The sequence below is a fragment of the Trichomycterus rosablanca genome, chromosome 3, assembly GCF_030014385.1.
Source record: "Trichomycterus rosablanca isolate fTriRos1 chromosome 3, fTriRos1.hap1, whole genome shotgun sequence".
NCBI classification, from domain to species: domain Eukaryota; kingdom Metazoa; phylum Chordata; class Actinopteri; order Siluriformes; family Trichomycteridae; genus Trichomycterus; species Trichomycterus rosablanca.
This window is the reverse complement of record NC_085990.1, coordinates 44,074,030-44,129,741: the sequence shown is the minus strand read 5'-3', so window position 1 is coordinate 44,129,741 and position 55,712 is coordinate 44,074,030. Positions and strand designations below refer to the sequence as shown.

General features: G+C 37.8%; 3 protein-coding genes across 4 annotated transcripts; all 3 read right to left on the bottom strand.

The window, feature by feature from the left end:
• Window positions 1-3,458: 3,458 nt before the first annotated feature.
• Window positions 3,459-10,143, bottom strand: tent5ba (terminal nucleotidyltransferase 5ba). The gene is made up of 2 exons (XM_062992149.1): window positions 9,829-10,143; window positions 3,459-5,130 (listed from the first exon to the last, which is right to left on the bottom strand). Exons 1-2 carry the CDS (start codon window positions 9,982-9,984, stop codon window positions 4,105-4,107), a joined length of 1,182 nt encoding a protein of 393 aa, XP_062848219.1. The 5' UTR covers window positions 9,985-10,143; the 3' UTR covers window positions 3,459-4,104.
• A 23,846-nt stretch (window positions 10,144-33,989) lies between these two features.
• Window positions 33,990-47,269, bottom strand: zdhhc18a (zinc finger DHHC-type palmitoyltransferase 18a). 2 transcript variants are annotated; one of them, XM_062991344.1, is made up of 10 exons: window positions 46,879-47,269; window positions 46,087-46,247; window positions 45,294-45,443; window positions 43,568-43,705; window positions 43,007-43,058; window positions 42,455-42,557; window positions 42,155-42,267; window positions 41,886-41,985; window positions 40,488-40,559; window positions 36,611-36,685 (listed from the first exon to the last, which is right to left on the bottom strand). In XM_062991344.1, the coding sequence occupies exons 1-9, from the start codon at window positions 47,118-47,120 to the stop codon at window positions 40,518-40,520; spliced, it is 1,101 nt and encodes a 366-aa protein (XP_062847414.1). In that variant the 5' UTR covers window positions 47,121-47,269; the 3' UTR covers window positions 36,611-36,685; window positions 40,488-40,517. The 2 variants fall into 2 exon arrangements, with proteins under 2 accessions (XP_062847413.1, XP_062847414.1); XM_062991343.1 differs by lacking the exon at window positions 40,488-40,559 and having other exon boundaries at window positions 33,990-36,685.
• A 4,710-nt stretch (window positions 47,270-51,979) lies between these two features.
• Window positions 51,980-55,103, bottom strand: pigv (phosphatidylinositol glycan anchor biosynthesis, class V). The gene is made up of 3 exons (XM_062992147.1): window positions 55,014-55,103; window positions 53,261-54,424; window positions 51,980-52,760 (listed from the first exon to the last, which is right to left on the bottom strand). Exons 1-3 carry the CDS (start codon window positions 55,101-55,103, stop codon window positions 52,470-52,472), a joined length of 1,545 nt encoding a protein of 514 aa, XP_062848217.1. The 3' UTR covers window positions 51,980-52,469.
• Window positions 55,104-55,712: the final 609 nt, after the last annotated feature.

Genomic DNA, 55,712 nt, shown 5'->3' with positions numbered 1-55,712 from the left:
TATGCAGAAATACTTTTGCTTAATTATTGGGAAGGGTGTCTACATACTTTTATAGTATATTTAACAGTGGGTGTAATTACACCCGTCTATACACCTGCTACATAAAATAATATTTTTATAGATAAATAATATTCAAATATCAGTCATGATTACAACCTAAGCGAAGACAGCCAGGAAGTATCATCTGATGTATTATTCTTTTCAAACTGTCAGGTAAATTTAGAAAACATGCATATAGCATTTACCTGCAGGAAATGTGACTCTTATTCTACCACCAGTGTGGGTGGAAGGACAAAAAAGCTTTTGTAACTAGCTTTTGTGTCACTCCAGTAAAAGAAAGCCATTGTGCTTTAGAAAGCATACTTATGTTTCATGTGCTGAAAACGTAATGTATCCATCACATCAGCTAAAGCATGACACACATTCAGCAATCAGCAATAAAACTGTTGGCACTTTTGTTTAAGATAAATAATAAAGATTACAAAAATACACAAAAAACACCTCAAATGTAACCTACTTTAAGTATATTTATTCGAAGAAATAAACCTCTTCATGATAAGATAAAATAACTACATACCCCGAAATGCATGTACAACCCCTGGCAAAAATTATGGAATCACCACTCTTGGAAGATGTTCTGTCAATTGTTTAATTTTGTAGAAAAAAAATAAATCACAGACATGCCACAAAACTATCATTTCTCAAACTGTCAACCCTCTGGCATTAAGAAACAATAAAAAAAGAAACAAATATAATAGTTGTGGTCAGTCACAATTGCTTTTTTTTAGATCAAGTAGAGGAAAAAAATATGGAATCACTCAAATCTGAGGAATAAATTATGGAATCATTAGAAAACACTGCACCATTATTACTTTGTTGCACCACCTCTGGCTTTTATAATGGTTTAAACTCTCTGAGGCATGGAGTTAACTAATGACAAACAGTATTCTTCATCAATCTGCCTTCAACTGTCTCTTGCTGTTGCCAGATCAGCTTTGCAGGTTGGAACCTTGTCATTGAGCATTTTCTTCAATTTCCACCAGAGATTTTCAAATGGATTGAGATCCGGACTATTTGCAGGCCATGCCATTGACATTATATGTTTTCTTGAAGGAAAGTTTTCACGTCCTTTGCCCTATGGCAAGATGCATTATCATCTTGAAAAATGAAGTCATCATCACCAAACATCCTTTCAACTGATGGAATAAGAAAAGCGTCCAAAATTTCAATGTGGACTTTGGCATTTATTGAAGACCATCTCCCCTGTGCCTTTACCCGACATGCAGGCCCATATCATCAACAACTGTGGAAATTAACATGTTTTCTTTAGGCAGTTATCTTCATAAATTTCATTGGACAGACACCAAACAAAAGTTCCAGCATCATCACCTTGCCCAATGCAGATTCGCGATTCATCACTGAAGATCACTTTTATCCAGTCACCCACAGTCCACGATTGCTTTTCTTTAGCCTACTTTAACCTTGTTCTTTTCTTTTTAGGTGTTAATGGTGGCTTTTGTTTGGCTTTTCTGTATGTAAATCCCATTTCTTTTAGGTGATTTCTTACAGTTCAGTCACAGACATTGACTCCACTTTCCGGCCACTTGTTTCTCATTTGTTTTGTTGTGCATTTTCTGTTTTCAAGACATATTGCTTTAAGTTTTCTATCTTGATGCTTTGATGTCTTACTTGGTCTACCAGTATGCTTCCCTTTTACAACCTTCCCATTTTGTTTGTACTTGGTCCAGATTTTAAACATAGCTTACTGGGAACAACCAACATCTTTTGCGACATTCCACAATGATTTATCTTCTTGAAGGAGTTTTATAATCCTCTCATTTGTTTCAACTGACATATCTTGTGTTGGAACCATGTTTCATGACAATCTGCTTTGTGCAACAGCTCTCCGAGGTGTGAGCACTCTTTTTAAACTGAAGAATAATTAGCAAATCTAATCTGCTGCAGATGTTTTGTTTTTAAACTGCAAATTACAGAGTGATTCCATAATTTTTTCCTCAGATTTGAGTGATTCCATATTTTTTTCCTCTACTTGATCTAAAAAAAGCAATTGTGACTGACCACAACTATTATATTTGTTTCTTTTTTTTATTGTTTCTTAATGCCAGAAGGTTGACATTTTGAAAAATGATAGTTTTGTGGCATGTCTGTGATTTATTTTTTTTTAAACAATTGACAGAACATCTTCCAAGAGTGGTGATTCCATAATTTTTGCCAGGGGTTGTAGATCATTGCTGTTATGTAGACAAAGAACATGTGTACTACATGCAAGGGTGAGACTCAAGCCTGGCTCAGGCATTACAAAAAATGACACTTTAAACACATTTAAGATCAATCATTTACCTGCTTTTTAAAACTTGCTGAGGGCAGCACGGTGGCTAAGTGGGTAGCACTGTCGCCCCACATTAAGAAGGTCCTGGGTTTAATCCCCAGGTGGGGCGGTCCGGGTCCTTTCTGTGTGGAGTTTGCATGTTCTCCCCGTGTCCGCTTGGGTTTCCTCCGGGTGCTCCAGTTTCCTTCCACAGTCCAAAGACATGCAAGTGAGGTGAATTGAAGACACAAAATTGTCCAGGACTGTGTTTGATATAACCTTGTGAACTGATTAACCTTGTATAATGACCTGTACTGTCATGAATGTAACCAAAGTGTAAAACATGACGTTAAAATCCTAATAAACAAACAATAAAAATGTGCTGCTGTGATAATAATGGATTAAGACTGAAATATAAATGACTGGGCATCCAGCGAGTTTTTTTTACTTGATGTTTGATAGCTACATGAAAAAATTTTATTTGTTGGCACAGTTTTAACAAACACATTTAATATGGCATCTCTACTGAAGGTTCTTACCAGAATATCAGGATTAAAATTTAAACCTTGCTGAAAACTATTTTACATACCCTGTTAATGGCCAGTCAGAAGCGCAAAAAGCTTCTCATATGAATGCGCCTTAACACTTACCACTCTGTTTACATCGCTTAGAATGTGAAGTAAGTTTTGAGTGAATGTGTAGGTTGGAATCTGGGCTCAATCTGTCTTTATTGTACGTTGGACTTAAAGAGATGTGCCTACCTCTACTTTGTTTCTGCTATAAGTTGAAGCACTTTGCTTTGTGTACGGAATGTCATAAACACATGCTGCACTTTGTTTAATATGGAGCAATTGAGAATTTGATAATATGGACATAAACCCTGTTTACATTTAGTTTTGTGCCATATTATTATGCCATACAGTTTGTTGTTAAAATAAAAGACGCGTGAATGCGATTCAGAATTATATTTTCTGAAGGAAAATTAATCGTTAGATTAATCGATATAAAAATAGTCATTAGTGGCAGCCCTGTACTTATGTGTGTGCTGAATATATAAAAATTGAATACTGCTACTTTCATTACAATTTTAAAAATCAACCATATCAAAGACACCTTACAATGAGTTTAGATTTTTTTAATCACATGAAAATGCATGCCTCCATCCCTGAAGCTTTACATTCAATGCAGGAGACAGAAAATCATGAGAACACAGAGTTATCATCTGCTTGTACACTGATTTAGTTTCAGGCACTTGGAATTGTATCAAGCTTCTTAATCCCTTCTTAGGAAAAATAGAATACCTTTGGTCCTTTAAATGAAGAGGAAACAAAGCATAAATCGGTCAGTTAAAGAAAGCAGGACCATAAATCGGTCAGTTAAAAGAAAAAAATTTGTCGTCACCTCAGTAATTCAGACTTTTAAACAGATTGTACAGGTTTCTTTGTTTTTTTTTTTATAGCCCTGTGGTGGGATGCCATCAGAAAGTTCTGCAGGCTTGATTTTTTGCTACATGTGAAAAGACCAAGAGTTTCATACTTAGTCAGAAAAGTAAGCATCTCAGAGTGCAAGAGGCTCATATTGGACATACAGCAGTAAATAATCAGTTCACTTTAGTCATTTATACTGAAAAGCCAATATAGTATTCCATTGCTTTCATTGTGGAGACCAAAACAAGCATGGTATTAGCTGTGCTCCCATATCACCCTACCAGAAGGTGAAAGGGATGGCTATCCATTTCAGGTTTTTTTTTTGATGATTATCTTTCTTCGTTTAGGTCATTTGCAGGGCAGCCAAGTCTGAAAGGAGTTAGTGCTGGTATGGACCAGTGGTGGTACATGAGCTATGTAATAGTTACTAAAGTTAATATCCCGTACGTAAGGGGCGGGCTGGTAGTAACATGTGACATTGGTGACTGTTGGGATGGCATTCTGCTCAGCCAGCACCCGCAGTGCTAGCATGGAAATAAGGTTCAACGTCTGGCGCCTCTCGTGCCCCATCAGACACACTGTGCTCTCATTAACCACAAGGTAGAGCCTGCTAAGGTAGCTGTAGCGCTTGTGTTCCATGCCCACAAAGTGGTTTTGCAAGTAGGCCTCCAGCTTCCTCTGTTGCTCAGTGATGTCCGAGAAGTCGATAAAAAAACGTGAGCACATGTAGCGCTGAAGTGATTTCATCTCAGTCTCTGATCCCGGCCGGAATCCTCTTACCAGAAGATGGCAGTACTTTAAGAGGCCCCCACCTCGGATCTCCTCCGGGTTGCGTGTGGCGATGATTTTATGATGAAGGTGGCCAAGAGCTTCCTCAAAGTCTCCATACACACTTTCTCCCAGCACGGTAGGATGAAAGCTTTCAGACATGGGTGCTTCAGAGCAGCGGTCAAAGAGCAACAAAGAGTCCAGTCCGATCTGAAAGGAGTCCACGCTGAACTCAAACTGCCGTCTCAGGGAGTCCACGAACTTGAGCTCTACGTTCTTGCCTGTGTTGTTGGAGAGAGATATGAGACTCCATCGGTCCGAGTCGTTGCACACCTTCACCAGCTTCTGCACATACACCTCCTTCAGAGTGAGTGCCGTGATGCGCTGTTTGTTGACGCCCTCGGGAAGGAAGTCAAACAGGCACTCCAGTACCACGTCTTTAACCAGATGGAAGGCCTGGTCGTCAGATAGAGAAACACCAAAGATCAAGTCCAAGTCCTTGTAGCCTAGCCCGGTGTCCTGGTGCAAAACGTGACTGGCAGCGGAGCCGTTCAACCTCACATCTCTTACAGTGATGCCTCGCTTTTCCAGCCTCGTACGCACAACCTAAAACAACAAAGCATTGGAGAATATTATAAACAGAACACAAAATGAAAAGTGTGATTAAACCCCCTGACCACTTAATATAAACCTATATAGGTTTAGAAAATATACTTAAAACATTTATTTAAGAGGGAGTGTTTAAGAGTAAACCTAGTTTGGCAAGTATCTCTTTACTATATGTACACACAGTTAGATAACACACTTTCTTAATATTTATTCAAATTAGCTAGCTAGCAACATTACTGGACAAGCCATTTCATTAAAGCATTTTGATGTTTGGAGAAACGTGTAAAGGATTTGACTTAAACGTGGGAGGATCAAAGATTTCCTAGAAAAGGACAAAACTGAATGGAAATTCTCTAAGCCGGTCTATGTATGCTGAAAGCTTAAAGCTCAGAGCTCAAAGAAATAGCAGCTGAAATGGGCTGTGTCTTTAATCTACTTATTACACAATGACTGGTATAGTTACATGACATGTTGGTCCATTATTATTGAATCTTTCATTTACCACACGCGTTGGTCTACATTTAAAATAGGTAAATGATAGGTAAATATATTCTTAGACAAACAGGTTCACTAACTGAACATGCAAATACACCCACACAGTACAACCATCATTTACCAGTTTAGCTTAAGCAAGTAAGCAAACATTTCCCAGAATGGCCATAGCAAGCTGAGATTATAAACAAGATAGGCTACTGTTTGCTTTTATCAGTATCAAGAAGCCAACGTGGGGGCAAACTGAAGTGGGAATCATTGATTAGGGAAGGTTCAAATGTTGCAGAATTCTGATATTTTAATTCTGTCTTTGGCCTCAGGAATGATTATCAAGGGCAGTTTGCAATTCCTCCCTCCCTGTGAAACCCCTCAAAGGGTAACTAATGATTATTCTTCATTCAACCATCCTTAACTGTAAAACACAGGATGTAATAACTGTCTCTGGCCAATTTAGGACTGTTCAAGTGAATGTGAGACTATGTGGTACCAAGTGACAGCCTGTCCAGGGTGTAATTCCTGCCTCACACTTTGTGTTTCCAGACTGCACCAGACCCAGCGTGACTCTGATCACTAAAACAAAAATCTGCAATCATTGTATTACAGTAACTACAGTACGGTAATTGTTACTCATGTTTTTGCATACAGCCGAAACAATAGTTCAGAGGTTACACGCCATCAATCAACTTTTCATATGTAATTACATATAATTATCATGATTATAATTATTATAATTATAATCTAGGGCAGATGGAACACCTTTATATACATATGTACATGTACAGTACATTGAAATTCTTGTTCCACCTATCCAAGCTTGTTAGGCTGCTGAGGTCAGGCCACAGGGTCAGCCATTGTACCGCACGGTTAAGGCCCTAGCTCAAAAGCCCAATGGTGGCTGCAGGGCAAAGCCAGGATTCTAACCCACAACCTTCCAATTGATAGCCCAAAGCTATACCCACTAGGCTACCACTGTCCCTTCTAATTTAAACTGTAGTAACTAATTTGTAATAATTACATAATTATAACCAGCAGTGATAGGTTTGTGCCTTTGTAACATCAATATATTAGTGGCATGAAAGCTCTTTCTGAACTAAAGTAACCTGTATCAGTGTGTAAGCCTACATCACAGCTCATTTAGATTGGCTTAGTATAAAACAAACACTAACACCACTCTGTCAGATAATAAGACTTCTGTATTTACTTATTAGGTCAATGGCATCTGTGGCAACAAGAAAAACTGAAACCTCTTGTGTGGCATGTCTCAACTTTAATAGATTTAAATATTATATGTTGATTTGTTTACCATTTTTAATAAATAAAATGAAAACAGTGTGAACCAATACTTTGTGCAGAATCAGTGAACAGGGGAAAAGGGGGAAAAAAGGAAACCCAGAACAAGCCGTCAGTGCCAATACATGAACAGCACCTCATTCCACCAGCTAGTGCAGCCTTCCAAATGTAAAACCGGGCAAAAAGTGCTACAATGCTGGCTGAGCTTCCAGGAAATAAGAGTTCTGGTATCTGTGCCAGAAGAAAACCAGACCAGATTAAGCCTGGCATCATGGTTCAAGAGAAAGCAGATTGCCAACAGAGGAACCAGCAATTTTGTGAGGATTAACATGTGATAAACAGATGCAGTTCCACCTGGAATGAATTAATGCTCAACAATGCACAGGTTCTGTAATTTTAAAGGAATCAACATGTTAATCATCTGCACCTCCAGGCACCCTTTGGCAAGGCATAAGGGCATGATTCTGCAACCTTGCCCCAACTTGCCAATCTCCACAGCAGGTACGCCCATCATCTGGCACTTCTTGTTTGATTTTAACATTTAACTAATTTCTTAAAATTGCATGACTAAACCTAATAAGTCAAAAATAATGTAAAAGCAAACTTATAATAAAAAGTTTTTTTTTAAAACTCCAAAAGCATTAGGCATGAAAGGGTGACACAAGAATAAGTATGGCAACATGTTTTCTTTTCTTACGACAATGCTGGTGTGCAATGTTGCAGCATGTTTTACCCTACAAAAATGTATTTATTTCAGAAAGAAGAGGCAATTTACTTATCTGCTATTCATCTATGATTAACTAAACACATATCTGCAATCCCAGCATGTTTGTGGTTGAAATGCCAGACATTCTTACTAATTTAGAATGGAAAATGACAAAACCAACTTTTGACAGGTTAAGATTCTTGTATTTTTTTATTTATATTATTTTGTTGTTGTTATTTTATGTAAAAGTCTCATATATATATTTCATTCCAATATGCACAAGATTTGGTATTATTAATAGCCCAGACACTTACCTACTCACATTATTATGCGACAACTTTTTAGTTCTGTCCTCTAGGTTTTAAATGTACCCTCAGTAATGAGGATTTAACCACAGAAAATATGGCTTCCTTCCTGTGTCACACCCCAAGTATCCTTGGTCACGCAATGGTGATCACTCATGCTTATTTTAAGGATTGAAAAACTAAGCACTGTCCAAGAGATGAAACACCTTTAAGTTTCATTTTTCATTTCCTTGGTGGGGGAGAGCCACAGAGATTACTGATTACTTAGAATGAAACATGAGTTACTTGGTTTGAACTTTGAAAACCTAATAAAACCAAAGCACATGGACACAAGTGTCATCTCCAGGGTTCAATTGTATGGGATTTCCCTAAGAGTGTTTACATGACAAATTAAATAGACTATGATAATAGACTATGATAAATTAGTGTATTTATAATATCCTGGAAAGACAGTAAGTCATTAAGATGAGCTGGTTAAGCGTACTCTCTCCCCAGTATTTATTACAGTTTGGGAGGTCATGCAATGTTTTTGTTTAATTAAGATTTTCATGAATGTCCTATTTTAGTGGAGTTTAGCTGAACAAACCCCTCAACCCCAACCCCCCCTACCACCATAACATAAAGTTAATTTTAGGAGAAACTCTATACAGAGTTTAAACTTCCAATATAATTGACTTTTGAGTAACATAAAATACTCAACTTTTTGAAATTTTGAAAACATAAAGAAATTGTTATTTGTGGTAACAGCCCATACTTCATATAAAAATTAGAAACTAGAAAAAGCTAAAATTTTGAAATTACATTTAGATTCCAGCACCAACACCCATGGCAGAGAGGCTAGAACTGTAGTTGGATGCAAAAAAAAACAGTGCACAGTCTTGGCTTTAGAAAAGCTATGGTAAAAACAGGACTCTTGTTCGACAGAAAGTCTGACTGGCTGTAAGGAATCTTGAGGGAATTATGCCAGCCCGGTCGACTCAGGGTCAAAAACAGTGCCTCACTGGCAAGAATGTCTGAGTCATTAACATAGTACCTCAATTAGCTCAGCATGTCACATTCTCCTTGCATGGACTCAAGGGGCAGTACAGTAGCTAAAAATATTCCACTTATACTGACTTATACTGTTAGAGACAGTCACATTGTCCATCTAGGTTATAGACTTTTGCAGAAGTGATTGAGACATAATATAATCTGCTTTACTGTGGGCTATTACGAGAGAAGGACCCGGACCGCCCCACCTGGGGATCGAACCCAGGACCTTCTTGCTGTGAGGCGCCGGTGCTACCCACTTAGCCACCGTGCCGCCCTGCTAAGCTTAGTACACACTATATTATTTAGGGTAGTTGTAGGTTAAGGTACTGGTCTAGTAATCAAAAGGTTGCTGGTTCAAGCCCACCACTGCCAAGGTGGACACGGTTGGGCCCTTGAGCAAGGCCCTTAACCCTCAACTGCTTAGACAATATACTATATATGTATATGATTTTACTTGGATGCATGTATTTAATTCCTATACATTTCTAGTACATTTCAAATGTACATATCATTTATGATAGTCTATATGGTAACACAAAAGAGTGGAATAAAACAAATAAACTAAATAATTCTTAAAGTATATTGTTTTTCAGAATTGTCTCTTAATTTTTACAAGAACAGTTGAACTGCTGAATGTGCCACATTTATTTGCTCTCAAAAAGCATTTTGAGACTCAGCTATGCCGCCCTGTAATTACCCATTAGTTGATATTCTATAGGGGTGCTAGTGTGAAACTATTTAGGACTCACTTTAAGCAGTTCTTAGCAAATGTAATTAACACATAATTACCTATATAGCAAAATGACATCTCATACTGTATTAAATACAATAAAATCTATTTGAAGCGCTATAATTATTCTGTAATTGTACCTGAACGATTTGCCGGGGCTGAACGGAAAGTGTCGGGAAGTTTCCTCGTCCGTGAATGGGAACCGGCTCCCCCAAAATAGAGTCCAAACGCTGAACCTGCTCCCAGGACAAGACACAGAAGCGCCCGCTCTGATCCGGCCGGTCACACATTGACATGGCGATGAAAGAGAGAAGCTATCAGGAATAAGACACAACTTCACTCCCGAAGAGATGTCGCCGTCCTTATTTCCAACTCTGAACGAAACACAGCTGAAATAAAGAGACTGTTAAGACAAAACACTCTTGTTGTTTGTCTTTTTCTTCTAAATACAGCAGAGGCTTTCAATTCAATTCGTTGCGCAGTTATTTGTTAGCTCTTACTTAACTCACATTAACGCACGGCTTCTTTATGAAGCTTCACGCCGCTGTCTGGCCACTTTTATACCCTGCTGTAGCATCTGCGCGCTGATTGGACAGAGAGTTCATGAATAATTAATGAGCTGCTCTTCGTCATGAAAGATCTCATCTGTGGGGTTGAGCTGAGCGTGTGGATCCGTCCGCAGGGACACGCTCTGCTCGTGTGAGTGGAAAAGTCTGCAGCATACTCGTCTCCTCATATACCAGTAAACCTGAGGACTAAACGTATATCAGTACAAACATCTTGAATAAGCGCATGTCCTGATCAGGGTCGCGATGGGTCAGCTGTCTGAGTGGAAATACTAAGCGCAGGGAGGGTAATACACCCCAGACAGGTCGCCGGTCTGTTATAGGGTGTCACACGCTCACTTATTCTTTCGCTTACTCTTAGAGACAACTTATAGTGGTCAAATATAGTGGTCACCTTCTGCATTTTAGGGAGCCGGACAATGGAGCTGTGCAGTGCCTGATATACATTATTGTGGTATGTTGCGATGATTAGCCTCTAGGTGTCCTTCTTGAACATACCTCAGGGGACGGATGAGTAAAGAGAAGAAGTGTGTGTTAGTAAAGAAAACTTTATTTATTAGGATTTTAACATCATGTTTTACACACTTTGGTTACATTCATGACATAATATTTTCGGCATTTAGCAGACACTTTTATCCAAAGCGACTTACAGTACTGTGACAGTATACTGTCTAAGCAATTGAGGGTTAAGGGCCTTGCTCAAGGGCCCAACAGTTTGCAACCTGGCAGTGGTGGGGCTTGAACCAGCAACCTTTTGATTACTAATCCAGTACCTTAACCACTAGGCTACAGCTGCCTTCCAGAACAGTAGTTACTCATTACTCAAGATTCCTCAGTTCACAAGTTTGTCAAACACAGTCATGGACAATTTTGTATCTCCAATTCACCTCACTTGCATGTCTTTGGACTGTGGGAGGAAAACAGAGCTCCCAGAGGAAACCCACGTAGACACGGGGAGAACATGCAAACTCAACACAGAAAGGACCCGGAGCACCCTACTTGGGGATTGAACCGAGGACCTGCTTGCTGTGAGGCAACAGCGCTGCCACTGAGCCACTAAAAGTAATACAGGTTTGAATAAAAACACAATCAAGACTTACTGTCTTATAAAAAAAAGTAAATAATATAAATGATTATTTACTCATTTATTTATTTAATTCAGTTAACCTGTTCATCATGATCAGGGTCATAAAGCCTTCCAGCAAACTTTAACAGTAATACACCCTATTTGTGTTGCCAGTCCATTCCCGGGCATTACAAACTCACCCATTCATTCACTTACCCACACCTCGGGACAATTTACAGTAGCAAATCTATCTACCAACATGTTTTTGGGTAGTGGGTGGAAACATGAGCACCTGAGGGACATGGGCATGGGAGAACATTCCAAAATAACTACAGACACTGATGGAAGGCCAGGATTAAATGCAGGTCTTCTAAGCCATGGGGGTTTGAAGCATTCACAATACCCGCTGTGCAACTATGCCACCCTGATTTATTTATTAGTGTTTTTTCTATGGAATACAGTATGTTGATAAATGGCAGGAGGTGGACAAAATACTTGGAACCTGGAACAATATACTAACATATCAGTTCTAATTAGTTGTTTAAGAGATGAAGAATGTGGGGACCTGGAGCTGCCTGCCTATCATTATAGACCCTGCACAGCATTAAGAAAAGTAGGGGCATAAAGTTAATACACATTCTTTTCTTTTGTTCATTTACAGTGGGCAGCCAATATTTTACATTAAAGGCATCAATTGGCTTACTGCAGACATTTAAGGTTTAGACTTCTAGGTGTCAACAACAGTAAAATAGTGAAGTTATGTGGTTAAAAAAAGACTGCAGTAACAAAATTATCTTGTAACATTTTGCATATATTTTCATAACATTACCACTGATGCTGAACAGAAAAACAGTCTGATTTGATTATAGGCAGTTAAAAGTCTTAAAAGGTAAGTCAATACACTAATCTTATCTCACTCAAGATTCTTTATCAGCTGTATGTTTCCATTTATTTTGTTCATATATAGGGCACCTAAGTACATTTACAAAACACCAGACAAATCAACATTGCCAAACAGTGCGTATCACTAATCTGATAAGTTTAGAAATTAAAATGGAAAATTAAATAACTAAAATCACTGGCAACAAGTGATAACAAAATGTCAATAAAAATTTCTACACAAATGTATTTTTAATTATTCTAAGTTCATGTTTATGTTTCTTAATAGAGGAATGTTTCCTTTACTCTAATAATTTTCTATCTTTAATGGATTAAATAAATGTAAGATTTGTACATCACAGAAATCATTGCTGGATGTACCTAGATGTAAATGATGTAAATAAATGAGTTAGTGAATAGTGCCCTATGATAGACAGACAACTTGTTCAGGTGTATTCTAGCCTTACTGTCAGCGTTCAGTGGATAGGCTCTGGATTTACTATGTCTGTAATCAGGATAAAGGGGTTACAGAAGTTGAGTAGGAATAAATTCAGCTTCAGCAACCCAGATTTGATCCCAACCTTCGGTTACAGTCTGTGTGGAGTGTGGCATGTATCAAATACCTTAATTTTCTAAATTTAGACTTTTCTAAATTGCCCCTACGTGTGACTATATGTATAATGCCTTTCAATAGACTGGCACCCTTGCATTAAGCCAAGCGTTTTCAGGATAAATGAAGCTAAATGAATAAATGATAAACATCCAAAATAGTAAACAGTAAACACAATAATCAGTAATCATAAAAATGCTGTGGTAGCTAGATGAAAGCTAGTTAGTTTAAACTCTGAGCCATGTCAAAATGCCACTATTCTCTAAACTCTTGAACAGGGCTTTTAACTCTAAACTTGTCAGTTCAGTTCTAAGTTGTTGTGGATATAAGTGTCTAGTGTCTACATAATAAATATAAGTTAAGAAATATCAAGAAAATATGGTCAACAAACTACCTAAGTTGCTTCACAAAACTGAGAGCTCATACACTACTACAGTCCTTAAACAGATTTAAATGACTCTAGTCAATAAAATTTGTCCACCAAAATAGGATCCATTATTTTTAACAGTTAGCAATACATTTGTTTTAAAATAGGGTAGAGATAAAGTGTGTACTGCACATTTGCTCGCTTTTATTATATTTCATTGGTAAAGGCAGGGTTTGAATTTGTGTTTGTGTTAAAGGTAACTTGGAATTGTGAGTCTAGTGGGCAGGTATAAGTTTTTATTATCTGACCACACCTTAAGCATTCAAACTTTACAAATAATGTGGACAGAGTATATACCTTCCTGCATACATTCACACTAATGTAAATGGCTTCATGGTTTCTAAATGGGTGTTAGGTCATGTTTCCTTTTTGTGTATCAAATAACAAATATATCAAAGGCTGGTACAAGCTAGTACTGTCTGAATGTTGTACCTACAAACCGGACTGTATGATACGTGTTCAGCAAGGGATACTAATAAACTGTAAATATAATCAATGTTTGATTATTTAATTAGCTAGTTAAATGGAGTAGAACCACAGGTAGTGTTGTGTCACTCCATTAAACACAGCCATATCATTAATGTGCTGGCCATGTGTGAGGCTGCAATGTTTTAGGAAAGTACTTCTTACTCTGGACTGCAACACATACAATACACATACTTAGTTTTATTATGTGGCCAACAAGGAAAATGATTACACATCCTTTTCTTATAATACAAAATAAAAGAACATGGCTGTTTTTTCAACAGCTGTTTTTTCAACAGTGGTCAGTTGACATTGTAAATTAAAGACAAAATTTGGCCTAGTGCAATAATTTCACTATGAGAATTCATTCATTTTTAGAAAATCGCTGACACCTTGTAAAAGTTGTGTTGAAGAAAAAAAGACTAAAGAAACAAAACAATCTTATGACATTTTGCACATAATTTTATAATTAAGCTTATCCGGCTCAAGATGCTTAATCAGCTGTTTGTTTCCATTTATTTAGTACATTTATCAGGCTCTTTTATGTATAAAACGTTTGTACTCCATGTTTGTACACAGTGTGTATCATTAATCTGATAAGTTTAGAAATGTACATGGAAAATTGAATAAGTAAAATCAGTGGCTAACAAATGATAAAAGTCATACAGACCTTCAGCATTCATTTCTACACAAGTACTTTTTTATTATTCATAGTGCTTAACTATGTTTTTTTTAAAGCACGTGTCACACTCAAGGCCCGCAGGGCAAATCCCACCCCATGTCATTTTATGTGGCCCGCAGGAGCTTAAAAGATGTATGAGTGTCTTAAAATACACTGTAAAATCGTACATAAACTGCGTCTTCCACAATGCATGGCAATTTTGTGACCCGCAAAGCGACCGCATCCCGCCACTAGATGTCAGTATTTTTTATCAGCTTTTAACTGAAGCGGTGATGTTGAGAAATATTTACAAATAATCCCAAAATGTACAAGAAGAGAAAATTGAAGCAGAAGGAAGGGAATTTAATAAAAGATTGGAAAGTGAATACAAGTTTGTGCTTCAATAAGAAAAACCAGTACATCTCTTGTGTTATGAAGCCGTGTCTGTGTTCAAAGAGTACAATATAAGTGTAGATATGCATTATAAATATACAGTATAAATTTGGCATTTTGACACCAAACACAGAATTTAACCTCCAAGAAAAACAACAAATTGTCCAAGATTGCAATCACAGCAGGATACGTTACAATCGGCCCTTTGAGGGCCACCATAATGCAGATGTTGCCCTCGATGAGTTTGAAAATGAGTTTGACCCCCTGTTACAGAGTAATATAGAGCCTGGGTTAACTTTCAGCTGTTTGCACAACTAATATAAAAATGTTATATAAAACTAATATAAAGTGTTTTCTCCAAATGAAACCCAAAATGCCACTTTTAATTACTATTACAGTCTCGGAAATATTAAACCCCCTGAATACAATCCCTCATAAGTGCACTTATCAGGTTTTCATTAATAATGGGCTTCATTATTTGCATCAGGTGTGCTTGAGATAAAACACATCAAATACCTGGACTGAAGTTTGTTTGATTTTTGATTGCGTGTTAGAAATATGGCTGGAGGAGAGTTGTCCAAAAAGTTCCACAAACAATTGCCTTGCACAAACAAGAAAAAAGATGAAAGCAAAGTTTACAGATTCGAAGTTAAAGGCTGACTATTCTACCTGGACATGGTGTAAAGAGGAAGCTATCACTGGCTGTTCCAGATTGCTGAGCAGGCAGGTGGTCAAAACCCCTCTGCAAAAGACTTGCAGCAAAATGTGGTAGCAGCAGACATTGAGGTTTCAGTTTGCACAGAAAGGTGCACACTAAAAACTAAAGGTCTTGATGCCTGAATTCCATGATATACACCTCCACTGACCCAAAAGTACAAAAATGTCAGCGCCAATATGTTACAAAAGTCAGACAAAACAGCAAGGCTTGATTTTAAAAGCATTTTTGGAAGATATATGAATGCACATCACAGTTACCTGTCTTAAACACTATAGAAAATCTTTAATGGGATTTAAAGAAGGCAGTTGCAGAATGCAAACCCAATCATATTAGTAACCTGAAGGCTATTGCCCATGAGAAAAACGCTAATAGGCTGTCAGAAGCTGGTGTCTGGCTATGCATCACATTTACAGCTGGTCATAACAGGAAAAAGGCTGCTGTCATGAAGGGGTTGAACAATGCTGAGACTGCAGTAGTCATTAATATTGGCATTTTATGTTGAATTTGGAGAAGCCACTTGTTATATTGGTTGTGTTGAGCTATTTAAATTGTTCTGTTTTGTTTGGTTTATTGCAAACAGTTAAAAGTTTGTACATTTTGGTGGTTGGTGTACTGCCGTTCCTTGTTTTTCAACTGGTCAAAACATGCAGAAGGTAAACTGGCTATTCTAAATTGCCCTTAAGTATGTTTGGTCAATTAGAGCAAGTGTGAGACTGTCAGCCTGTAACGGATTGGTGTCCTGCCCAGGGTGCGTTACAGTTTGCAACTATGACCAAGGTTTCTGGTGTAACATTAAAATTAATAAAGACATACATTTGTATTGTTTGTAATGTTGTTTTTTTACTGCTTAATCCTGGTCACTGTCACAGTGGGTGTGGTTTCCCCAGAATCACTGGGCCACAATGCAGTAACACACCCCGGACATGATGACAATCCATTATGGGGCATTGGCCATTCATAATCACCTTCCCTTCTTGACATAGCATTTATGTCTGTATGTAGACACCGACTAGCCGATAGCACCCCTGGGGATTCAAACCCTGGATCCCAGCCTCACCCAAGCACCCAGCAGAATGTATTGTCTGATTTTATTTTTAATTGTTATTATAAAATAATTTCCTAAGTAATTACTGTGGAAATCTAAGCCATTTCAGAAGGTTTACAAAGATTAACAATTAATTGTACATTTAACAATTTTTAAGGGACAAAAATCTCCAAAGAACTTTAAAAACAGTAGGGTTAGATTATCTCTATAGCATCACCGTGGCCTGTGTGACATCAGTATGCCAGGATTTTCCTTACTGAAGTGCGTAGTCTACCTGCCCTGGTTGACTTTTGATAAGATGCAGGAACTTCTGTTTGCAGTCTGACTACAGCAGCTCAAATGCTTGAATGTAGTTATGTAAACTGAGCCCTACCTGTGACGCAAAGACGGAACGTCCTCAATGCCTGCTCATTGAGCTCATTGAGAAGTCTTTAGTGTGGAAGGCAAACAATAGAAACTAGACAGTATGACAGTGGTGCATGTCATTTTTTTTCTAATATGGGTTATTGTGGGTATTTGTGGCCAAGAAACCAAATTTATTTCACAGAAAAAATACTTTAATATGAATCATAATGAATGATAGTGGTTCATTATACTACACAAAGGGCACCTAGGTAAAACCAATTTAAAAAATTACAAAACTAATTAATCAACGCTTGTTTGAAAACAGGGTGGAGCGGTGGCTAAGTGTGTAGCACTGTCACCTCAAAGCAAGAAGGTCTTGGGTTCGATTCCCAGGTGGAGCAGTCCAGGTCCTTTCTGTGTGGAGTTTGCAAGTTTTCCCCAGGTCTGCATGGGTTTCCTACCGGGAGCTCTGGTTTTCTCCCACAGTCCAAAAACATGCAGTCAGGTTAATTGGAGACACTGAATTGCCGTGTGTATGTGTGTGTGTGTGTGTGTGTCTGCCCTGCGATGGACTGGCGCCCCTTCCAGTGTGTTACTGTGTGCCTTGCGCCCATTGAAAAGCTGGGATAGCACTACTCCCACGACCCTGATTGGATAAGTGGTTGTATTGGGTAAGTGAGTGAGAGTTAGTGTTTGAAAACATAAGTTTATATGAGGAGAAATGCCATGGCATGGGGTTTATGTTAGGACTAGTTAGGTGAAGTGAATTGCTTTTAAGTGTTAGATTATTTTATAATATCCATTGGTAATATAAATTACTTTTTTATTTGATAAAATGGCCTGCAGTCTGGCCCTAAAGCCTTAAAATGTCTTTGTAAACCTTTTTGGACTAATCGATTTCAATTTTAAGTTGTTCTGGAATTTTCTTTGATTGTGGCATAGTGTTCCTGTAGAAACATGAAATGACATATTCTACAGGACTATCAATACTATAGATATCATTGCTATAGATTGACTCACTACAAAAAATTACTCCTAGAGACCTACAGATGACAAACAAGAAGAAATATGAGCTGTGCCTTTTTCTGAGCATACGAAACTGACCTGAACCATCACAGACAATAGAAATGTCCTACCTTTACCATTCTCTAAACAAAAATACAGCACACGCTATTCTATGTCTTACTTTCTGTTTCCTTTTCTTTTTAAATTAACCAGGTGAAGCAGTGTTTGTCTTTGGTCTCTGTCACAGTCAGCAAGGTGTGTCATGTAGAGCATGTTACGTAAGTTTAATGTTTGAGAACACATAGGTAGGACATACAGATGGACTGCTATAAACGTGTAAATGATTAGGAGTTATTCTCAGGAGGTCACTTTCAGGTTAAGGTGTTGCATTTCCAAAACAGAAAAGAAACCTCAAGCAGGTTAAAGACTAGTATGATGTAAGGGTTCCAATTGTACTATTATATACACTTAAGTGGACATGAAGTTCTTTTTTGAATGGAACTAAAAGAATGAAACGCACTTTTGTCCAAAATACTTTCATACATTTCGTTTTTTTCATAAAATCTACTGCTAAAATCAGCTTACAGTTTCTTCCAGTATTACTTTGGCAGTGTAGAAAGTTCCACTGGCGTTCAGGTGGCTCAGTGGTCTATTACCGCAGAGTGAATAATTCTCAGTGGTGCTATCAGCCAGTCATGAATCTACACAAATATGATTGACTTCTGTACAGTGGGGTCAAAAAGTATTTAGTCAGCCACTGATTGTGCAGGTTCTCCTACTTAGAAAGATGAGAGAGGTCTGTAATTTTCATCATAGGTACACTTCAACTATGAGAGACAAAATGAGAAAAAAAAATCCAGGAAATCACATTGTAGGATTTTTAAAGAATTTATTTGTAAATTATGGTGGAAAATAAGTATTTGGTCAATAACAAAAGTTCAACTAAATACTTTGTAACATAACCTTTGTTGGCAATGACAGAGGTCAAACGTTTCCTGTAAGTCTTCACCAGGTTTGCACACACTGTAGCTGGTATTTTGGCCCATTCCTCCATGCAGATCTCCTCTAGAGCAGTGATGTTTTGGGGCTGTCGCTGGGCAACACGGACTTTCAACTCCCTCCACAAATTTTCTATGGGGTTGAGGTCTGGAGACTGGCTAGGCCACTCCAGGACCTTGAAATGCTTTTTACGGAGCCACTCCTTTGCTGCCTGAGCGGTGTGTTTGGGATCATTGTCATGCTGGAAGACCCAGCCACGTTCCATCTTCAATGCTCTCACTGATGGAAGGAGGTTTTGGCTTAAAATCTCACGATACATGGCCCCGTTCATTCTTCCCTTAACACGGATCAGTCGTCCTGTCCCCTTTGCAGAAAAACAGCCCCAAAGCATGATGTTTCCACCCCCATGCTTCACAGTAGGTATGGTGTTCTTGGGTTCTTCTTCTTCCTCCAAACACGACAAGTTGAGTTTTTACCAAAAAGTTCCATTTTGGTTTCATCTGACCACATGATATTCTCCCAATCCTCTTCTGGATCATCCATATGCTCTCTGGCAAACTTCAGACGGGCCTGGACATGTACTGGCTTAAGCAGGGGGACACGCCTGGCACTGCAGGATTTGAGTCCCTCTCGGCGTAGTGTGTATACTGATGGTAGCCTTTGTTACTTTGGTCCCAGCTCTCTGCAGGTCATTCATCAGGTCCCTCCGTGTAGTTCTGGGATTTTTGCTCACCGTTCTCATGATCATTTTGACCCCACGGGATGAGATCTTGATCCCAAGGGAGATTATCAATGGTCTTGTATGTCTTCCATTTCCTTACAATTGTTCCCACAGTTGATTTATTCACACCAACCTGCTTGTCTATTGTAGATTTACTCTTCCCAGCCTGGTGCAGGTCTACAATTTTCTTCCTGGTGTCCTTCGACAGCTCTTTGGTCTTGGCCATGGTTGAGTTTGGAGTCTGACTGTTTGAGGCTGTGGACAGGTGTCTTTTATACAGATAACGAGGTCAAACAGGTGCCATTAATACAGATAACGAGTGGAGGACAGAAGAGCTTCTTAAAGAAGAAGTTACAGGTCTGTGAGAGCCAGAAATCTTGCTTGTTTGTTATTGACCAAATACTTATTTTCCACCATAATTTACAAATAAATTCTTTAAAAATCCTACGATGTGATTTCCTGGATTTTTTTTTCTCATTTTGTCTCTCATAGTTGAAGTGTACCTATGATGAAAATTACAGACCTCTCTCATCTTTCTAAGTAGGAGAACCTGCACAATCAGTGGCTGACTAAATACTTTTTGACCCCACTGTATGTATGAAGGGGGGTGGCTGAAGTTCTGCCATGGATTGGCACCCTGTCCAGGGTATTGTTGCCATGTGCCCTGTGTTTCCCGGTGGATTCATAGAAGTAGTACAAATACTAAAAGAGTTACAAACTTTTTGTTTCTTGGATTTTGGATTAATGAGAAAATAATGTTTAAAGATCATATGGCAAAACTTGCGAACAAATTAGGGAAAAAGTTGGTTTCTACTATAAGAATGAAACATTATAAAAAAGATGCTTATTGAGGCATTTTTACATGAATGCTTCAGCTGCAACTTTCAGGCCCCTGGACTCCATTTAATACTCATCACTGTGAGGTGTATGCTAAGGGTTGGTGGCCCTTACTCTCTGTAAATGGTGATAGACACTGGATTTTTTTAATTAATAAGGCTCTTAGTGATTTTTAAACCCTTGCATTACTTTATTGCTGAGTTTGAATACTTCAGTGTTACTTGCTTGGCTCTTTCATTTATCTTTTTACTCAGTTATATTGTAAATTAGGCCTCTACCACAAGGTATCTCCGAGATTAAACAAACGTTGATACTGTGATGCACCTGCACTACTCGCTCTGCAACTCTGCCACCCACTTGTAGTTTTGTTGTATTTGTTAATCTGATGTATTCTTTGTGACGTGTGTACAAGGCTAACCTTAAAGCTTTGGCAAAGCTTTATATGAAACGAAACCTAGAGGAGCAGTACTTTCCTGCCACTGTAATAATCCAACAAAAAACATTGTACATCTCAGTAAATCAAAAAGTAAACATGAAGAACAATAAAGACATAACTTCTAATACAACATTAAATAATAATAACATTATATTATAATACATTTTATAATAATCAATATTTTTATGAAAAAAGTAACATTATTATTATGGACAGTTTACCAGTCCATCACATGAGTTCCCCAATTCACTTTCTTATTTATACATAGTTTATATGATATACACTGATCAGCCTGTTTCTACACTCACTGTCCATTTTATCAGCTCCACTTACCATATAGAAGCACTTTGTAGTTCTACAATTACTGACTGTAGTCCATCTGTTTCTCTGCATGCTTTGTTAGCCCCCTTTCATGCTGTTCTTCAGTGGTCAGGACTCTCTCAGGACCACCACAGAGCAGGTATTATTTAGGTGGTGGATGATTCTCAGCACTGCAGTGACACTGACATGGTGGTGGTGTGTTAGTGTGTGTTGTGCTGGTATGAGTGGATCCGAGAGAGATAATTTAAAGCAGTTAGTTCACTTACTGGAATGTTTTTAAATGGTAGAAGGCAACCACAGAAAAAGGAGCAAAAATCAAACCCTTGTCTTCAGGACTGATGTTGCTGTGCAGCAATCCCCCCCAGCAGATTCACCACTGTGTTGCTAGTTTTCATATTCCAATACTGAAGTCTCACTTATTTAACCAATGACCAGTGTAAAGTTAACCTCTTAAGAGTTGTATTGTATATCTTTTTGCTGTGTAGTAATAGTTTATTTATTTTATTTAACGCTTCATACTGCTCAGTGCTCAGTGCAGGAACACATCCTGGACAAGCTGTCAGTCTTAACATACAAACACGAACATACACAATCACCCATTCACTTACATTTAGGCACAATTTTTAATACTTAATCCACCCTCTGTATGTTCTTGGGAGGGAAACTGGGGTACAGGAACGAGGATAAAACCCAGGTTCCCCGAACCAATGGTGCTGTGCAAGAACCAACCACTTAAGCAACTGCACTACTGTGCCACCCTGTGGTAAAGTTACCTGATACTTTGGTAGTGCACTAATTTGACATACTGTTTGGTACAGTTTAATGTGGTTTATAACACAGCAAAAATCAGTCCATTAATTGACCGTTTTATCCCCGCTTTATCCTGGTCAGGGTCACAGTGGGTCTGATTCACTGGGTGAAAAGCAAAAACATGCAGGACAAGTCGCCAGGCTATCACAAGGCAATTTTTGTATCTCCATTTGACCTGATTGCATGTCTTTGGACTTGTCTTTGGATTTGTTGAAACCAGAGCACCTGGAAGTAACCCACCATCACACAAGGAGAACATGCAAACTCCACACAGAAAGAACCCTGGCTGTCTGTGTTATGATATATTTAAAGCACTTCTGTCACTTTGGGTAAGAGTCTTAAACAAGCACACCAATTAGGACATTTGGTTAAGGACAAAATTGCTTAATGAAGAAATAAAGAATGAAAAAAAAAAACCCAGTAAAAGTTTGGAAATGGTAGCAGTTGTGTATGATAATAAAATCCTGCTCAAAGTGGCAGTCATAAAGTCATCACTTCACCATTGTCCTATTTTCACCACACATTGACATTAGATTAATAACTCGGTAGCATGCAAAATAAAAAAATAAAAAAATAAAAAAATAAATAAAAATAAAAATGTTAAAAAGGACCACAAATATGTCAAACATTTAAACGACGCCCTCATGATACAACTCATATTTACAGGACAGTGGAGAAAAGCTTGGATGCCTATGGGAAACTAAAACAAATGTCTTGAAAAGTCATTTGTTGGGTCCACTGGGAGCCACTGCAGTTCTCAACTGCAAGCTATGGAAAGTTTCCATTTGGTGTCAGCACACTTCACTCTGGAGACAGTGAGGCTACTTATAATTCATTTTTATTACTTTGCTTTATACAGAGCGTCAGCAGAGGAAAAGTTACTTTCGACCAGCCACTAGATTAGACTAACTATAATTTAAAGAACATTATGCATTAGTATAATGTACAGTGATTAATTATACACCCTTTGCTTAAGCTAGAAGTAGCTTTGAAGAGTTAGGTCTAAACTTTCACTGCCTGAATACAACAAGCTTGCAAATGAGGTCTTAGGCCAGTGCCATGTACTCTTATCCACAAAAACCAGTTCATTTTATGTCATTTTCATGATTTACCACAAGCTTAGCCTGGTCAGTGTCATGGTTAGAATCAATAACACACCCATTCAGCCTTGGTCATCCCATCTACATATAGTCAATCATGTCTCTATGTAGACACCCCACTGGGGTTTTGAACCCTGTATTCCAGCAGTACTGGGTTAGCACAATTTACATCTGTGCCACCAGATATAAATTTTTATATCAGTTCTAGTTTTGTTTGATTCAAAAGCAAGTTAATTTATGGTACAAATCATCACAATGTACAAACATACCTCTTCAAGAGCTATTTTTATTAGTGAGCAGGGTGTCCAATTAGTTGGCAGCTGTGTTTAACTTTCACAATATCTTAATAACAATGCTAAATAACAATGTAAATAATTTTAACAAATATTATAGGCAGAAATATGAGATATCCTCAGCCATAAATTCCCAATAAATCAATCTCTGAAAATCAGTTCTTGTTAAGATGTTGGTTCAGCACACTTTTCTATAGTGCCACTATGCCAGTGAAGGTGTGGATGACACTTAAAAAACTGTGCGCACAAAAGAGCACTAGGCGTCATTTAGTTTTGCACCTGAGGAATTTAGCCACCACAACAGCATACTTAATTTTATTTGGTTTACTAAGTAAAACAAGTTCACTTCAGCTTTCTTTCTACTCCAGTTCTATCCAAAAGGCTCAAAATTTATTTATTTATTAGGATTTTAACGTCATGTTTTACACACTTTGGTTAAATTCATGACAGAAACGGTAGCTATTCATTACTCAAGATTCATCACTTCACAAGTTTAATGTCAAACAGTCATGGACAATTTAGTATCTCCACTTCACCTCACTTGCATGTTTTTGGACTGTGGGAGGAAACCGGAGCTCCTGGAGGAAATCCACACGGACACTGGGAGAACATGCAAACTCCACACAGAAAGGACCCAGGATGCCCCACCTGGGGATCGAACCCAGGACCTTCTTGCTATGAGGCAGTGCTATCCACTGAGCCACCGTGCCACCCTCCATGTCTTAAAAAGTAAGGTTGTCACTAAATTGAATTTAATAAATACATAAATGTACCTGAATTAACTGAATTCTATTTACAAAAATTTTAATAAAAACTAGCCAATTACACATTTCCAACATTTGTATTCCTCTAAAGCCTCTAGTTTGAAAAAAGGGTTGTTGTTTTTTTTTTTTAGAAAAGGTGCAGGTGAAGGGACTGAAATGTGGTCAGTGTAGTCCAATGCCCTGCCATTAAAGAATTGTCTTTATTAATCTGCATGTCCATTAATGAGTGTGTTTGCCCCGTGATGGACTGGTGACCTGTCCAGGCTGTTTTCTGTCTTTTGCCCAATTAATCTGACCCACCGCAACCCTGACCAGGATAAAGTATTGGTAAAACAAACAATGAATAAATTAATAAATGCCTGTTAATCACATAGAACGCAGGTGCCACTTTTTCAAGGTTCAAAGGTATCAAGAACATTTATGGCCCCAAGCTTATCTGCTCAGTTTATTGTTCCTCAAAAAGTGGCATGATCAAGTGATTGCTTCCTACTGTTTCTCATAAAACCCATGTAGTGGTAACACTGTTGGATGACGACCTTTCAACCACGACAGATCCAAAGATAGAATGTACTTTTAAACATGACCTTTATTAATATTTGACTAAGCTTTCAGGGTTTCTCAAATGTATGCCTCATCCTAGTCCTTCATATATTCTGAATTAAACAAGGCAAAAATATTGAAACACTGCCAGGAAGATCATGTTCAGAGCACAATTACTGACACTAGAGTTTCGTTCTTTCATTTTTTTGCTATTTAAATTTGATATACAGGTTTGCCGAAAAAGTAATGTTGCACAGTCCAAAGACATGCAAGTGAGGTAAATTGGAGACACTAAATTGTCCAAGACTGAGTTCAATATAACCTTGTGAACTAATGAACCTTGTGTAATGAGTAACTACTGTTCCTGTCATAAAGGTAACCAAAGTGTAAAATATGAAGTTAAAATCCTAATAAACAACAACAAATAATAAAGAACACAAATTATCTAACCCGTTTACAGATATAATAGTGTTAAAGCAAACACAAATCTAAAATTACAGAAGGGAATCAAAGGCTGGAAAATGTTTACTGTTCGATTTGCAAGAGTTACATCTCTAGAACAATTATTTGTCTTAAAACATGACTGGGACATTTACCTTTGGACAGAATGTGTGGGTGGTCTTTGTAGACCAAAAGATCATCAAAAAACCTTGCAGGGGCACAGGAAAGGGAGGATGGTGGGTACAATTCCAGTGTGTCTTTGAATAGATAGAGAGGGCCCAGTATATCCCCTATAAAAAAGGGATGGTGGGATAAAGTCCTAATACCTACAGTGGGGCCAAAAAGTATTTAGTCAGCCACTGATTGTGCAAGTTCTCCTACTTAGAAAGATGAGAGAGGTCTGTAATTTTCATCATAGGTACACTTCAACTATGAGAGACAAAATGAGAAAAAAAAAATCCAGGAAATCACATTGTAGGATTTTTAAAGAATTTATTTGTAAATTATGGTGGAAAATAAGTATTTGGTCAATAACAAAAGTTCAACTCAATACTTTGTAACATAACCTTTGTTGGCAATGACAGAGGTCAAACGTTTCCTGTAAGTCTTCACCAGGTTTGCACACACTGTAGCTGGTATTTTGGCCCATTCCTCCAGGCAGATCTCCTCCAGAGCAGTGATGTTTTGGGGCTGTCGCTGGGCAACACGGACTTTCAACTCCCTCCACAAATTTTCTATGGGGTTGAGGTCTGGAGACTGGCTAGGCCACTCCAGGACCTTGAAATGCTTTTTACGGAGCCACTCCTTCGTTGCCCGAGCGGTGTGTTTGGGATCATTGTCATGCTGGAAGACCCAGCCACGTTCCATCTTCAATGCTCTCACTGATGGAAGGAGGTTTTGGCTTAAAATCTCACGATACATGGCCCCGATCATTCTTCCCTGAACACGGATCAGTCGTCCTGTCCCCTTTGCAGAAAAACAGCCCCAAAGCATGATATGGTGTTCTTGGGATGCAACTCAGCATTCTTCTTCCTCCAAACACGACGAGTTGAGTTTTTACCAAAAAGTTCAATTTTGGTTTCATCTGACCACATGATATTCTCCCAATCCTCTTCTGGATCATCCATATGCTCTCTGGCAAACTTCAGACGGGCCTGGACATGTACTGGCTTAAGCAGGGGGACACGCCTGGCACTGCAGGATTTGAGTCCCTCTCGACATAGTGTGTATACTGATGGTAGCCTTTGTTACTTTGGTCCCAGCTCTCTGCAGGTCATTCATCAGGTCCCTCCGTGTAGTTCTGGGATTTTTGCTCACCGTTGATCATTTTGACCCCACGGGATGAGATCTTGCGTGGGGCCCCAGATCGAGGGAGATTATCAATGGTCTTGTATGTCTTCCATTTTCTTACAATTGCTCCCACAGTTGATTTATTCACACCAACCTGCTTGCCTATTGTAGATTCACTCTTCCCAGCCTGGTGCAGGTCTACAATTTTCTTCCTGGTGTCCTTCGACAGCTCTTTGGTCTTGGCCATGGTTGAGTTTGGAGTCTGACTGTTTGAGGCTGTGGACAGGTGTCTTTTATACAGATAACGAGGTCAAACAGGTGCCATTAATACAGGTAACGAGTGGAGGACAGAAGAGCTTATTAAAGAAGAAGTTACAGGTCTGTGAGAGCCAGAAATCTTGCTTGTTTGTGGGTGACCAAATACTTATTTTCCACCATAATTTACAAATAAATTCTTTAAAAATCCTACAATGTGATTTCCTGGATTTTTTTTTCTCATTTTGTCTCTCATAGTTGAAGTGTACCTATGATGAAAATTACAGACCTCTCTCATCTCTCTAAGTAGGAGAACCTGCACAATCAGTGGCTGACTAAATACTTTTTGGCCCCACTGTATATCTGTGGGCTGCTATACAAACCACACACTGTTGCTTAAATAGTAAAATGTTGTGTTTTCTTTTTCCTCACTTTACATTTACTCAGTACACTGTACTGGCCAACATCACACTTGTCTTTTGGTCCTGTCCCCTTCACCTTTTTAGGTCCAAAAGTGTTCCTGGTATGTGTTGCAGTTCTTGTATTTATTGTACTGCTTTTTATTTACACTGTGTAGATTGTGCTGTTTGCACTTATGTTCTTTGCTGCACCCTTGTCCAGGAGGAATGTTGTTTGGTTTCAATATGTATTCATTTATAGCTAAAATGACGATAAAGCCTAAATCTGTAAATCTCACGTATGTTGCCAAGTCCTGATTTCACAACAATAAACAAATAAATAGGCATGATTGCTTTACAACACTAGATAAACTATAAAGCCAAAAGTTTATACTCCCGATTGTAATTATTGACTCCAGGTATTTCAACTACACCCATTGCTAAAGGTGTATAAAACCAGTTATGTAAAGTTAATCAATGCCTCCAAATTTGTGGCCACAGTTTAGGGAAGTCCCTTTCATGTTTCAGCATGACTGTGCCCGTGTGCACAAAGTGAGGTCCACTTGACTAACCTACACAGAGCCCTAAACACAACTACATTAAATAACTTAGAAAGAATCAGTGTCAATTGCAAAAAAAGCCTTTTCATCCAACATCAGTGCTTGACCCAACAAATGCCCAGGCACAATTTGCACACAGACAACCTTCAGAAGCTTGTTGAAGGCCTTCATAAAAGAGTAAAGTCTGTTATTGCTGCAAAATGGGGGTAATCTCTAGTTGCTGTCTGGCATGTTCTCACCATAATTGTGTGGTCTTCTTACAAAAAACATGCCAGAAAGTGGACTGACTGCCCTAAATTTACTCTAGTTGTAGGTTATAGTGACTGAGTGAGTCTGTGCATGTGATCATGATGCACTGCACTGGATTAGCACCCTGTCCAGTGTATTTCTGCCTTGTGCTCAGTGTTCCCAGAATAGCCTTCAATTTAATTTAACTAAAATTAACATCACCAAAAAATCATACACAAATAATAGAGCACATGGATAATCTAAATATTATTCAATAATGCTAGGTGCAGTCTACAATTAAAAAATTACACGGTGACCAGGTGGTGCAGCGGCGCTGAGATTCTGAACTCCTCGGTTTGAAACTCGGCATTGCCACTAGTCAGCTGGGCACCACCTAGCGGGTATATGTGGCAGTGCCTGCAGATGACCGGACAGTGGGGGTGGGGTCTTCAAACGCTGTGTGAGGACCCTGATTGGCAGATAGAGAGGCACCTTTGCAGAGTGCATGGGTGAAAAAGGGTTCAGTTAAGGGCTGCACGCGTGAGCAGCAATATACCCACCTCAACAGCAATCAGGGATCCCCCAGCAGCGGAAAACAAATTGACTACACTAAATTGGGAGAACATGGGAGAAAATGCATTAAAAAATAATAAAAATAATACTCAGAAATACTTAGTAATTTCTATTTAGAATAAAAATAATTGCTTGCACAATCCGAACCCTGTAGAACTTTACATTGTTAAATCAATACTTTATGGCCTTTTCAGTATGTCACACTTTTCCTTAGCAGGAAGTTAATACAACTCGAATAACTGTTACATTTAGCCTTGTCTAATCCCATAGCCGCCCAAGCTTCAGATCCAATTACAAATGAAGGGAGATTTAGAGCAGGCAAGTCTGTTACCTGTAAAGCCCTGCACATTGTGGCTTACCTTTGTCCCACATCTGGCCTCATTTATTGAGCATCAGCACTGGCTAGCTGGTTGGAAGATTAAGTACCTAAACTATTTATTTCACACATATTGTTGTACCAGAAAGCGAATTAACTCAGGGTGTCGCTCATGGATACCTGTGTTTGCTGTATGATGAATACCAGATACTAGTGTTACAGCAGTGGATAATCTGTGCACTTTTGTAAGTAAAATACCGAATATCAAATTTGTAATATGAAACACAGGTCTGCCTCAGAGCAAGAGAGTCGCTTTCAGTCAGGAAGAATACCCCACTTTCTCACCGTATCACTGTGCTGCCTTGACACATGAACGCACCGAAATAAGTACTTTTTTGTTCTCTTTATACTACAAATAGTCAGGGCTATTTCAAATTCAGCACCCACACCCAGCTGACCCAAACATAATACACACATAATTGTATTAGGATTTTTTTATATATATATATATATATATATATATATACAAGGGGTTGGACAAAATAACTGAAACACCTGGTTTTAGACCACAATAATTTATTAGTATGGTGTAGGGCCTCCTTTTGCGGCCAATACAGCGTAAATTCGTCTTGGAAATGACATATACAAGTCCTGCACAGTGGTCAGAGGGATTTTAAGCCATTCTTCTTGCAGTATAGTGGCCAGGTCACTACGTGATACTGGTGGAGGAAAACGTTTCCTGACTCGCTTCTCCAAAACACCCCAAAGTGGCTCAATAATATTTAGATCTGGTGACTGTGCAGGCCATGGGAGATGTTCAACTTCACTTTCATGTTCATCAAACCAATCTTTCACCAGTCTTGCTGTGTGTATTGGTGCATTGTCATCCTGATACACGGCACCGCCATTGGATGCACATGGTCCTCCAGAATGGTTCGGTAGTCCTTGGCAGTGACGCGCCCATCTAGCACAAGTATTGGGCCAAGGGAATGCCATGATATGGCAGCCCAAACCATCACTGATCCACCCCCATGCTTCACTCTGGGCATGCAACAGTCTGGGTGGTACGCTTCTTTGGGGCTTCTCCACACCGTAACTCTCCCGGATGTGGGGAAAACAGTGGACTCATCAGAGAACAATACATGTTTCACATTGTCCACAGCCCAAGATTTGCGCACCTTGCACCATTGAAACCGACGTTTGGCATTGGCACGAGTGACCAAAGGTTTGGCTATAGCAGCCCGGCCGTGTATATTGACCCTGTGAAGCTCCCGATGGACAGTTCTGGTGGAAACAGGAGAGTTGAGGTGCACATTTAATTCTGCCGTGATTTGGGCAGCCGTGGTTTTATGTTTTTTGGATACAATCCGGGTTAACACCCGAACATCCCTTTCAGACAGCTTCCTCTTGCGTCCACAGTTAATCCTGTTGGATGTGGTTTGTCCTTCTTGGTGGTATGCTGACATTACCCTGGATACCGTGGCTCTTGATACATCACAAAGACTTGCTGTCTTGGTCACAGATGCGCCAGCAAGGCGTGCACCAACAATTTGTCCTCTTTTGAATTCTGGTATGTTACCCATAATGTTGTGTGCATTGCAATATTTTGAGCAAAACTGTGCTCTTACCCTGCTAATTGAACCTTCACACTCTGCTCTTACTGGTGCAATGGGCAATTAATGAAGATTGGCCACCAGACTGGTCCAATTTAGCCATGAAACCTCCCACACTAAAATGACAGGTGTTTCAGTTATTTTGTCCAACCCCTGTATATACACATACATACACACATATATATATATATATATATATATATATACGTATATATTAGGGCTGTCGAAGTTAACGCGTTAATAACGCATTAACGCGATCTCAATTTAACGCGATTTTAAAAAATAGTGCCGTTAACGCAAATTCTATTTGGCCCTGCGAGTCATCCGTAGTTCATGTTGAGGCGCGGGTACCGTCTGACTGGTAGAACCAACGTTTTAACGACGGACTTGCCACAGTTTGTTTCATTTGCGGTTTGTTAACATAATGTAACCGAGTGTCGTAGTGATGCACTTGCTTAATATAGAAATAAATACACGGTATATTCACAAATTGTCGGGAGCAAAACACTTCATTACTTTTTCTGTTACGGTATTGAATAGCGGACAGCTAGAGTCAACGCGTTAGCCAAGCATGCTATTCCATGAACTATGGAAGCCCCAAAGGGTCAAAACACACTCACTTCGTGTAGAAACGTCCATCAAACCATTGTCACGATACAACCACAGAAAAGTCTGTTACAATAACTACGCCTTATCCCACCTAAAGCACCACTGATCTACAATGTTTGCTGATGGAGAAATTTTAACCTACAATCTGACATTTATACGAAGTCAGGGGTCTCTGCTGGATAGTATTACTGCCTAGTATGTGAGTGAATAAAACTCCCTTACAGTTTTCTCTTGTCCCAGCAGTTTTTAACATAAGTACATTTAGCATAAAATGTGTTCACCATTTTAATTGTAACATTTCACTTAAAAATCCTTGTTTTCTATAACATTTACACAGATTTTTATTTAATGCGATTAATCGCGATTAACTATATGAAATTCTGAGATTAATCGTTTGACAGCCCTAATATATACAGTATATATATAAAAAAAAAAATTTTTGTTTGTTTTTTTTTGTTTATGCATTTTCTCACCTTTTTCTCATTTTAGCGTATCCAATTACACAATTGCATAATGCTTCCTTTCAACTGATGCTGATCCCCGCCCTAACTGAGGAGAGCAAGACTGACACATGCCCCTCTGACACGTGTGCAGTAGCCGACTGCATCTTTTTACCTGCATGAGGCGAGTTTATATGTGGATCAGCTTTGTGTACGGAGAGCCACACCCTGATCAACGCATTATTCCTTGACCCAGGCGCCATCAATCAGCCAACAGAGGTCGTAATTGCATCATTTATGAGGAGTTTCTATCCGGCTCCCACCCTGTATGAACAACAGCCAATCGTTGTTCATGTAGGCACCCAGCCCAGCTGGATGGCAGAGCTGAGTTTCGAACCGACAAGTTGGAAATATTATCTGGTGTGCTAGCGTGTTTTACCTAAGCACATATTAGGATTTTTAAGGAAAATAATATACATAATGTAATGTAATGTAATGTAACAATAAAGCAAAATAAAATGACTGTTTGCTCAAAAGAGAAGCACAATTTACACTATAAAATCTTCTGCATTATCAATATCTTTATGAGAAGACATTGAGCAAATTACATATTCATTAAGTAAATCCAAACCAATAAAAATTATGTTACTCCTCCACAGAGCTGTTGTTAGTAGGTTCCTTTGATGATGTTACTAAATTTGCACATAAGTAAACACAACAACTACAAGTAATTCTGATGTCTGGTCTTCAGAGTATTTAGCAGACACTCTTATCCAAAGCAACTTACAATAATGATGAATACAATCTAAGCAATTGAGGGCCCACCGGTAGCAAGTTGGCAGCCATAGGACTTAAGCCAGTGACCTTCTGATTGCCAGTATCTTAACCTCTAAAATATCACATTGTGTTTGCCTGTGATGTATCGATGCCAGTCATGGGTGTGTTTCTGCAACACAGCCAGTGTTTCCATGGCACCAGACATACCATAAACCTGACCTAGATTAAATGTTTAGTAAAAACAATACAAATGTGAACGTTTTTCTAGTATGGGGCATTAACTTGTCATCGACAGGCATAGTGTTGTCTGGGTGCTTGGGTTCAACAAGTTTACTGAATCAGGAAAGACTCTTTTTTTTAAAGTGCTTTAACATGAACTATTTTATGACATCAGCAAATGAAATGCTTGACTAAATGTAATGAATACAAGAGTCTGACTTACCCACAGCACTATTACAGCGTTTAAGACATTACAGCCAGCAGAATAAACAAGCCATACAGTTCTGTAGAAAGACACATGGTTAGTGACTTCAACATTTCACCAGGATACAATTTTAGTAGATTTACAGTTTGCTGAAGGACAGTGCAGTATGCCACGTGTTCCCATAGCTACATTTTGATGTATAAATGCTTGTGACGTTGGTTTTAGCCAATACCTACACCACTTGTAGAGCTACTAATATTGTATTGACAGGGATCAACATGAAATGAGGAAATTTCTGAAATAGCAGACCAAGAAATAAAAATGCTGCTCCATTTCTATGCTTCTGCTCATGATGGCTTTCAGACTGTTTAATAATGTAACAAAGATGCTTTAGAAAATACTAGCTGCTAGAAACAACAAAATGTTCATAGCTGTGAAAAAAGCAAGGCCATTTCAGATTTAGCACCCACACCCAGCTGACCCAACCATAACACACACATAATTGTATGAGGATCTTTTAAAAATATATTTTTGATTATGCATTTTCTCATCTTTTTCTCCTGACTTTTAGGGTACCCAACTACTCAACTGCATTATGCTTCCTCTTAACTGATGCTGATCCCCACCCTGATTGAGGAGAGCAAAACTGACACACTCCCCCTCTGACACGTGTGCAGTAGCCGACTGCATCTTTTCACCTGCATGAGGCAAGTCTATATGTGGATCAGCTTTGTGTACGGAGAGCCACTCATTATTCCTCGACCCAGGCGCCATCAATCAGCCAACAGAGGTTGTAATTGCCTCAGTTATGAGGAGTTCCTGTATGAACAATAGCCAATCACTGTTCATGTGGGCGCCCAGCCCAGACGGATGGCAGAGCCGAGTTTCAAACCGATGAGTTTGAAATGTCAGCTCTGGTGTGCTAGCTCGTTTTACCACTGCGCCACCTAGGCGCAGTAGCCAATACCTAGACCACTTATAGACCTTACTTATATTGTACTGACAGGTACAACATGAAATGAGGACATTTCTGAAATAGCAGACCAAGAAAGAAGAATGCTGCTCCATTTCTATGCTTTGCTCATGATGGCTTTCAGACTGTTAAATAACGTAACAAAGATGCTTAAGAAAATACTAGCTGCTAGAAACAACAAAATCTTCATAGCTGTGAAAAAAGCAATCTGCAGGTAAGCAAATCTGTAACTAAGTAACAATCTGTAACAAATGGTCCAAATCATAAAGGACTAGCATAGACAGACTTAAGAAAACCTTGATTGCAATGCTCATCATACAGTTTTCTTTCATGTCATTGTGGCACTCCCTCAATGTGCAGATTTTTGTGACTCTTGAGAAAAGAAAAACACTTCACAAACTCATCAGATCATTAAAGCTTTAATGAGCTGGATCAGGTGCATTAAAGCAAAGAAATCAGTCACCTGTGCTGGACCTGGGCACTGAAAGCCTGCGATTGAAATAAACCACTCTCAACAAGACAGGCCTGACCACTGAAGGATACATGTGCCACCTAGTGTTCTTATCGAATGTTCAGGTTTACAGATGGTAAATAATGGACATCACGGAGTAACTTCTTTGATGTAACAAATAATGACAAAATAGTGTAACAAATAACAATGTAACAAACAGAAATGTATCAATACAGAAATGTAATAGATTGTTTGGCTTAGTCATACACTTCAGCTTTATAGAGCAATATGGATTCACATCCAGCACAAAATAAATGTACTATTTGAGAAGCGTGAATAAAGGTTGTGCATTTATGAAAGTCAACCACATTACCCCCCAAAACAATTGTTAATTCACTGCAAATCAAACTTACATTTGTTACTTCAACAACTCTTGCCAAAACTAACTAATGAGAACTTGAGTCGATGTATCATTTCATTTTTATCAACCACTTTATCATGGTTGGGTCGCAGTGGGTCCGGTTCCACCAGGGAACACTGGGCGCAAGGCAGAACTACCCTGTACAGGATGCCAATCCATCACAAGGCTTTCTTTCAGACGTAGCAAATCGTGTCAATGTAGACGCCCAGCCGGCCGATAACACAGCTGAGATTCAAACTCAAATTAAATTAAAAACTAGTGGCCTTATTACTAATACAATCCAGACTTCTACCTATGGCTGGAGTATCTAATACTTTACTACCTAATGTTGCCATGAACCACCTACTTTTACAAGAAGGTGCCATTTAACTGGCAGAACATTTAAGGCTAAGAACACATAACCATCAGCTGAGAATACCATTCATTTACTTTGCTTTTAACTCTAACAAATATTACTAACAGCTATCAAACCATACAAAAAATAAATATATAATCAAATAATAATTCCAGAAAGTTGTGCTTAAACTTATCAGCATGAGTTTACACAAGCAAAATTGTTAGGGTCCAATGAAAACTCTCACCAGAAGACAGCAGGTATTTATTATAATAATGCAAGATAAAACACCTCACCTTTGCTTATTCCAACTAATCCTACCAAGCCTCAATAATAACAAATAGAGGTTTCCCACTATGTAAAAAGCAAACAAACCCAACATCTGTTACATTTGAGTCATATTTGAAGAGTGCATCATTAAGATTGTGAGTTGGATGTCTGCAGAATTATTGCAGAAGAGAACCACATTTGCAAGCATGGAATATGAAAACTTACTATGGTGATGTGCTATATGAAATTAGTGTATAATTTTTAACATGGATCACTAGTAAAAATGTTAAAGACAATAAAGGATCAAACCTTATATGATTCAGCATTTCAGTTCAGTCTCAAACCACACACCAGTTCTGAGTATTGAATCAGTGCATGCCTAACTAAAATAAGATCCCTTCACTCCAAAATGATGCCAAAAAGTTTAGAGCACAAACTTTTCTAAAAACAGCATTGTATGCTGTCATTTTAATAATGCTCTACTGGAAATAAGGGACCCAGACAAACAATACACTGTAATTAATCAATCCAGAGAATATGTTACCAATGCTTCAAAGTAGAATAGAATTGTGCTTTATATGACTCCAGTCAGAGCTTTATATTGCAAATGCTAAGTTTAGGATTGTATGCAACTGCTCTGGAAGGAGAAGAACTACCAGTTTAAGTAACCTGCTGTATTGCTGGGCTGGGGTTAGTCCTATATGTTACCACTTCACAATAAAACCACCTACAGTAGAGCAGGTTAGCTTTAGCATGGCATAAGCTTAACAAACTGATCTGTTGAAAAGGTGCTGTGTCATAAAAGTGCCACACTAAATATCAGGATGGTTTTCATTATGGCCCATTTTATTACTGCTGCATAGTTATATGCTTGATTTGATGCACCTTCAGACAATGAACGTAGCTAAGGTAACTAAACCCTTCAGTAGTGCATGCTGGAGGTGTTTTGGCTGTATAGGTCAAGAGTAACTTTCCCAAACACAACTGCGCCCTTGAAACAGTGACCAAGTGAAACACCAAACACTTACTGTAGGAGCACTGGGGGGAGAAGAATCTCCTAACAATGCATGTATTGTGCAATTAACTATCTAGTTCATGCTGATTTAAGAGCATGTGTACTTAATATATAATGTTATGTATTAATACATAGTGTTAGGTCCAGTGGATAATCTTTTCAAAGGTATAATAACCCCTGACAAAGTCTTTTAACAGTACATGGATATTCTCAGAAGAGTCAGTGGATGAGGGTCAAGTACTACTTCATATTTGCTGGAGCTTGCAGAGCTGGATTCAGATCATTGGGGAAAAGCCCATATCAGGAGCATCACTCAGGATGCCAGGTCTATGATTAACAGAGTACTGGGAAAGAAAGAAACTGGGTTTCTGGGCCTGCAGTGTGGCTCTTTTGCTCATTTTCTGAAGGTGGTTCTGATCCGACTTGTGCAGAGTCTCTCCTTCAGAGCATTTAATAGATGGACTACTGGATGGCAAAGTGCTTGAGACTGTAGCTAGCAGGTTCTCCTGGCTCACTTGTGCAGTCTTGGAGGTTGCTGAGCAGCAACAGCTCTGGCCCATCGTGGAGTGGGAAACAGACTCCAAAATCTCCTTCGCATCCTGCATGCACTAAAATGTAAAGGAAGGAAAAAGAAAATGTAAAAATGAGGGAGTTGTGTATAGCTAGATTACACAGTGATGGTTGAGCACAGCAAGACAAGCTATGAAGACTAGAGCAAAAAAAGGTAAAGTATTATGGCAAGTTAGTCTTGTTTGTGAGCAAGTAAAAGGACTCAAGCAAGCCAACAAAAGTAAGTTATGAGAAAAAAAATGCTTCTGTGAAGTGATTTCCCCAGAGTCACCAGGGCTGAAAGGATGCACTGGTTTCCATTAGCTAAAGCACCCAACACATGAGAGAACGAAACAAGCAACACAGGTGTATGAAAGTGAGCTTCATACTGGGTGTGCCTGTAACGATATCATATGAAGTAACATCATTAAAAAGCTAACGCCGTGAACACTGTAAACAGGAGCCTGAAATTTAGAACTGTCACGAATAACCACCCAGAAGCTAAATTGGTTTGCTGTTTTCCTGGTTGACTAGACTGCCAGGTACATCACAATCACTGATCAAGCATACTGTAGCCTTTAATTAGTCCATCAGTATAACCCATGTTCACGAAGGGCACTGTGAAATTTAGGCTGCAAAGCAAATGTCAAGAATTTTAGATTTGAGAGATAATAAGTTTTCAGGAATAAAACACACATATTCCTGAAATTTGGTGACTTGCGGCAGTTTTACTGTAACGTTTATAAACATACACTATGTATATGTACAAAAGTATTATGACACCCCTTTAAGTTGTTTCAAACACAACAACTGCTAACAGGTGTAATAAATTAATTATAAAAAGGAAATTATATGCAGACAGCTTTGCAGCAACAGTTTAGGGAAGGCCCTTTCCTGTTCCAGCATTACCGTGCCCTTATGCACAAAGGAAGGTCTATAAAGACGAGAAGAAAAACTTGGTTTTAACAGCTCTGGAATGAACTGGAACATCAATTGAACATCAATAGTTGACCAACAAGCTCTTTTTACTGAACAGGCATAAATTCCAACATACACTGATCAGCCATTAAAACCACCTCCTTGTTTCTACACTCACTGTCAATTTTATCAGCTCCACTTACCATATAGAAGCACTTTGTAGTTCTACAATTACTGACTGTAGTCCATCTGTTTCTCTGCATACTTTTTTTAGCCTGCTTTCACCCTGTTCTTCAATGGTCATGGGTGGTGGATCATTTGGGTGGTGGATGATTTTCAGCACTGCAGTGACACTGACATGGTGGTTGTGTGTTAGTGTGTGTTGTGCTGGTATGTGTGGATCAGACACAGCAGCGCTGATGGAGTTTTTAAACACCTCACTGTGACTGCTGGACTGAGAATAGTCCACCAACCAAAAACATCCTGCCAACAGCACCCCATAGGAAGCGTCCTGTGACCACTGATGAAGGTCTAGAAGATGACCAACTCAAACAGCAGCAATAGATGAGCGATCGTCTCTGACTTTACATCTACAAGGTGAACCATCTAGGTAGGAGTTTCTAGTAGAGTGGACAGTGAGTGGACATGGTATTTAAAAACTCCAGCAGCGCTACTGTGTCATACCAGCACAACACACACTAACACACCACCACCATGTCATTGTCACTGCAGTGCTGAGAACGATCCACCACCTAAATAATACCTGCTCGGTGATGGTCCTGGCCATTGAAGCACAGAATAATATGTGCAGAGAAATAGATGAACTACAGTCAGTAATTGTAGAACTTCAAAGTGCTTCTATATGGTAAGTGGAGCTGATAAAATGGACAGTGAGTGTAGAAACAAGGAGGTGGTTTTAATGTTATGGCTGACTTCAAAGTCTTGTGAGAAGTGGCTGCTGTTGTAGCTGAAAAGATCAAAATAATACCGCTTGTTTGTTAAATGTCCAACATGCTCATGATCAGGTATCCAAATACTTTTGGCTATAAAATGTATTTAATCATGTTAAACATTTTGAGTACATAATCACATTTTAAGGTCTTCTGAGCTCTAGTTGATATACAGTCCGCTCCAGCCCTGGTAAAGAGGAATAACAAGGGTAATAAGAAAGTTACCTTTTGATAAATGAGTTTAATCTCTCACACATAAAATGTGGAAAAAACAACCTTTAAATGAGGAAAACTGAAATTTATACTCATCAAGAAATGATTATTATTATAAAAACACATGTGCCAGTTACCCGCAGCCCTAGAAATTCTTAGGAACAAAATGTAACTGAAGCTTTTTCCATTTATATTTTATTTTATGTTGTGGATTATTTTGAAGACTTGTCGGGAAAAAAGCTTTTCCCGTCTAACCACAAGCACTGTTGGGATTTTGACTGGAACTATCTTCTAGTCAGATGAAATGAAAATTGAGCTTTTTGGCACCAGACACTCAAGGTAGGTTGTTGGATGTTCCAGCAGTACAATGATCCGAAACCAGATCCAGATTAATGCAAAAATGGTCTAATGAACACAAAATCAAGCTTCTGCCATGCGGGCCACTTCAGGTTCCAGTTCTTAACCCCATGGAAAACCTGTGGGGTGAGCTCAAAGGAGACAAGAGAACCTAGAACCCTGGATGAATTTAAAGAGATTCTATAAAGAGGAATGATCTCAAAATCCATGCTTTATATTTTTCTACTTTATATAATGTGATAGGAGTAGACCTAATGCTGTTTTATTGGCTATGGGAGGTTGTACAAAATATTAAATGCAGGAATGCCAATACTTATAAATGTGGTTTTATTAAAAATAAAGATTCAAAACTTGATTTTTCTCCTCTTTTGTGAGATTAAGCTTATTCACCAAAAGTAAACTTATTAAAGCCATTTTTACTCATCTGTAACAGGCGTGTGAATAATTGTGGTGGGGACTGTGCATGAGTAACACCTCAGATATGTAGAAGGAAGCTATGTCATATGTAGAAGAAAGATATGTAAAGTGGCTGCCCATCCAATCTTTGATATCTAAAAGACGGTAAATGCTGAGCAACTAGACATTATGGCTTATTGCAGTATGTATTCAGGCTACCATATAAATGGAAAATGAAACAGGGCCCAGAATTGATCCCTGGAGGATTCAACAGGTAAATAGACTGACTGAGAAGAAAATGTCTACAATATTTAGTGAAAAAGGTCTATCATATTGGGTAATATGTGAACCATTTAAGAGGTGAAGCTTTAATACCAGCACAACACTCCAACTGTTTAATATGTATAGCTGTGACACTATACTTAAAGCAGCACTAAGACCAAGTAAAACCAGAAAAGAACAATCACCAAAGTACACTGGTGTAGTAAATCATAAGTTACCACTCAGTGTGGGTTAATGAGTGATATGAAAACGCTCAAGATTTGGCTTTTTAAGAAAGACCGTTTATTATTTTGAGTCGTTCAGGATTTTGTATTGTCAAGAGCTTACTTGCTCACTATGTTGCTAAGGACATCTGTTTGTGTAATCAATTATTCTGAATTATGACGAGCATTTCTATGCCAAGGCATGCTATGTAGTAAACAGAAAACGTAAAATCCAAGTATTGCTACACCGAAGTACACAGAAGAGAAGAAAAAGAACATTATGTCTATGTTGAATGATGTAAACGATTTGTGACAGCAACAGGTAAATTCAGATTAAAACACCACATGGAGATAGATGCACAAGTATGATGGTGCAGAATAAGTGTTAAAATGACACTTGTAAGTATGTATGTATAAGAAGTTATACACCGAGAAGAAAGAGGAGTGAATTCTGAGTATAAAAAACATGGAAAAGATGGTTAGGCAAGGTGGAGTGAAGATGGCATTAGAGTAGCATGCAAAATGACCCAAAATACTCTTACCATCAACTCTTAAGAGACCTGCTAGAACCTTCAGGCAGTGCAGGACAGAGCAAAGTCCTGACAGTTCCCCTCCTGTTAAAATCAGCCCATTACATTACAAACTGTATGTCAAAAAACCTCAAACTAGGATTCACCAAAACTAAACTGGTACTGCATTATCATATGCAGATAATATTCATGTGGAACTGTTCTTAGATGCTTAGGAGTGTTGTGGCAACTAAAATCTGCAATCTGTAGTACCCAGGAATTAACTAAGTAAAGGACACAACTAAGAACTGGATTATTAAAATTTATTTAGAATAGCATGAACCCTACTGACTAGGGATGTAACCATGCACCAAAAGACAGTTAAAAATCGGTGCACATGTGCCACGATTCGAATCGGTTTTTCATTTAAGATGAATCAATATTCACTTTAAACAGCAGAGGGCACTGGGACAATTCACCTCTCCTGGTTGACGGCACTTCACAAAGTTGCCAGGTAGGGGATTTTCCAGCCAAATGTATTTATGTGAGGATACTTTCTTTATTTGTATTATTCATTTATTTATTTAATGTGGGATTTGTTTTAAAATTTAATTTCAGTTTTTTACACAATAAGCATTATTTGGCATAGTTTGCACCTACCTCAGAAATAAAAGGACATTCATTATTTAGATAAATAAAAGATAATCACAAATACAGTATTTTATTTGTATTTTTTTTAAAGAGAAATAATAAAAGGAAACTTAGTCATAATTTGTCTTCAATTTCATTTTGTTTAAAAAAAAAAAAAAAAAAAATCGGGAAAAATCGTATTGTGAACCCAGTATCGTGTGAATCGTACCGCATCGACGGTAGAATGTATCGTTACATCCCTACTACTGACTCGTGTTCTTTAACTAACCAATTTAACTAATGTACGGCTATATATAATACACATTATTCTGATAACAAACAATACTGAAGATATTAAAGATAACAATGGATTTAAAAAATAAATTAGACAAGTTTGGGGAATTATTACAAAGGTTCCACAAGTGTCCATTTTAGAAATGTCAATAATTTGACAGTCAGTTATTGATTAAAAAAATTGGTAAAATCTGCACCCCTATTCAATTTCTTTTCATAAACCCTCAATGCTTCTGTTTTTGTAAACACATTCATATTTTATTTTGTTCACCAGGTCACTTGTTCACTTGTGTGTAATAGGTGGATAAGAAAGTGGTCAAAGCAGTTTGACACAAAGAGTTAAAAAATTAATTTCATGCCATTATCACCTAAAGATTGTAATTATCTCACTTCGATTTCATTGGCCTGCTTATAATATTGCTTAAGCACTTCGGGTTCTACGTTAAATAAAGTCCTGAAGTGCCAAAATTAGAAACAAAAAGTACTGCCACTGCATGGCCCTCTTACCATGTTGTTGTCCTTCTTCATAAAAGGATGAACTTCATTCTCAGATGGTACACTCTGAGGCACAACATCCGGAGGTAAAAAACCTCTGCTGTCAATAAGGCTGAAAAAGATATTTAAATGATACAGAATTACAATCTTTAGTAGCACCTAGTAATATTTGTGTAACAGATGGATATACTCTGTTTTACTCTGGTTATTTTTGCTGTAACCAGCTTTTTTTTTGTTAATCACCCCTAACACATTAAATCTTTCTTAAATCTAGCACTAACCTGGGAGGCATGGGACCACACAGCACCACACAGCAGTTAGTAAAGATGTTATTGTAGCTGTATGGGTTCCCAGAATCTTCTTCACCTCTTTTACTCGACCAAGAGCCCTTAATCTAAATAAAAGTGTCAAAATAAACAGGTCACCTTCAAATGACATTTGTGATACTGTATGTCTATCACTTTTGTCTGACATCTTATTTGCAGACAAGGTGAAATTGTGGTTTTGTACTACTGTGCTTTATAATACCTGTGCAACAGTTTCTACCTATTGCGAAGACCTGATTGCTTGACAATACTTACATCTTCATTAGTTGTGAGGTTGGAGGCCACTAAGTAGGTATGGAAGCCAGAGAGGCCCAGAATAGACCAAATGGAGAAGAAACAAACAACCAGTTCCACAACATTACCAGAGAAGTCAAGGTTTAACACTGGAATTAATCATTAATTACTGTTAAGATGTGTATTCATGTTTAATAATACACTGTTTAAGTCAACCTGTCACATTTATTAAACTCCAAACATTATATAAGCACATATTATAAGGCATTATGTACATTACGCTAAACCTTATTGATGACAACTGCCCATATCAACAATGTAAACAAAAGCTTTTGTGCCTGGTTGGTGCTGTCGGAAAATTTACTTTGAGATGAAGTGGCTTATCAACTATTACAGTCCTGAAGAATGACAAAGCCAATTAGGAATGAAGAGGATTAAGATTAAAAGAAATAAGTAGCAGGCTGTGGTCTTTTAAACTTACTGCCTGGTTACTAAATGAATTTAAACACATCAGTGAGTTACTCATGACCTGCAATGATGACATGAGGAAGTAAATACAAACAGAAAGGATATCTGGCTGGGCTCTCCTGTAAGGCTTGTATTAGTCCTTTCTCACCTTGTGATCCTGTGACAAACAGAAAAAGGCTCAGTAAATAGTATTTTTCATATTATAGCATTATATGGCATTTGTCAGATAAGTTTCATAAACAGATACTACTTCCATATGAAACTCAATAAATCCACATATATATATACTTTATAAAAACACTATTAAGTCATTCGGGTGGCACGGTGGTCTATTACACTAGCCCACCACCACTGAGACTCGTATTCAAATGAAATAAAAATGAAATAACACTGTTGCTTTAAGTCATCATGTCTGACAAGCAAAAACTAGATTTTTAAGGTTTTAGATTATTTTTCAACCATTGATGACAAATTTAGCAAAATTTAGAAGCTCTATACCAACACTAAATTGTTGGGGTTTTTTTTGTTCAAACAGCTTTCTTAATTATTACTAGCAAGTCTAATAAATTAAACTACACAAGTGAATTTGCAAAAGCCCTCTTTCTAACAACAAGTATTGTTAACTGACTTTATTCAAGTGATGCACTAATATGGTAAATTACTTACGTAAAGTGAGATGTGTGATCACACAACCAAAGATAAAGGAGGTAAGAAAGGACAATGAGACTATAAACATGTAGAAAAAGCGATAGTTGCGCTTTCCAACACAATTCCCCACCCATGGGCAGTGGTGATCAAAACGCTCTGGAAGTAAAACCAAGAAGAATAAGCCATTAGAGTTTATTTTGACTTTTACATGAGCACTAAGCAGGTTTTCAATGGTTTGGCATTCTTAGATTACTAAACTGACATCGACAGGCTAAATGTAGAGATGTGCTTTTACTGCCCCTGACACTGTAGCCGAGCAGGTGTGTGACTAGCAGATGCTAAAAGGCAGCAGCCAAGCAGATACTGAAACTGTTTCAGCTGAAACTGATATAAGTGAGCCTCATGTGACAAGCACAGCTAAGCTGCAGACTGTAACTTACAACCGAGTGCAGTCTGTTTTCTCACACAAAATTCTGTGGAGTCATTTTCCTTACTTACCAAAAATACTGCATAATTACAAAACTTCAACAATTAGTATCTTAAATTCACAAGCAATTAAAAAGTATAATTAAAAGAAGGTGATGTGACCCAGTAGTAAACATGCCTCTGTCCCATTTTCATATGATCCTAGATTTTTAGGCAATCTGATTTTCTCTCAGTAAAAGGAAACCTGTAAAAAGTGCTAATGCATAATGACTAGAGATGGGACGATCGATCGGCTACGAATCGGTATCGGCTGATTTTTAATCAAAATATGCTATCGGCGATCGGCGATATTTCCTAAAAGTAGCCGATCCGATCGTGTGATATATAAAGACCACGTTAAGTTAACAGCTCAGTGGATTGATCCAGACTTTGAGCTACGAAGCACCAACCATCACATCACCATTCATCAACAATCGTACAGAAACCATCGTGAAAGCTCTTACGATGTAATTTTGCTGATTGTAATATTTACTTTAAAAAGATAATTCAACCCGGTCACATCTGAGTCGATTCTATCAGCACGTTATATAAACTCCTGGTTCACTTTGGTAAATCGTAAGCGGTTCTTACTTGTGATGTAGATGAGAACAGAAGATGTTACAGAGCCAATCCGAGGCAAAAGTTTATTCATTACCAAATTCGTTAGTTCAGGATCATCTGCTGAACTTTTAGAAAACTTTTAGCTCCTTAGACGGAACGAGTCTGACTCGGTTATAGATCTGTGGTAATAGCAGTTTAATTAAGCTTTTTAATGAAGCTTTTTAATGTAAGAGAGTCACAGAAAATGTTCTGTAGTAGCTGCTGTTTATTTAAAACCACGACATTTAATTAATAACAGTAAACACGGAGAGATAACTGAGAAGAGAAACTTACGCTTCACGTAAAAACGAATCAACTCATGAATCAATGAATCACTTATAGCGATACTGTGAACAAAGCGTATCTTCTAAAGGCACAAACACACACGCGCGCGCGCGCTGCTCCGGTTTATCTTTACTGTGAGGCTCTTTTTAAGTTTATTTACTGCTAATCCCCCCCCCCTCGATCGGAATCGGCTATTGGCCGATGTCCCTGAAAGGAGATCAGAGATCGGAATCGGTGCCAAAAACCCCGATCAGTCCATCTCTAATAATGACAACTGTACATACATTACAAACATCGTAGATGAAGATTAGTTGGCTGATTTTTATGCTTTTAAATCATCTTCACTAAAAAGTATACATAATAAGGGTACTAAAATCATCCTAGGTGCTCTTACCGACACAGTTGTCACAGAGACTACAGTGGGAGGTGCGAGGTGGACGGAACATCTTGCAGGTAAAGCAGTATTTGAGTTTGACCACCTGTCCATTTATAAGGATCTCCTTAGTTCGAGGTGGGGGGCGGTATGTACCTGATCCAGAATTATCTAGGAAAATGAATAACAGAATTCATAAACACAAATAATACACAAGAAACCCTTATATCAACATGTTTACTGTTTAGATTTTTATATGACATGCCAAATGTGCACACTGGTGATTATAACAGTTTTAATCCAACATTTAATCAGAAGATTCAGCAAACAAAATAAATGGTGAAGCTGTTTAAGTATTTCTACAATATTAACTAACAGATAGATAGATAGATAGATAGATAGATAGATAGATAGATAGATAGATAGATAGATAGATAGATAGATAGATAGATATTGTAATTTATCTATCTAATTGTAATTAGATATAAAATAATTGTAATTTTTCTTTCATTTCAATCTACTTTCATTTCCCTATGAAACTAAACACATTCATATTTTCACTTGTTTCAAGTTTTATAATAACAGACTGTACAAGCAAACTGTAGAGGTTTCAAGATGAAAGCTGTAAAAAAAAAAACCTTTGTTGGCCAATTTATGTAACTGTTATTTACCTGATCCAGAATTATTAAAGAATATGAAGTAAATTCAAAAAACATATAACACATAAAACTCTATATCAACCGGTGCCTAACATGGACATTGGTGAATTTACCACATATGAATTTAAATCCAGAATTAAATCTTTATATCTTACCTATTTGGCGCTCTATGTCAGCAGCCTCCTCTGGTAAAGCCCTTGGTAAGATCCCTGGATCTGTTAAACTAGTGCGAAAAAGGCTGATGATCACAAACACAAACAGTACTCCAGCAATTACAGGGATAAAGATGGTAAGGTGAGCCACCAGAAATGGGCAACTGTTGGTAGAAAAAAAAACATTATTATTATAACTTGACATGTTTGTTTGTTTTGTTTTATTAGGATTTTAACGTCATGTTTTACACTTTGGTTACATTCATGACAGGAACAGTAGTTACTCATTACACAAGATTCATTAGTTCACATGGTTGTATTGAACACAGTCATGAACAATTTAGTGTCTCCAATTTACCTCACTTGCATGTCTTTGGACTGTGGGAGGAGACCGGAGCACCCGGAGAAAACCCACATGGACACGGGAAGAACATGCAAACTCCACACAAAAAGGACCCGGACCACCCCACCTGGGGATCGAACCCAGGACCTTCTTGCTGTGAGGCGACAGTGCTACCCACTTAGCCACCGTGCCGCCCAACTTTACATTTAAAAATTGCTCAAAGTATTAACATATTTAGTGAGCAGGCAACTTGGTAAAAATATCTAACTGCAATACTAACTCATAACACATATAAACAACACATATATGCCCGGACACCTGATGCCACTCGAAATTTTAAAAATACCAATATATTATGTGATATCACTCAGTCCCTGTCCTTCCCATCTTAAAATTAATGTTGTTGAAATAATTAAACAGTATTATGTTGAAACAAATACTCAAATACTTACTCAAATATAAAGAAAAAAGTAGTGGTGACGATAATAAGGCCAAGAGTCAGAGGCAGAACACCACAATGTTGGGCAACCATAATGCGTCCATCACAGTAGAAGCGATTTCTACCAGGAAACACTTCCCACTTTCTTTTAAGGCGAGGAGGATCTTTATTCCCATTCTGCAGTGTGGAAGCTGGTGTAGAGGACGGTGTTCCCAGTGCTCTGGGGTCAATTTGTTGGTATTCACAGTTTTTCATGGTTACTGACCCGAAATGATGCCCGCAGTGGAGATAGATCACTAACCAACTTCCTGAATTAAAAATGGTTATTCACCTTCTGGGGTTGCACAACATATTGTTTTAAATCAGGTTAAACCTGGTGTTTATATGAGAGAGACCAACATAAATATTATTTCATCTATTATCACCTAAGCTTCAAAAACAGGGAAACCCTATTTATTAATAGAGTGACAATGACCTTTGCAATACTGATATTATAACCTGCTCCAATACATAAATAATCTAATGACTCATTTCTGTTATGGTATCCCAGATGACCAAAACATGTTTCTGTTTGTCAATATTCACACCATTAAATACGTTTAAATGTTTTAGGTTAAAACAATATATGCAAGACATAACTAATACTAATACAAAAACTGAGATTCCTATAAATTAATATATGCAATATATTTGCAGTGTGATACTGCATCTCATCACACTTTTAAATATAATTCACTAAAGCAGAAGAAAACAATAAGCCGGTTCATTACACTAACTAAGATATTAGCCAACAAAGAGTTTCACTGCTAGATGAAACTACACAGGTGTAAGTTGTATACATTAATCCAGCTTAAACTGTCTAGGCATCAACAATTAATACACAATTTACTTAAAAACAACTAACGAGCTACTTCAACAGCACAACCTGATATTTAACAAAAGACACTAGCATTAGCTCGTAAACAATAACAGTTCGTGGCTGAAACATTGGCTAGCAATGTGGCTTCCCTAGTCGCCTTCGCGTTTACTATTCTATCTAAGACAAAACTAAATCCTTCAAATACACAAAGCGTGAATTCATACACCAAATATTACTCCACTTATTTACAAACAATACCGGCTTCAGTAAACCAGCAAGCTAATTAGCCACAACACCTAGCCATGCTAGCTAAAGCCAGGTTGTGTGACAGTAGCTCCACTCAAGACGCCGCCAGACGACGGTCTAGTAGAAACAGTCTCAGAGCACAATGTAAACACAGCAGTGTAATGATCACTATCACTCACTCTCTTTCTCTCCTGTACCGTCTTCACTACTCATTCATTTCATTATTATCGATTAAATATAAAACTATTACAGTATTATCTTGTTTAATTTACCCGAGGGGACACACGCAACGTAAATCCATGATATTATCTGCAGTTTCATTATATTTGTACCATTTTAACCAGTTGAAAATATAAGTGTTAATGTAAGTGTTCTGTATGGGACTTCGGACTTGTTTACATTTACATTTTCAGCATTTAGCAGACGCTTTCATCCAAAGCGACTTACAGTTGTGACAGTATATAATCTAAGCAATGGAGGGTTAAGGGCCTTGCTCAAGGGCCCAACAGTTGCAGAAGTGAGGCTTGAACCTTTTGATTACTAGTCCAGTACCTTAAACACTAGGCTAACTGCTGGTAACTGACTTGTTACCAGCTATCCGCGCATGACTGGATTAACTTTACCTTAAATAACCATCTATAAACACCCCTACTATAACGACTATACTGCCTATGTATTGTTTTCTTACATTAGAAAGAAAATGAGTGTGGAAATTCTGTGGAAAATAAATAAACTAGAAGATACAATGTCACCACATACAAAGGTTTATTTACACTTGTTACGGTAGGCTAGTCTTGACATTTTAGACGTTATTTAGTTTTCTGCAACTACAAATACAAAACTCTGACTAAATTAGGACAAAATACAATTCTAATTGGGTTTTCTAAGAATATGACAGAATCAGCTGGGTCAAAATATACGTACATCAACGTTAATTCACATTTTGTTGGTGTAGAAAGTGTTACAATAACTTTTTACTTTGTTGTGTCTATATGATATATGAATTAAATAGACACAGAAAATGCAGGAGCATGGTTTTTTTTACTTGCACAGCAGAGGTCAAATGAATGTAACAAACATGAACATGGTAACATAAACATACTTATGTTATCTACAACTTGGACCCACTGCAACCCTGATCAGGATAAATTGGTAACTGAAAAATAATGCATACATTCAACATAAGAGTCATTCTATAATTTGGGGTACATTCCATGTCCAGTGATAATAATTATATTTATTCTAACAATTTTCTTTAAAAATTTCATATTTTACCTATTAATGGAAAACATGTTGTAATATCACAAAAACATTATGTGCATCCTATGCTTCATTTAGCTTGAAATTTGTCATGATGTTCCTAAATGAACAGTTTTTGCTGTGTCTGTTTTTTAAGTTGAGGGTGCCTTGGTTTCAAAATAATGAATAAAATTATTAAGGGCATCAACATCTTTTTTTTTATTTATTTCAATAGTTTAAATACTAAAGAAAAATAATATTTTATATTTTAAATATCTCTTTTAAATAATTTAAATATATTTATTTATTATTGTCCGCAAAAGTTCTGTCAACTATGTTACTAACAGAACTCCACTCAGCAACTCAAAAATGGTTTGTTCTAAAACTATGTGACCAGCATTACATGATATCATTTTTCTCTGTGGTGGGCATATTGAACAAACTGTGGTGAATGTTCTCTTATTTTTTTAAATATTTTATCTATAATAGAACATTGTCAATGAGTATATTAATTGACCGTCAACTATGTTACATACATTGTTATGGTTACAATTTTTTTAATAATTTTAATTCAAATGTATGTTCAAATTAGACATTATTCTGTTCAAGAAATGACATGTGGTCAGCCAGGCAAGGTCTACCACTGAAGTTATGGGTCAAAATAGGGAAATTGTCAACTATGTTACCTGTCAACTAAGTTACCTAGTAGTCTACATCTACTTGCCCTTTTAAATAAAATAAAAAATAATTATGTTTAAGCTTTGCAACTAGTGGATATGTTACACTAAAGGAATATATTAATTTGAACCACTGATTGTTCTATTGAGAGAGAACAATTTTTTTGTACTTTTTTGGAGATGTGAAATGTACCCCAAATTATAGAATGACCCATAAGCTTAAAATCACAATCATGACAGTTCTTGTTGTATTTTAAATGAAAATATATTTTAGATTTTCACGTTTTAGATAGACAACCCAGCATTAAACCTTTCAAATGTTCATAGCTTTATATTACCACCAGATGGCGCCATAACAACCACCTTGTAAAATCTACATTTACATTTTCAGCATTTAGCAGATGCTTTTATCCAAAGCGACTTACAGTACTTTGACAGTATACAGTATTGTCTAAGCAATTGAGGGTTAAGGGCCTTAGTCAAGGGCCCAACAGTGGCAACCTGGCAGTGGGGCTTGAACCAGTGACCTTTCGATTACTAGTCCAGTACCTTAACCGCTAGGCTACAATTTTTTTAATATTTAATTTTTTTAATATTTAAGCAGACATGGCATAAGCAGCATCTATAATCCATGCTTTTTAATAAAAGTATTAGCTATTAAATAAAATATGATTAAACATTTGTACTAATCGATGGCTGATGTTCTTTATATAGTCAATTTACAATCTGTCACAAGAAACGTGTATGAAATGTATACAGATGTTTTTATACCATATGAAGATGATGTTACCGATTCCAAGAGTGCACAATGATTCAGAGACTAGCACAATTTGGTGATTCCTCTCTGACTTACAGACTATCTAAACCTGACAAAAATGTGTGAAGTACAGTTTTTTTTGTGCTTGGGGTTACAAAGTACAGCAGCAAATTTTTTTTATTGTGACATACAATGTATTATAAGTTTACGAGCCAGTTAGCAAAGAAGTCTGTCGTGCTTTCGTTTGTGATGGGTAACAACTATGGTGGAGTAAAAACCTATGGGAGGCATGTCTATAATTTTACTGAAAGGAAAACTATAAATAAGCCAACCTAAATGTTGTTATTTTTAGTCTTAAAATACATTTGCTTTCATCACAATTTTAGCAATTCTATTAGTGTAAGAATACAATTAAATATTGAACAGTAAAAATTTAAGAGTAATTGAATTAGGTTAGCTTGAACACAGAAAATGACAACCTGTGATGGTCTCCCTCTTGGACCAGACTTGTGCTCCTCTGAACGTTACCTTATATTACCCTTATATAATGGTTTCTTAACTCATGTCCCGAACACCTACCATACTGTGAAGTGAAAAGTTTTCTCTGAATAGCTTTAATAATTAGCTCATAAGCTAAGGTATGGTAGGGCAGAGAAAAATTAAAACTGCTAAACAGTGGCCCTTCAAGACTGAAACTCCTACCTTATACCATGAAAACAATGTGTCCAACCATTTATAAATGTGTTATATTTATCCACCATTTTGAAGACCTTTTTTGGACGATGTGTAGCTAGTTCTACACAATTTGCCTATTTAAGTTCCCAGCTATTAAAGAGTAGAAAACATGACATTCTTCTTCCTGTTAGGGGTCGCCGGCGGGATTTGGCACTGTTTTTACGCCGGATGCCCTTCCTGACACAACCTTCCATATTCATCCGGGCTTGGGCCGGCACTACAATGCACTGGTTCGTGCATCTAGCGACTAGATATCTATAGGACAACTCAGTGTTTACAATTAGCCTGGTGGCATGTTTTTTGACTGTGGGAGGGACACGCGGACACGGGGAGAACTAACTCCACACAGAAAAAACCCGGACCGCCTCACCTGGGGATTGAACCCAGGACCTTCTTGCTGTGAGGCGACAGTGCTACCCATTAAGCCACCGTGAGTAGAAAACATGACATTACTGTCTATAATTTTGAGAACCCAACCTTTCTCAATCAAACAAATGTTATGATTAACATGTATAGAACTCAAGAACTCAAAAACTATTAATATAATGTTTCACAAACATTTGTTTATTAAAAAAAAACATTTATTAAAGTAACTAAGGCAGTCATGGTCCCCAATATCATAAAATGATAACACAAATGTATGTATTTAATAATACATAATACAGTTTGGCAGCATGTTTAGTTATTTAGAACAGTGACCGTCCGAATGGCAGACGTTTACTTACATTTAGCAATGTAATTAAATTGAAGAAGTATTTTTTATATGAATCCATGTCACATAAATGCAAAAGTAATCCAGCTTGGCCACAGCCTTAAATACTTTATCTGTTCCCAGTTATAACATACCGAATCCAAATAATTCAACAGGTATATTAAATGAGAAATAAAGCTAAACACTGCAATGATGTGTTCCTCCACACAGACTGGCCATGAGGCAGGGAAAGGTGGGGGTGATACCAAGGGCACTAGGGTGACATGGATTTAGTGCCAAAGTGTCTGGCAGGGAGTCAAAAAATCTGATTGCCATCTGAGAATTGGAGTTTGACAAGTCTGTAGGGTATGCAGAGCTCAGTTCAGTCAAACATTCTCCTTTAAGTCCAGGGCAAGAAGTTACAGTGCAAAGCCAAGCCTAAAAACCAATACAAGATGAAGTAACCCAGAATGCACCAAGTGGGAAAAGAGCAATTCCTCCAGTTCATCAAAAGTTGAGTGACAGGGTTATTTGGGCATGACATGAAAAAATAACTAAAATAACTTTTTGTGTCCTTTTGTTGGCCATGAGCATTGTTGTCTTCTTGTAATATGGGTTCGTCAGAGAGAAGAATGTGACTGCTAATCCAATAAACTATTGGTGAAGATGAAGCTAGAAAACGGGTGAGCACCTAAAGGAAACATTAATACACATTAAATTAAAACATCTCACATCAAAGGTGCATAACACTTATTGCATGCTAATATCCTTAATCATGTTTTTCAAAAAATTCCACTTTCGACTCATCAGTCCACAAAATATTATCCTTGCATTGCGGATGTCTGCACTCACTGTCCAATATTCACTAGTAGACTTTACCACAGATTGGACTGAAAGATGATGAACTCTAATTAAATTCTTCATGCTTTTCACTTGTTATAACTTGTTATAATACTGTTTTTTTTTTACATGTATAGTTTGTTTAATTCCTATTCATTCAAATTATTCTCCAGGCCTTCCTGTTTAATTTGGTTCCGCTCCCCTAATCAAAGTGTTAAATAAATAAAAATAGAATAAAACACAATGTGTTTGTCTAGTATTATTACTTTAATAAAGATCACACCATTTTGAGAGGGAAATTTTAAAATTAAGGAACTTTTAAGCTTAAAACTGTCTTATTCTTAAACTTACCTGAACATGCATGCAGAATGTGCCAAACATCAGCAAGACAGAGCAATGAACAACATACACAAAGACCTTTAGGCTGTAGAAACCTGTTGGTGGTTTTCCTTCTTTTCCCTTTATTCCAATCCTCCCCAGGCCAAGATGTAAACAATACTGTGGATTGGCCATTATATATATGTATGATGCCATGCCAGTCAATATAAATATAGGAAGTGCCAGAAGAAAATTGGGTATCTGTTTGAACTGGAAATATCTGAGAAATCCTACATCCCAGTAAACATCCTGAATATAAGAGTACAGTACTGGAATGGGTGCCAGGCACCAGCTGGGTCTGAAGGCTGCTGCATCTGGGACTCGGTATCCTTTCTCTTTAGCCAACAGAAGGAGCACAGGAGAAACCTCCTGATTCATAGATTCCATACAGAACGTGTGGTAGCCATAATATTGGAAGAAACAGAATGGTAGCACAATGACTACAATATGTAGTAATGATTTGGGTAAAAACCGCAAAGCAGTCACAATGTATTTTTGGAATCTAATGTGCCATTCAGATCCCTTGATCATCACCTCAGCTTGAGCAAGACTCTGCTGCAGGGGTAGATACAACAGAAATCCAGCATTAACAAGTCCATTAGCACGAGTAGCAGTAGCTAAACCTAGAAGGACACTTGCTTGAAGTGTGAAGCCCCTTTCCAATAAAAACAAACCACCAAAAATAAGAGCAGCATATAGGCATTCTGAATAGCCCGCTAGCATAAAAACATTAGCCGGTGTAAGGCAGTAGATAAGGCTTGTGATTAGTGCAAGCTTTCGGTCCTGTAAAACTATACAGCTCAGTCCATAAAGTGCAACAGCACTTAGCAAAAAGACTGCACTATTTAATATGGATACTGCCACGAGTAAACGTCCACGAAATGTCAGAAAATCACTCAGTGGCCACAGCAGGGTAGCTGCTACTGAACGCAGGATTAGTGGGAAAAGTGGAAAGAAAGCATGGTTGTGTTCATATAAATAGCCACGCTCTGCAATAAACAGAAAATGTTCTGCATCCCAGCGGCCTAATCCACCAAACAGAACCTCGATAAGTGGGTCCAGGAGAAGTGGCTTCTCTGCCCGGGGAGGACTGAAGGCATCTGCTGGGTGATCAGGAATTGCTGCATTCAGCACAGCCTATATTAGAAAAAGAAAAAGTTGTTATTTAATGTATTGAATCTGTGTAAATAATCAGAGTTTTTCCAAAACTTGGAATATTGAATAATATATTTAATTTCACCTGTCACTAATATGGGTTAGATTTAGTTTGGGTTTGAAAATCTATAGAATGAGTAACTACAGTTTCTGTCATGAATGTAACCAAAGTGTAAAACATGATGTTAAAATCCTAATAAATAAATGTTAATGTGATGTGGGTATCACTGTTAGAGGTAATTCTTTCCACTACATGGAGCCTGCAGGAGTGGGTAACTTTTATTTTGAATTTGACTGGTCGAAATTAAACAAACACTTAAATTTAAAATGCAGACAGGACCCTCCCATAGTATTTGAAACCACTGGACATGCTGCTATTTCATGTGAATGATCTTTTGGCTGCTATGAAGTGTACGGATTACTGTGACCTTATTCTATATGGTACAGAGAAGTTTATGTTCAAACAGGACATGCTCATCTGCTTTTTACCTAATGAAGGCGACTTAGGTAGCTGAAACCAAGTAAGTTTACCGCAGTATTAGATATAAGGGTGTTACTGTGCTTTACCTACCTGTAAAAGAAGTGCCAACACTCGTGTAAAAGCAGCAAATCGCAGAACTGTCTGTATATCTAATTTCGCATTCTTGTCTGAAATCAACATCGTGCTTTAAATCATCCTCTGCTGTTCAGATACCATGATCAAATCTGCACACTTTAGTTCAGTTAAATATTTTTTTACGGTCGTAATCTATATTTATTTAACATTGTTTTAAACAACGTTTATACATTAATGAATACACAGTGAGCACTCACTGACACAATACGTGTAACCGAGAGAACTTTTATTCTACCAAATCAGATGTACCCTGAGTGTGACGTTTCCTATTGTCAAAATAAAAGTATCAGAGTGCTAGATGGGTTTATCTTTTTTCTTAACCGTTGTGTGGTGTTTGGGTCTGTGGGACCCGTTTTCAATGATTACCAAAAGAAAAATGATGCTTTTTATTATAATTTTAACCTCTGACTCTTTGCCTTTGGCTTATTTTGTGTGAAGAACATATAAAATAACACGTTTTAATGAGTTCACATTGTACTGAAAACATTGGCTGAAAAACAAAACTATGAACACCACACAAGGGTTAAATAAATGACTTATAACTTACATTCAAATATGTCATATAGATTTCTTTAAAACATTCATCCATGCAACAACAAAGGGCTAAAACATACTTTACAATGTGTAAAATATTTTAGCAAAACTATCTCACAT

What these genes read in the sequence shown, in the direction of transcription:
- tent5ba (XM_062992149.1), bottom strand. Translation starts at nt 9,984, where the DNA reads ATGTCAATGTGTGACCGGCCGGATCAGAGCGGGCGCTTCTGTGTCTTG. An exon ending in AGCCCCGGCAAATCGTTCAG is followed by an intron (nt 5,131 to 9,828) that starts GTACAATTACAG and finishes TTGTTGTTTTAG; the next exon opens with GTTGTGCGTACGAGGCTGGA.
- zdhhc18a (XM_062991343.1), bottom strand. Translation starts at nt 47,120, where the DNA reads ATGAAAAACTGTGAATACCAACAAATTGACCCCAGAGCACTGGGAACA. An exon ending in ACTTTTTTCTTTATATTTGA is followed by an intron (nt 46,248 to 46,878) that starts GTAAGTATTTGA and finishes TTCTACCAACAG; the next exon opens with TTGCCCATTTCTGGTGGCTC. An exon ending in ACCTCACAACTAATGAAGAT is followed by an intron (nt 42,268 to 42,454) that starts GTAAGTATTGTC and finishes ACTTTTATTTAG; the next exon opens with ATTAAGGGCTCTTGGTCGAG.
- pigv (XM_062992147.1), bottom strand. Translation starts at nt 55,103, where the DNA reads ATGTTGATTTCAGACAAGAATGCGAAATTAGATATACAGACAGTTCTG. An exon ending in TGTTGGCACTTCTTTTACAG is followed by an intron (nt 54,425 to 55,013) that starts GTAGGTAAAGCA and finishes TTTCTAATATAG; the next exon opens with GCTGTGCTGAATGCAGCAAT. An exon ending in CATTCTGCATGCATGTTCAG is followed by an intron (nt 52,761 to 53,260) that starts GTAAGTTTAAGA and finishes TGTTTCCTTTAG; the next exon opens with GTGCTCACCCGTTTTCTAGC.